Here is a 72,089-nt window from a genome sequence, read left to right on the forward strand (position 1 = left end):
ACAAGTCCAGGAATAGAAGATCTAAATTTATCATGACTTTTGTCTATAAATTCTGCACTTAAATCTGATTTACTTTATTATATTTAAAAATTTCCTTTGACTGTCATTATCGTTATAATACGTTAAGATTTCTTGACTAAAGCGTAATTTTAGATAGTCATTTTAACTCATTAGCTACTGATTAGAAAAAATATAGTTCTTTTGTTCGAAGCAACTCGATGCCTACTTTTATTTGTGCACTTCAATGAACTTAGAGTGATCTACAATCACATTATATTGATCTGCAATTAAATAGAAATTTATTTATGAATAATAATATTAAATTCACGTGAGTAAAACGTATTTTTGTGATGACTATGAATGATTTAATTTTTCAAAATAAAAAGTTCTTCTCAATAAAAGTATTCATTATTACTCAGCATATAGTTTGAAAAGTTACTTTCATTCTTGCTCGTGCGCGAAGTCAGCTCTTGCGGTTTTGGATAGTTTTTTTTATGTTACTCATTTATAATGCTATATTTGAGATATATCTTCGTTGTCATGAAGTGCACTTAAAGTTCACTTAATGCTGATGCATTGGAAAAAAAAAACATTTTTTATTCCAAAGTTCCGCCAAGTTTTATAAACTTGGGGAACCTTTTAGTTTTTTTTAAAACCGGACGTGGACTTAACATTTCGTTTGTGCACTTAACTAACACCTGAAAAGTACCTAATTTTGACCTTGAAATACTTAAATCATTTACAAGTCGGTCAGTCCAGTTGAGGAAGGTAAGTGCGAATCTTTGCTTTGCAAGAATCCCAGCCCATTGATCTGTCCTAGTAAAATAAAAATTTGTTAGAGGCCAGCCTATGCCATGGTTCAACCACCATGGTTATGCCACCCGAAAATTCTGGTGGCTGCTGGTAAAAATCGTGAAGCCGAAAAGTGGTTTGTCTCAATGTGTAATGAAAAATTAACCTCCATTTCAACCGCAGAATGATCTTTTTACACGTTTATCCGAAGTTTCAAATAAATGACATTGTTCAGGGATGATAAGCGTATGCTGTTTTATGAAATATTCGTTTTCTAACATAAGAAAATTGTGATTTACCTTCTTTTATCGGGATATCAATTTGAAACACATACTGTAGAAAAATAAGAATTTTTTTTTATCAAAGTTAGTTTAAACAATATTCTTCGTAAAAAATACAAAACACATTTGAAAGAATAAAATATTCGTTTTAGTTACTCAATGTGTCGTTGTGACAAAAATTTATTTAAATCATTAGGATCAAAATATATCACGTTTTCCTTTTTTTTTCTTTTTATTACAGGTAAAAAACATCAATCAAATCTCGATGAAGTTGATAAATCTGAACAAATATCAAATAAAGTTGAAAGAAATAATTACTTCAACCCGTCTTTCAATAGCGGTAAGTAAGGGAACTACATGTCATATATAACTGCCAGATTTAACCAAATCTTTATTGTATCTTCGTTCATTCTTCATTTTTAGCTATTTTTTTATGAACAGATAATTATATTGAATTATAGATTTTTAGAGACCGATACGGAACAAATTTCAAATGAGAAATAAAATGAAATTTCCTACTTTCACATATTATGTACTGAACGATGAAATTATAATGTCTTTTCTTATTTGAAAAAAATTTTGAATTCCCGAAAGAAATTTATTTTTCGAAACTATTGCCACGCAAAAAGCAGCCTTCGAGTGTAATGACCCTGTGAAATTTTTAGTAATTAATAATGGCCATTTAATTTTTGGAAATCAATAAATTTTCAGGAATAACTTTTTTTGGAAAGTTCCTGGTAACACCGGAGTGTTAAATTTTAGAATGTAACGTTCGTGGTTTCAAATTTGATTTACGCAGCCATTTAACATTAATTGTAATACATTTTAGCAATCATTAATTTTATCTTCAATTGCACATCATTAAAGGGTTTAGCAGGATACGTATGACGAGTCGGCCCCCAAATGGGAATCGATATCGAAACCTATGTTTTAATATTGACTTGATGTTCTAACACGATTTATGTACTTTTCGCGACCGACTTCTGCTTTGACCTTGAGATAGAGAGAAAAATATCTGTATGCTTGACTATTACTGAATGTGGTATATCTCTGATGCTAATTAAGATAAAGAAATGAAACCAACGCGAGGTATTAGGTTACATTACAGAGTACATCACATATATTTTTTTATAATTTTTAGAATAAAAAATTACATTAAAGAAATGAAAAAATCAAATTTTTTTTTCTGAGTCCTCTGTGACTTACAACCACGAAATTAATACATGTGATGCTCCTTTGTGTGCTCTATTACCCATAAAAATTGCGTGAAAAAAAAGTTGGTGCAACACAACGAAAAAAAATTATATGTGATTTCTGCCTTATGGTGTACCCCTGTATTATAAGGTACACATTACATTATTGTTTTTTTTTTTTAATTGCACATCAGCTTGTTTTAAAACATAAGTAAATCGTCTTAAGAGGTAGGATAATAGTTTAAAAAAAAATGAGAAAAAAACTACCAATGTTCAATATTTATTATTATTACTTTTTCGTGTCAATCAAAATACAAGAGACAGAATATTAATCATCATCACTGTTGTAATTAATTACAATCGGAACACTTTGAGTTGCAAATAACTTAGTTAGGACCTCAGCTGGACGTACGATTCTGGACAAATATCGTCCATATGATAGATAATAAATAATAGCTGCTACATGAGAACAGCATCCCACTGTACGTTTGCAATTAGGGCAATCACAGCAATAACGAAGAATACTATTGTAGTCATTACCTTTCGGAATATAGTGGATGTAAATTCGATAGACTTTTCTATTTATATGTCTTGATTTTACTTCTGCTTTGATGAAATTAGGTGCTGATTTCACATATTGTACTGAGAGATTATTTTGATCGTCCATTATTTCGGCCAAGTAAGATATAGCTTGTGAAAACTGATATGAGCCTGTGAATAAAATCTTGAGCTGATCTTCAGTTAAACGTGGAAAGTCAAGTAGTTCAGATGCCGTTAAACATTTCAGTGTATTTTTTTTTCGGTTCCAATGTTGACTTTGTACTTCTTGACTCAAAGTATTTTCTATGTCCATTCTACTTTTCATATATTGTACTATAATGTTACTTAAACTACTATCCGAATGAAGTCTTTTCTCATAAGTGTTGTGCAGAAAACCAATAGTTTTACATAGCAGTTCCAGCTTTGGCAACATCTTATTATCAAAAGAATAATGTAAAAGTTTATACTTTTGGGCAATACTACCGTGAACAGCTTCTACTACCCACCTGATTTTCGTTATATTTCTCGATATATTAGCTTCTTCTGTACTGAGTTGAAGTTTATTACCTTTAAAAGCCGGCATAAGAACGTTGAAACCCTTGTCATTCAAAAACTCTACGACATCTCTAAATCCGCGATCTACAATAAATATATCATTGGGTAACAGAAGTTTTTTTAAGCCTGAAGGATTCTCTAAAACAACTTTCATAATTGTAGCATCATTTAGAGTTCCAGAAAAAGGTCCAGCAAAATCAAGGACAAAACCATTTGTCGTACATATTGCAAATGGCTTACATAAGTGTGTTTTCTTTTGTCCTGAGTACGATCTCCTTTGAAAATAATTATTTTTACTTTTCTGGTGTCGTACATATGTATCATCTACAATTAGTATAAGCTGATTTTCATTGACATTTAATAATTTTTTTGCAGTATCACTGGTGTTCGCTATAAGTTGTTGTCGAGAAACAGCGTTATATCCAAAGGAGTACGGTAAAATTTCTTTTTCAAAACTTGTCAGTATTTGCGTGAAATATTCTGAAACTTGTTGGGCGTAAGGTAAACCAAAAATACTTGCGATTGTTTCATTTGAATTGCCAGTCTTTAGTTTAAACAGAAATATAATTAAAGCTTGAGTAACAGACCGTGTCCTTGTATCTCGCATAGATGTAAGTAATGATCTAAGATTTAATATATTTTCCCAAGATATTCCGGTTAAAGTCTTTACTTGATCTTCAGACATATCTAATTCGTTCATTCTATCGAATATTGATGACTGTGATTTATTTGACAGCGTATTGAAAAATAGTGTCAATTCAGTTTTTTCTACGTTACTAGTATTAGAGACTATGCGGAGACGTAATAAATCATCTTTATAAAAATAATTTCCAATTAAGTGCATCGAACAGCAACGATTACCTGTTGGTATAGAAATCAGTTTTTTAATAAACAATTGTATTCGTGTCTCCAAACATATTGTCATAAGATCAGTTGTTTTTTGACATATAATGCAATACTTGTGAGTAGATGCAACACGTTGAAGTGGAACTTCAATAAAATCATCACTCAGATGGTATTTATATGTAAAATCACTGTCACTACTGTTATCAGAATCTTCAGAGTAAACGTAAGTTTCTTCCGGCACTTCTCTAGTCGCTAATTCTTCAACAGATTCTTTTATGCTTAAAGATACCTCGTTAAATGCTGCACATTTAGAAGTAGAAGCTTTTTTGTTAACATATGGGATAAGTCGACACTTCTTACAAAAAATATCATTAACTATTACGGTTTTATTCAAACAGTCACTGAACACTTTAGCTTCTTCTTCATTCTTTATAATTTTTTTATAACCAGGAATCCTACTCAGGTACTTGTTACAATTTTTACACTTTTTCGACATTATGACTTAATAATAACTTGGTTCGATAGTTAATAATTTCGAAATGCTGATACAAAATACCAATGACAGAATTTAAGTTACAAACTGCCTCCTTGTGTAAGACAAATGACTGCGATTGTAGCTAAACAAACGATGCAATAAACAGCGCGATATGTAACAAGTTCGAACTTGTTTGTTTGTCCGCGCGTGTTAAATAGAGTCATGTTTATACACTCACACTGCAAGGCGTGAATCACATATAATTTTTTTTCGTTGTGTTGCACCAACTTTTTTTTCATGCAATTTTTATGGGTAATAGAGCACACAAAGGAGTATCACATATATTAATTTCGTGGTTGTAAGTCACAGAGGACTCAGAAAAAAAAATTTGATTTTTTTATTTTTTTAATGTAATTTTTTATTCTAAAAATTATAAAAAAATATATGTGATGTACTCTGTAATGTAACCTAATACCTCGCGTTGGTTTCATTTCTTTATCTTAATTAGCATCAGAGATATACCACATTCAGTAATAGTCAAGCATACAGATATTTTGCTCTCTATCTCAAGGTCAAAGCAGAAGTCGGTCGCGAAAAGTACATAAATCGTGTTAGAACATCAAGTCAATATTAAAACATAGGTTTCGATATCGATTCCCATTTGGGGGCCGACTCGTCATACTTATTCTGCTAAACCCTTTATTTACATATATTTGTAGTTCAAATCAGTTAAACAAAACTGAAAAATGACTAATTGAAAATTATTATTTAATCTACTATTATTAAGATTAACCAATCATTATGTAAAAAGTATATTATTTCAATACATTTTCATGTGAAATTATTGAATATAAATGAAATAAATTATTCAATATTTTATGTCCACCCTGCATTTTTTTAAAATTATTATTATTATTAATTGCCAAATTTAAATTAAAAGTAGAGCAGCCGACACCTTTTTTCCAAATTTCGAAAACGCAGCGCCTGCAAACATCTACATTTGCTTCACGCGTTGACCAAGGTATTGCAAATATTGACGGACAAATGAACGTCATTTACTACCAACAACATTAATAAATTACTCCCCATCAAAATTTAATTAAAAATATAAAAACACTCGGGCATTGTAGCTCGAGGTCTTAGTCGTTGAACAGAATCAGTAATTCTGCATCCTTTGACCCGCGTGAATCGTCGATAGGTTTGTATACTGTTTGCATACATCCTTCTTCGAACGTGAAGAAAAGTGTAGGTTCTGTTTCGATAGAGATACTAGTCAAGTAATTGGGACCTCTGGGTCATTTTAATCTGAAGTTTTATCTATCTATCGAATCTACAATTTCTAGATTTAATGAATTTCATTATTTAAGGTAATACTTTACAGTGAGAGCTAGGCCGATCTATTTTTCCCCCCGCGTTGTGAATAGTCGTGTAGCGGTACTTTGCAGTATTGTAATTTCTTGAATAAACTACTTTTTAATTCATATTTTTATATTTGTTAAATTCGGCGCTTAAGCGTTCCTCAGAACAATTAAAGACCCATATAAATTTTGCTGAACTAACAAAATCGTTTATTAAATCATAAGTGTAAAGAATTCTCAAATGAAATCCAATAGTGTATTAATTGTGATCAAATAAAGGATTAAATTTACCAACGAGTAAATTTTTCACTTAAAAATAGTATAAGACTTCATTCTTCTTTTACTCTAAGCCAACTTCGTCATCGAAGCAAGGAAGACACCGTAGCCAGAAGAGAAGATCGAGCCTCTAAACAAGGAAGATTGATTGAAGAAATAAGTGATATACCATCTTATCCTATCAACTTAATAAAATCCTTAACAACTAATACAAGTCTCTTCGAAGGCCTGTGAAACACCTTATTCACGAACAAACTCACATAAAATATTTAAACGAAAAGAAATTCATTTTCCTTTCCGTGATTTTCTATATCGTTAGTCCAGACCTCGACCCCATCGACAATATTTTGTCGCTACTAAAGAAATATCGATCTACTCTATTTAAATCAATCGCCGGACATATCAAATGAATTATTGTTTTTATTCATTAAGCATAGTCAAAAATATATTATTGAAATACACTTTTGTTGAAAATTATAAATGAAAACTTGAACAAAATTATTACTTACCACAGTATTGTTTAACTCTTTTCTGAAAGTCCGTCTCGAAAAGTATCGGTATGAGCTCTACGGAGGTAATGCAAATCAAAGTTCGTTGTAAGCCTGTGTGAGTAACGGATTAATCGTAGTAGTGCATGCACTATTAACCCCCCCCCCTCCCTCTTCTATTTTTTCTATCCCTTCTCTACTAAACAGGGTAGCATTCTCTCACGTTAAGACGAAGACGTACGATTCAAGTTAAGAGTCGAGACTCGAGTCCAACCGCGGAAGGGTTAAATGTTATGTGAATTCATGGATAAATATTATTCATAAAAAAAAACAATTATTATTTACCTTGTTTTTTTTACTATTATTGAAATTCAATAGAATTAATATTTCATATAGTATCAGTTCTACATTATTTGAATTCGTAAATGAAAAATTATTAGTTTGTATAAATAAATAAAAATTATTATTTGACATAGTATTGTTAAAAAAATATTTGAATTTACAGACAAAAAATTATTTTTTAACATAGAACCTTTAAAAAATTTATGAATATTATTTAAGTATTGTTTGAACATAAATTTTTCTAGACTTATCAATAAAAAAAATCATTCTTTAGATCAGTTAATATAAATGAGGATCATTAATATAAACGAAAAATTTATTATTACAAGCAATTACCTGCCTACTGCACTAGGAAATTTGTTATGTTAGATAACTATATTTTTTTTATTTATTTTATCATTATCCTAGCGTTTACCGTTCCTTCGCCTCTAAATGTTATTATGCTCCGATCTTTTTTTATATAAGGTAAAGCTGCAGGTCGAAATAACGTAGTATTCAGTCAATTTTGATTACCTCGGCTAGCCCCGTAACAGACAGTTTAAATAACAAAAGCACTATTGACTTTTTAGTTTCGTTGACGATAAAAATTTTAAGTTTCAGGCCTGTAGGTCTTGAAGATTGAAGACGTGAAAATATTTATTTTTCACGATCCCACAAACTTCAATAAATGTCGACTTTCTGAAAAAAATGATCATTATTCATTTTCTCTTCTCGAAGCAGATATCCATTTGAAATTCCGAATATTTAGATCAGTTTGTTTATAAACGAAGAAAATTCTATTCTAAACACCCCCTCCAACTCTCAAATGAGTGAATTTCCGATAAAAAATTTTCGGTATTAATTTTCTTGTATCGTCTGTTATGTCCAAACACATTTTTATAATTTTTTTCGGATATAATTATAACTGAGCTCCTCTTTTTAAAAACACGCGAAAAGGAAGCGTCGACTTCTCTATCTTTTATGCGACTAACAAGGAAGGTATTTCAAGTACCCCTCTCCGATTTCGATGAGACTGAAAAATATGTTATTTCCCGTCGAAATCGCAGGAACACATTTTTTTTTTTAACTGTGGAAAAACATATCTTGGGAGTGAAACCACCCCTCAAAGTTTATGCTCCTAAGGGGTGTTTGTCAAGTTTCACATACTTGCAGTTTGAATGTTAAAAAAAGACTAACGTCATCATTTTCGTGGTGGAAAATAATAGAAATTTTCATTGGCATTATAACAAAAGAATGAATAGAACAAAAGTTACAAGGGTTAAAATTCACAAAATTCCATTTAAACGAAACCAACCAATGGATTTGAACGAAACAAACAACAATCTAAAATGAAAAAAAAGTATAGGACACGGCTTAGTGGGTTTTTCTGAAAAATCAAATTTAGCGGAAGTACAACCTCTAAGTCCATATACATTGATCAATAAGAAAATTTCAATATTCTCAATAGCATTGGTTTTAATTTATCGAAAATCATTTTTTCCTACATTTTTAGAAACGAGGACATAATAATATTATTATTTTCAGTATATTTTACTTACCTTTTTATTTTTAATACTACATGGAAGATATGCTAGGTGCTCACCCCCGATTTTGCTGCCAGTGAAATATGGTATTCTACATAAAATTCTGAAAGACTAGAATTTCAAAAGAGTAGAAAGAAACAGCAGATCTGTGTTTTGGTGTTAAATAAACAAATATATATATATATATATATATATTTTAATGTTAAGTTCTCAGAATAGATTAGAAGACTATTATTTTTATGAGCTTGGCGTTAAAATAAAAATAACTAGAAAACAATGCGGAATTTCAAAAAACTTGATTGAAAATAATTTGTAGTAAATAAAATTATCTATAAAAAAGATTTTATGTTTATGTATGTATTATTTTATTTTATATTATATACATATGTATGTATGTGTATGTTATTTTATGTTCTTTGAGCTTATTTCGATTCATTTTCAAGTATTATGTTTCCTATAATCATCATAGTCAGTCTCATTATCATAATTATACTAAAATCATGTCAATAGCAATTAAAATATTTTTATGAACAATTAATTATCACATAACGTAATTCTTATTAAATCAATTATTTTTTAATTAAACTTCTGTCATCGAATCTTTTTCCATTTCCTCTAAGATTTTATTACTAACTGTAGCTTCCACCATATCTATATTAAATATCAAATGTTTATATTATGATAGCGATTAATTAATTCCCTGATTAAAAGAAACGATTCAAAATAATTCAAAACGATTTAATCTTAATGCTATATAGATACATATTTATTATTGAGTAAATCGCTTTGTTTAATCAGGATTAGTTCTTATTATTTTATCAATATATTATTACTTTTTTTTATCCAATCATTTTTTAATTTTTTTTGTTTTTCTAATCTTTTTTTTTTTTCTTCAATTTTAATTATCAGTTCGCCAAATTCTTCGAATGATAGTAATGTCCTATATAGGGCATCCGTGTATGATATCTATTATTTAAAAATTAGTAGTTAATAGAGTAGTTATTATAATAATATTTAAGATTACAAATAATATTTTAAATGATAGCAACTTTTCTCGCATCCTCGAAAGCTTTCCCAGTGGACTCAGACACGCCTTCATGAAACCCTACATTTTCATGAAATCTTCCAGATTTGAGAAGAACTCTTACCACCGTCGAACACCCAACATAAACAATTTTATTATTTTCATTTACAAAATCTAAATAATAAATTAAAAAATTTTAATTTATAAATAATTTTTAGATGAATAAAAAAAACTATCAATTACAGTTATTTCAAAAGCAAAATATTACCAATTGTTTGATCAATTATTTCATGAGCCCAATTATCTCTACTGAATAATTTATTTGCTTGTTCCAATAAAAATTCTAAGTCATAGTGATTTACCGCCATTTTTTTCAGTTCAAAATTATTATATTGAACCAATATTTTATGTTGATAATACTATATGAATTAGTAAATAAAAATAATTGAAATGTGATAAATAAATTTTATGAAAACGTGAAGTTAGCTAATTAAAGTAATTAAAAAAAAAAACTGTTTATTTACTAAATTATATTTTCATAACGTCTATCACACATAAAAGAATTAACAAAATAATTTTGTGCATCTGGAAATAATTATAATAAATGAATAAAATCTTATAAAATAAAATTTAAATTTAAAAACTAATTTATTTAAAACAAAATGATGAAGCAATATAATATTGATTTTTCTAAAACCGATCCTTATGGAATTATTTATCCTAGAAAAAAGAGAAGGTAACCATATATATACAATAATAAAATTTATGTTTATATTATGATGTATATTTTACATGTATATATATATATATATATTGATAAATATATATATATATATATATATATATATATATGTATATATATATATATAAATATATATATTTTACATTTTAGTTTTCGCTTTTTTTTTTTTTTTTTTTTTTTTAGTCAATTCTCATTTACACAACTAAAAATATTTGTTTGATTGGTCAATAAAAATTGATTATAAATAAAATATCTACGTATAGTTATAAAAATGATAATAGCAATAAAATAATATAAACTTTATAAATTTTAGTTTTACCGGGTACGTTTCAATGATTGTTGGGTCAAAAATAATAAATGGAAAAAATAAATTTATCTTTATTATCAACGAAGGTTATAATAATAACTATCAAATAATAGTTAACGATCGACCGTCTGAAATAGAAAATAAGATTTCTTTGAATCAAGTAAATAATTAATAAATTAGTATGTATCTAATATTTTGCAAATTAATAATAGTTAACTTTTTTATGTTGATAAAGGTTCTCAAAATCAAAGATGCATATGCAACATTCAGAATTGATTTTAATTTAGACATTTATCCTCTGTCTCATTTCAATTTTGAAGTCGACAAATTAGCAAATGTTGAAATAACACCCATTTATTTACATACAAATGATTTCCGTCAGCCGTTAAGCAATTTTCAAATTATTGTTGAGACTGAGGAAGATGAATAATTTTTATCTTAAATTATATCAGGTAGATACTTAATACATATATTTAATTATTTCTATTTTAATAATGATGTGGATTGTACGAAAACAATAAAAAAAATAATCAATGAAAATAAAATAATATAAATATTTTAATATTTTAATTATACTTTATACATATAAATTTATGATTATATAAATACATACATATGTATTTATGTAAGTTATGCATGCATATATGTTTATATGAGTTGTGTTACTTATAAATAATATTATATCGAAGTTTATATTTTTCAAATATTAATTTATTAATTCAGTACTTCAGTATAGACTACATTACGGGTTTTTTCTCCATTGACACAAACATATACATTTTTATTTGATCTTACTCTTGATAATGATACATATAGTTGTCCATGTGAAAAACAGGGAGTTCGAAGATCTACTCCAGTAATGCTCATCGTTTGTCCTTGAGCTTTGTTTATTGTCATTGTAAAAGAAAGACTGACAGGAAATTGAATGCGTTTGAATTCGAATGGAAAATTATTAGGTATAAGAGGTATGCGAGGAATGAATACACTTTCACCCTTTCCTGATCCGGTTAATATAGTAGCTTCTATAACATTCTTTTGTAATTTTGTGACTCGTAATCTTGTACCATTACAAAGTTGAGGTGGATTTAAATTTCTCAATAAAATTATAGGAGCGCCAATTTTTAATTTAATTGTATGCGATGGAAGTCCTGGTACACTTATTGAATTTAAGAAGTCAACAGTATAGTTTGTTGCGTCATCTGGATTAATCGTGGTATTGATTGATGCATAAACCATCTCATTTGCATCAAACTTATCTATTATAGTATTATTAATACGGACTACCATTTCATTTTTAGGACATAAAATAGCTCTCTCTGATAACCACGAGTCCTCTTTATTTTTAATATCTCTTATACCTGGATATACTTTTTCTATCAAATCTTCTATAGATGGTACTATTGAACATAATTCATCAGGCAGAGATACTTCTCCATTTTCATCGTTTATATTTCCACCCCCTACATCCAACAATAAATTAGAAAATTTTTGAGAAATTGGATCACCTCCTTGATGGACTCGCATGTTTACAGTTAGTGATAGTTTTTTAATATTATTCCATAGATAAGATCGTTTAAGAGATATATTCACTTCATCAGCTCTTGTACCTCTAGTAATTACCGGTAAAGTCTGACGAAAATCACCGGAAAATAAAAAAGTTATGCCCCCCATTCTTTTTGTATTGTTTCGTAAGTCTTGTAGTGTTCTGTCAACAGCTTCTATTGCTTTCTTGTTGGCCATCGTGCATTCATCCCAGACTATTAAGCATGCATCTCTCATCACTTTTGCTTTATCACTATTCCTAGAGATATTACAAACTGGTGATTCATATCTGTCAATGTCTATCGGTATTTTGAACATGAAATGGGCCGTTTTACCACCAGGTAAAAGGGTTGCTGAGATACCTGAAGATGCTACTGCAAGCGCAATTTTACCACTACCTCTAACTTTAGATAATATCAAATTTATTAAAAACGTTTTTCCTGTGCCCCCAGGTGCATCAATAAAAAACATTCCCCCTTCTAACGTGTCTATGCTATTCATAATTTCATCGTAAATTTTTTTTTGGTCTATATTAATTTTGAATTCATTTTTTTTCACAAAAGCCATCAGTATCGATTTGTCATAACTTGTTTCAGCTAGATATTCTCTGTTTATCTGAAAATTATCATTAATATTCGGTATCGGCATTCCATATTGATCTAAAGGTTTTCCCCCGATAGAAATAATTGTATTTTCTAAGTCTATGAGACAACGATTCTCAAGCTCTTCTTTATGTAAATTTAAATCAATATCAGGAAAACTTCTTATCAATTTTCTTCCATAATCTTCATATAAATATTTTTTATACTTTGTCCATAATTCTTTAGGGTCAGAAGGGTGACAAAATACTACAATAATTGCAAAAAGTTGCCTTAGTTTAAATGGACTATCGGTAACACACGCTTCTTTTAAAGTTTCATCCCAATGGGAGTCATCTTCAATAAGATCAAGAGCTTTGCAAGCTGCTTGATATGATTGATATACCACACCATTAACTGTTCTTATATCTTTAAAAGATGTTGGGCCTCTAACGGTGTGAAGTAATAGACGTAAGAAATAACACTCTGTATTACCAGGATGAATTGTGTATACTCTTCCAATAACGTGTTCTTTAAAAATACCAGGATAACCTTCAACAGGATTTCCTCTTTTCCTCCTCTTGAATACTTTAGATTGTTTATCAAATATATAATATGCAGGTACTTCGTCATATAAAAGTGTCTTTGCGAAAATTTCCTCTCGGCATAATTGAAAATAGGCCAATAATGTTGTGTTTTTGGGATTAGTAATTTGATCAATAACATTTTCTGTGTTGAAATATACTCGCTGTCCATTTTCTAAATGAACATCCAAGTGAACCACGGGAGGAAATCTCTCATGTATTGGGAAAGACATTATACGCCAAGTTGCTTCTGAGGTACTAATGTATCTCCCAGATTGGTATTTCGTTATCTCATCGTTTTCATTTGTAAGTCCAAACGTTGCTTGATCACTTCCTTTATTGACATATTTACAAATGTATTTTATAGATTGCACACTGCTACAATACTCGACATTTAAATGTGTTTCAAAAGTTCGGGATAATACTGGTGAATAAGGGACGATCCAACAATTATCTACTTCTATATTATTTCCATTTACCTTAACTTGAGCGACAAATCCTCCCGCTTCCGTTGATCTCCGCCGGTAAGATGGATAGCCATCCTCTCCAGTTATCGTTTCATTTACAAATGCTTTCGGCAATCGTTTACTACAACGATTGTCTTTCATACACGGAGATTTTGAATTAATTATTCTACATGGTCCACGAATCATATGTTTTTTAATAATATTATATAAATCTAAATCCTCCTGAGGATTAGGAAATTCTGCTTTTATAATACTATCTATTCTATTAAGTGTTACTTTATCTTCAAGCCATAAGAGAATATGAGCATGAGGAAGACCTTGTTTCTGCCACTCTACAGAATTCATATAACATTTAACGGATCCAAAAATTTTTCCTTTAAATAATAAATCAATTAATTTTTTCAACTTCAAGTGAAAAACTCTAGATATAATATCGTGCCGGTCAGATGCAGATTGCCCTTCGTACAGCTCTCTTGTTATTTCTATCCAATTAGGATTAGTGGTCATAGTTATAAAAAGATCAGGACGACCATACTTCTTTACATAACTAAATGCATCTTGTGTTCGCTCATGCATGTATCTTGGGCTTCCTGTAAAACTGGATGGGAGAATAACTAAACGACCTAAATGATCAATATTACTTTCAACGCGCAAAGCATCTTGTAAGTGAATATAGTTTTCGGCTCTAAGTTGTTTTTGACTATTTCTTATAAATGACAATCGCTCGGTTTCAATTTTCGCATACATATCAACCCAAAATTGATTTGAAATTTGACGATAACGGTGTAAATTATTAAACTCATTAGATCTCATCATAAGTCTGTAGCAGTAAAATTGTAAAGCTGAAATTTTTTTATTCGTGTCTTCTGCTTGTTGTCCAGAATGAAATATATTAAAATTATAGCCGTCTTCTCCACGACAAAATATAAGTGGATATTAAAGGGCATCATACGACCGGTGAGTCTCACTTATTCTTTGAAGATCTCTTGTACGCAAAGATAGAACAATATCTCTCTTTTGACACTCTTGATCAACTAACACTACAGCTACTTCATTTGTAGAAGGCTTATTATACCGGCCTTTATGATCGGAAATTGGTTTACGGTCTGCATTGATTACAAATTGATAATTATCTTTGTTTTCGAGTGGAATAGATTCTAAAGCCGATTTAAAGTCATGCACATAAGGATTTACTTGAAGGAGCATATTTTGTAGGTCTGTTATGAGATTTTTATTTAAATTATTATTATAGGACATTCGAAGATTAATTTGCTCATTATAATCAGCTATAAAATATATCTGTAAAAATTTTGAAGGTTGATCACTTTCAGGAAACAATGAACCAATTAAATGGTATACTTGTCCCTGGATTTTAGAAGTCGGCATAAAGTTTCCCTCAGATACAATATTTGCACCGAATGAAGTCATCTGAAAAGCATTGTTGTAAGACCTTACAGCGTTCAAAAATGATTTTGATTGAACGTGTTTTCCATCCAGCAGAGATTTTAAAGGTTCGGGAGGTTCAAGTAAAGGTGTTAATCGAATTTTACCTGATGAACAGCATAATCCAACAGATTCACCGACCCACTTTAATGCATTACAGTAATTACAAACCTTAGTCATTGGACCAACATCAGATTCCTGTTTGTAATTAATAGACGGATCGTAGGAGAAACCACTATTCAATTTTGATTGCCAACGGATATTTCGTCTCTGAGTTTGTCTATTCTTATCAGCATTTAATCGTTGCTGATGTTCTGAATCAGATTCTAACTGTCTATGGACGGTATGCCATTGGCGATCCAAAGACAATCTTTCTGTTCGTCTGTCGTTAAACTCTGATTCACGAAGAGCCGAAATTCTTTCGTTTTCCATCATTAAATTTGCTTCTTTTTTCTTCTTTAACCTGTAGTATCTATTTCTAGCTGCAGCTCTACTTTCATCGCGTTTGAATGCAGATTCTGATCGTCGGTGAAGAGCGTGATGTTCTCGGTCGATCATTAGGCGAGTTTCACGATCAAATATAGATTCCTGTGAGCGAGATAAAGTATGGTGTTCACGATCGTGAGTCAATCTCTGATGACGATGTTCATCTGATTCGTTATTGCGTGCAATAGTGTGCTGTTGACGATCACGTGATAATCGGTGGATACGTCGTTCATCAGATGCATTATGATATGTAATAAGGTGGCGTGCACGATCATCCGCCAATCTTCTTTCATAAGCTATCTCTGATTCGACTTTCCTCTTATTAGCATGTTGCATTCTATCAGAAGCAAGGCGAATTTCAGATTGTTCTGGTGTTTCATTAGCTCGTAAATTACTTTTCCTTTCTTTCTGAATTTTCAGTCTCTCGTCTCGTTCACATTGAGTTTCAGATAGGCGAAGAAGTTTGTTGCTTCTTGCTTTGGCTGATGATGAACTCAAGTTTGATTTTCGTTTTTTAGGCATTTTTAATGAAAATATAACGAATAATAACGATACATATCTAAAATATAAAATTATTAATTACGATAAGTTATATTGAATTGGTTAATCTTGGTTACCTTAGCATACAAAAATAAAAATTACTATAGATAACTAAGTGAAATCAAGTACTTATCTTTATCTTTTGAATCCAATTTTTTATATAAGTTAATGCACAAAAATTGTTTATAAATAATATAAATGATTATTTATAGGTTATGATCTTCATTTATTTTACATATTGCGTAAGATACGTAATTTTGTCTTTTTAATCCTATATATCATACAATAAATTAAAAAAATTCAAGTAATAAATTAAATAGATTTACATTCTTACTTAGTTACAAATAAGTCAGATTAGACACTCTTATTTTGACTGCTTAATGAAATGTGATAGACGATTCAATTGACAGAAACAATTGATAAATGAAACAAAATCTAATCTAAAAAAAAAAAATATAAAAAACAATTGATACGCGTTATATAAAAACAATTGACGCTAATGGAATAAAAACAATTGATGGCTGTAATTTAACTGTTTTTTTCTTATACTTTTAGAAAAATAATTTATATACCCGAATTCTGATTTATAATTGATTTAAAAAGTAGCCTATATTTTAAGTGACAGCATCTTGTATATGTATAAAAAATTTCATCTCAATCAGATAAGTGGTTGATTAGTTGTAAAGGTACAAACCGACAGAGAGACAGACAGACGAAAATTCTAAAAAAGGTAGATACAGTATGAGTAGGTCATAAAAATGATATTTGACGCATAATTCGAAATAAAATCACCATGTACAGACAGAGCCTATAGATTTATATATTAGTATAGAATATAGAAGATATTAGAGTGATTCAAAAAAATTGATTATTTTTTTTTTTCAACTTCCGACATTGAAAAGTTGGTTCTCAGGCACCTCTAGAAAATGCTCACTAAATTTAAGCTCATATTATTAATGGTAAGATCCTCTTTATCATAGTTTGCAACTTTTTCTTTAGTCCCTTATATAAAAGACTGTATCTCATTATTCATTGATGGTTCAACCAAATCATCATACTTGTTTTCATAGGAAATTGAATGCTCTGCAAAAAAGATCGGTATGTTCAAGCGATAACTTTCACCATTTAAAAGATGTTTGAGATCAAAGTTTGAAGAATTTGTTAAAAAAAAAATTATTTTTAAATAATTTTCTAAATCATTGAAAAATGATTATTGATGAATGAGCGTGACATGTTTTTGTAGGAAATTTAACGCTCTACAACAAAGGACAAATGTGTGTATTCGATTCCTCTAACCATTTAAAAGATATTCCTTAGCGAACTTTTTTACATTAATCAACTTAATGCATGAATTTTATAAATATTCATAAGAATTTCAGCTCATGTCAATAGACTAAACATTTCCAACTTTTTTTTAAACCTTTTCATAGATCTAGGTAAGCTTCACTTTTGGAAGAAGAGAATAATACGGCAGTTTATCATTTTGAGATAAATTAAGATTTATTTTCGAGAAATAAATGTTCTTATTTTAGAATTGTCATCATTTATATCAATATAAAAAAAATTGAATAAATCATACATAATCGATTTATATTGAATTAGTATTTACAGAAATATTAATTATATTAAAAAATATATCTGTTCGTCTCATTAAACAAATTGTCCTTTATTGCACTTGGAAATAGTGAAAATTTACTTACTTTCACTAAATTCATGTTTGGAGAGAACGCATTAAGATTCGGCAAGGAATATCTTCTAAACGATCAGAGGAATCAAATAAACACATCCGACCGTTCTTGTAGAGCGTTAAATTTCCTACAAAATAATGTCACGCTCATTTATGAATAATCACTTTTCCATGAGTAGAAAATTATTAAAAAAAAATTTTTTTTCAACAAATTCTTCAAATTTCGATCTCAAATATCTTGTAAATGGTAAAAGTTATCGCTTAAATAGACTTATTTTTTTTTGTAGAGCATTCAATTTCCTATAGGAACATGTATGATGATTTGGTTAAACCATCAATGAATAATGAGATATGGTCTTTTATATAAGGGACTAAAGAAAAAGTTGCAAACTGTGATGAGGAGGAACTTCCTATTAACATTAAGAGCTCCAATTTGGTAAGCATTTTCTAGAGGTGCCTGAGAACCAACTTTTTAATGACGGAAGTTAAAAAAAAAAAATTTTTTCGATTTTTTTAAATCACCTTAATATATATATATATATATATATATATATATATATATATATATATATATATATTTAGTCGTTAAGGGTAAAATTTAATTATATTAAAATAAATTATTCAAACCAACGAATAATGTTAAATAAATGTTTTTATTTAACCAACGTAATTAACACAGTAAAAGAAAGTATGCAAAATGAATGTTGCTTGGATGCGTTTACGCAGTTCAGCGGTGTATCTTGTAATGTCTCTACGAATGGGGTAGAGACAAAATATGTGAAAATTGATGTTTAGCGTAAATTGCTGAAATTGATCGACTGTTATTATTGTAGCAGCACTAAGGAACTCCCTTTGTTTTTTCATAAATTTAATACATGATAATTGAAGTAATGAAATATTTACGAATGGTATGAATAAATAAATAAGTAAATGAATGAGTATAATACAGTGATGAATTATTACTTTGTACAAAAAACTTTCATGTAAAAAAAAACTAAATCGTGTAAATTTTTAAATGTTAAACCGGACTTGGCGTTTTTGAGTCTCGGTTGCTGTGTTATCATTTGTTTTTGCTGTCACTTTGTCGACTGAATTCGCCACGTAAGCCGGCTTCAATCTTTCTACTGAAATGGCGATTTGTCGTCCTCGGGAATCGAGTATTTAACTCACGATCGTACGTTGACAATTTTCGAATCGACGGGGATACTTTATGACTGAAAAATGTTAGTGGTTACTAGTTGTTATCCACTTTTTGTTGTAAAACGGCTCTGATACCGATTTCGGATGCGTTGGTGAATATTGCCAAGTCAGCATCGATTTTAGGGTGAATCAGCAGAGTAGCATCCGCGAGAGTGCGTTTTGCTGACTTAAAAGACTCTTGAAGTTTAGTTGTCCAGTTGGCTGGATGAGAGCCTTTGACTTTGGGTCCTTTCAAAATTTTGTTTAACGGTCCTAGAATTTCTGCAGCGTTCTTGATGAACTTTCTGTAGAAATTCACTGTCCCGAGAAATCTACGAAGAGCTTTTACAGTGGTAGGAGGCTCGAAATTAACGATAGCTTCGACTTTTTCCGGTAACGGCTTAATTCCATCTTTGGTAATGACATGGCCGAAAAATTTTACTTCCGGTAGACCAAACTGGCATTTCGGTACATTAATAACCAATACGTATTCACGGAGACGCTCGAATAATATTTTTAGGTGCTCCATGTGTTGCTTTTCGTCGTTGGATGCGATTTAAATATCGTCAACGTATGGAAAGACGAAGTCACGGTCACAAGTGATCTCATCGATGAATCTTTGAAATGTTCGAGCCACGTTTTTAAGCCCAAACGTCATGAATCGGAACTCAAATAGTGCGAACGTTGTGATGATCGCGGTTTCCGACACGTCTTCCGGTGCAACAGGTATTTGCAAAAAGACCTTTGCAAAATCGACGACTGAAAATATATTTTTACTGTGTAAAAATGCAGCAAAGTCGTCAAGATAACGCAATTAATATTTGTCAATCAGTGTTAGATCGTTAAGTGGGTGGTAATCACCGCACGGCCTCCATTCTCCGGACTTTTTCTGCACTAAATGAAGTGGTGAAGCCCAGGCGCTGTTGGAAGGTCTGCAAATACCTTCTTCGATCATTTTACGGAATTCTGCTTGTGCAATTTTAAGCTTGTCTGGAGCCAGGCGTCTTGCATTACAGGAAACTGGCGGTCCAGGTGACGTTTGCATATGATGCACCGTTGAATGTTTTTTCGTTTGACGTTGAGAAGCATCAGGTTGTGTAATATCGGCAAATTCTCTTAATAATTCCATATATGCAGAAGTACCATCGACTGCTTTAATATTCGTGTCTGCCGAAGTTGTGTGAGAATTTCCGTGTGTCAATAAACCAGTGATACCATCACGAAGGCATTTTCGTTTTAGATCGGCTAGTAAGTCATAATGACTTAAAAAATCTGCACCTATAATCGGTTTAGTGACGTCACCAATGATAAAATTCCATGAAAATTCACGGTGAACTCCAAGGTTTAATTTTAACGACTTTAAACCATAGGTTTGAATTATCGAATTATTATTATTATTGAATTATTAAAAAAAAAAAAATTTATATTTATAGAAAATTTACTCACTTCAAGCACGAAACATTGACTCTAGTCCTTGAATCATCGCGGAGGATGAGGACAGATGCGGGCAACTGCGAGAAACTGCAGGCAGATTACAGGCAGATGCGGGCACATAACCAGGCACATTGAACCCATGTCTGGTTTATGTGTATAGGCATCTGGGTGAACCTAATGACTCCACCGTCCATCTTACGGCTTGAAAATAAATTAATATTTGTAGAAAATTTACTCACTTCAAGCACGAAACATTGACTTTCGTTCTTGAATCATCGTGGAGGACGAGGACAGATGCGGGCAACTGCGAGCAACTGCAGGCAGATACAGGCAGATGCGGGCACATTGAACCCATGTCTGGTTTATGTGTATAGTCTTTTGTGGCATACAATTGGTAACTTATGGGTGAATTGGTCGATTTCAGCCAGCTACGTCGAAAGACGGATGAATCGGAGCCGGAATCGAAGAGATATTCCGTTCCTGTAGTTCGGTCTCGGATAAACAGGCGCTGAGAAATCGATTGAGAATCATTGGCCACCCTCATTGATTCTTGTTTAAGTCTCCCTGCCATTTACAGCCGGGAGCGCATGATCGGGCATTTTTACCATGCTTGTAATGGTACCAGCAGAAGTCAAACTTCTTTCGTACACGTGACCGTGATCGACTTCTTGTTCTGCCACGTTTAACTTTCAAGTTTTTGACTTCATTCGTGAGTTGCACAATTTCTTTGCGCAATGCAGCAATCTTGCCGGGCTCGGCAGTTGATGATGATAATAATTTTGCAGTGGCAGCAGCAACTTAAGATTTGAGCGATATACGCTCAACCATACGACCAGCAGACTTGGCAAGCTTGTCAAGCGTTGAGTCGCTGATAGCTTCAAGGCATATTTGAATCTCATTTGGCATATGCGAAAACCAACGTGCTTTGATAATTGCGTCATCAATGCCGGGGACTAGGGTACGCAGATGACGTAAATGTTGCGAAGGAATCCGGTCGTCAAGTCTCTCTGTCGAGGAGCTGAGTAATTCGTGCTTCTTCGGATTTCGTGAAGCATTTTATCAGAGCCGTCTTGAGATCGTTGTACGGGGTTGTCACAGGAGGCTCGAGAATTAACCGCTCTACTTCTGCGGCGACTTGAGTGTTGAACAATGGAATCACCAGGTCGAATTTGGCGCGCTCTGTTGTTACCTGATGCGTTCAAAACTGCGCTTCAACCTGCGCAAACCACAGTTTCGGATTCTCCGTGCTGAACTGGGGTGATTTGATGTTCACGGCCATATTTAATTTTACTGACGTAAACGACGACGATCCTGACATTTGAGATTTAAATGTGTCTTCATCAGATGACTCTGATTTAATTGTCTTGTCGCTGTCGGTTTCAGAGCCTGACATCAACCGTCAACAATGACAGTAATTCGGTACTGTGCTACCGAAAGATTATCGATGACGCACGGCTCAGGAATGTGCAGCCAGTGGATCGACCTAATCTTCTATGGTATTTTCGATAACGGAAAAAAAATTATACGCGACACTGCACGAAAAATTAGTTACAATTTCTTTTATCACAGCTGATGAAAATATCAAATGATGAAAAAATCACTGCACTAATTACGTCAAAAATAAATTCACACAAAAATAACTGTGAAACGAGAACTAACAAGACTTTAAAAAATGTGTAACGCACGTGTTCGACGCTTCCCTTAAAAAGAGATCACGTCAGGGCCACCAATTTAGTGGTTAAGTGTAAAATTTAATTATATTTGAATAAATTATTCAAACCAACTAATAATGTTAAATAAATTTTTTTATTTAACCAACGAAATTAACACAGTAAAAGAAAGTATACAGAATGAATATTGCTTGAATGCGTGTGCGCAGTTCAGCGGTGTATCTTGTAATATGTAATTTCTCTACGAATGAGGTAGAGAAGGAATATTTAAAAATCGATGTTCGGCATAAATTGCCAAAATCGATCGATCGTAATGATTGCAGCAACGCCGCAGATATATATATATATATATATATATATATATATATATATATATATATAAATATATATACATATTGTCACGTAACGATTCAAATTATTCAATTTTAATTAGTTCTAAGTTAAAAATGTTAATTTTATATTTAAATTTGAGTCGTTACGCGGGCATTCCGCCATTTCGCCGATGGAGACAGCAGTCCGTGCACAGTGCTAGCGCATGCGCATAGAGTATGAGAGAGCACGTGTGTGGATTTATTTATTTTTATAATTTAAAAATACAAACGGTTGATGTTTGTAAATTTTAATTAATTATTTATAATTTTGTCATAGTTGGGATGCGCAATTTGGCGCAACATTATGCCCCAACAATGGTTATCATATCATTGGAAATTGACCGCCGGGTAACGTTAAATCGATACCTCGGCTATAATCCCGACGTCAATTTAATAATTTTGAATAATTATTATTTAAGTACCGGGTAAAATAAAAATAGTAATAAGTTGTAAATAAATAGGTCATATATTTAATTAATTAAGTATGTATCATTCAGATGTCCAGGAATTGTTTTTATAATTTATATTTCTAATTTAAGTAAGGCCCGTCTCCGTCGCGGATATACAGGATAAATATACGTTATAATATATATATATATATATATATATATATATATATTAGACTGTTTCAAAAAAAAAATGAGTGTTTTATTTTTTTCCATTATATCGAAAATATTGTTGAAAATGACGAAAAAAAAATCTGGGCGTCGATTGACCCTGCGGGCCAGCCCCAAAACTTCCCGCTGTTTTCGAACTCAAAGAGCTCGAAAACATTAGTGTAGATATATTTTCGAGCTCTTCGAGCTTGAAAATGCTATCACATGCAGTTGTTTTTTTACGATCTTTTCAAGCTCTAACAAGTTACCTGTTATGCTGAAGTTTGAAAATTTAAGAATCGAAAATCATCAATGAATTTAGTTCCTGATTATGTTCAGTAAAATAAGTGTATTAAGGCAGGAATTAATGTCAGGGATCAAAATCAAGATTTAAATAAGTTTTGTCTCATGTAAGAAACAATAAAATATGAAATATCCGATAAAAATATTAAAAACTACGTTTTATCGATTTTTTTGTTGATAATATGATTTAAACTAAAAACCAAGTTCGATGACATTATATGATCAAAAGAAACCATAAAAAAGATGAGTTGGTATGATATCAGACACATTTTAGTACGTTATATTATGATTTATCCGAAAAAAGTAACATAAAATGTTATTTTTTTAACTTTTCAACGCCGATATCTTTTGAACTAATAAATTGATTTTGATAATTGACGTGGCAATCAGCGCGTTTTATTGAATTCTGGAGCTGATTAAAATTTGAAATCGATCGCGTCAGTCGTTTCGAAAATATTTAGAAAAAACCGTTTTTCACCATTTCTTTCTCCCGCGATAACTCTCGAACGAATTATCCGATTTTGATGTTTGAGGTGGCAATCGACGCGTTTTATAGAGTACTAGAGCTGATTAGATTTTGAAGTCGATCGTATAAGTCGTTTTTGAAAAATCAACAAAAAATTAAAAAAAAAATTTTTTTTTTTTCGTAATTCGCAAATATTTTCGAGCCTATTCGATCAAATAATCTGAAATTTTCAGGAAAATTGATGGCCAACAAGCTCTTTCGATTGCCACCTCAACCGTCCTAACCGATTCATTAGTTCAAAAGTTACAAAGAGTTTACATACATACACACACACACACACACACACACACACACACACACACACACACACACACACACACACACACACATACATACACACACTCGGATATCATTCTGAAAATAGTCAGAATAGCTTCCTAGGACCTCAAAACGTCGACATCTGATGAAAACTCGATTTTCGAAAATCGGGGTGAAAACAATAACTTCCCGAAATTTTTGAAAATCGTCGATTTTCTTAGCGGGAAGTTAAAAATACTGTGAAAGTTTGAGCTCTTAATATTGATTTTAACAACTGCTGCATCGCAATTTTTTATTTTCCGTTTAAATAACATGGAAAAATTTATTTTTTAAGCTTTGGAATTTTGTAGCTCATGGTGAGACCAATACTTTCAAATGTTCAACACATGTCCTCATAGGAAATTTGACGTTCTGCAAAAAAGGTCTCTTATAATTTTTCGATATTTTTATTTCTTCAAAATTTATTCAAAGTAAGAGTTGGATTGATGATAAACTTTGACATTTTTTAAATTTTTTGACGCAACCATCAAATTAACGAAAAAATTTTATTAGACATTTTCTGTAGAGCATTTTATTTCCTATAACTTATTTTTAAGAGAATTTCCGATATTTCTCACAAGTCGTAAGTTATTTGCAATTAACTGAAAATTCAATATAATTAATTTTAAGCAACAAAATTTAGATAATTTAAGAAAATTTTCAGTTAATTGCAAATAACTTTCGACTTGTGAGAAATATCGAAAATTTTCTTCAAGATCAGTTATAAGAAATAAAATGATCTTCAAAAAATGTTCAATAGAATTTTTCCATAAATTTTATGGTTGCGTCAAAAAATTTAAATTATGTAAAAGTTTATCATCAATCCAACTTAAGCTTTGAATAACTTTTGAAGTGAAAATATCAAAAAATTATACAAGACCTTTTTAGTAGAGCGTCAAATTTCCCATAAGGACATTTCTTGAACATTTAAAAGTATCGGTCCCACCATGACCTACAAAATTCCATAGGTTAAAAAAATAAATTTCCCCATATTATTTAAACGGGAAATAGAAAATTGCGATGCAAAATATTAGGGTGGCGCAAAAAAACCGACTATTTTTCTTTTTTTCGAGTCTCTTATGAAAATTTGTTGGTTTACGATGTTCTAAGAAGCCTCTCCAAAAATCACCTCAATAAAAAGTTTTCAAGAGGTCGCTCACGAATTGTGAAAATATCAAAAATGATCGAAATTTGAATTTTTTATTTCAAAATTTTTTCTTTCTCGTGGCAGCAATAGTTTATATTTGTGAAACCATTTTTACGCTGAAAATTTAAGCCTAAAATTGAAATATTTAAACCTCGCTCAAGAATTTTGAATGTTTCCGAGTGTTGTCGTTTAGACGTTTTTGAGCGACCTTTAAATATTAAAAATCAAGCTTCTCGACGTTGTCACCATCAATTAGCAGAACAATGAATAAAAATATAACCCACGAAATAGAAATAATAAGTTATTTACATACTTTTTATTTTTTAATTCAATTTGTAGGTTTTTTTGCTTATACAAAACTTACCAAATTTTAATGTTTAAGACTGTCCTGTATATTTTTGGTTATGCAAAAGGTATATTTTACTGAAATGACATTAATAAAGTTATAAAAAAATAAAACAACTAATTTGAACTATTAGTTACATATTATCAGTTAATATTCAATATTCTTGAGCGCCGTTTAAATATTTGAATTTTAGGCTCAAATTTTCAGCGTCGAAATGGTTTCACAAATATAAACTATTGCTGACAAGAGAAAGAAAAAATTTTGAAATAAAAATTTCGACTTCGATCATTTCTGATTTTTCAAAATTTGTGAGAGACCTCTTGAAAACTTTTTATCGAGCTGATTTTTAGAAAGGCTTCTTAAAACATCGTAAACCAACGAATTTTCATGCGAGACCGAAAAAAAAAATTGTCGGTTTTTTTGCGCCGCCCTAATATATATATATATATATATATATATATATATATATATATATATATATATATATATTTATATATATATTACGGTGTTCCAAAAAAAATTGATAATTTTTTTTTGACTCTCACACGAAAAAGTTGTTGGTTAGCCCTAAAAAAACATTCTGTCAAAATTCCAGCCTTTAATTTTATTTTTTGGAGGTCCATCATCGATCTCAAAGTTTTCCCATTTAAAGAAAGGGGAATTTTTTTTTTTACATTATTTATGGCTGCAAACTGTGAAGAATTTTTTTCTCGACATTATTGATCAGTGAACCTTCTTAAGTAATGCATTGTCTATAAATAAGTCCAAAGAATCAAATCTGTGCTCTCAGTATTTCGTCTATTAATGACGTTAGAATATGAGAATTTTACGAAAATTCGTTATTTTTACATCTGGAGACTAAACTGTTGGTTGTACATGAAAAGGTTAAAGGGTAATTTCGTAATACATCAGGAGACACGGTAGTGTCTCGCGCCAAGTACACGTTCAAACACATGTATATGTGTGAAGTGTCATGGCGCTAGCCTACCGTGTCTCTATACCGTAGACAGAACGGTATTTAGCTCCAATTTTTAAAAACTTTTTTAGAAAACAAAATATCTAGAAAATTCCTTTTGCAATCGAACGATGATTGATTGTTCGTCATAAAATTATGAAACTTTACCCATTTTAGTTATGAGAAGTAATTTAAACAATTAAATTACGCCAGCATATACTATAGTACCCCCATTTTTAATCCTTTTACAAATTTTTTCATGCGAAAAGGGCGCTGCCAGAGAATAAAAAGTTGTAAGAAATGCCATGATTGAAATTTTTCTGTAGCAGTGATTTATTTTTTCGCGACCAGCGGTGCTTCAGTCTGTATTTTTTACTATAGTTTCGTATGCAAATTTTTTATGAGCATAAATAAATTCGTTTCATAATCACAAATTTTATGAAAAATTCAAGGAAAATTTTATAAGTAAACTTTTGCTAAAGCAAACTGTGCTGTTAGGAATGCTTTTATATAGTTGCCAAAAAAACTTTTACGATTATGTAAAACTCATGTTTAACGTCCTTACGGCGTAGTTCTATTCGCTAAGCAGTATCAACCTTGATAGCCAAGCTGACAGCAAGCTAACGACAATCTATTGCCGCAACTTGTCATCAAGTTGACCGCAGAAATTGGCATTTCCTTTAATTAGCCGCAACTGGTTGCCAAGTTATAAGAAACATTATAAGAAAGATAACAACTTATAGGAACTCTTCCAAAAGCTGAAAGTTGTCACCAATTTGGTCACATTTAATTGACACCTACTTTTTAATTAGTGCTATGTATATATATTTATGTAGTGATCAATTAAAGTATAATGTTTACTTAGTGATTGCGTTGAAAATCCGTATGATTATCTCTAATTAAGTTATTATTATTGACTAAAACTAAATTTTGCGTAAAATAATACCTTTCATTTAGGAAATATAATTTGTGGGTTGTTAAAAAATTGTGAATGTATGTTCTCTCTAGTTATATTCGCGAGGTCCCTGATAGCCTCCAACCGTGAGTTAACTTTAAGCTACTGCCGTATTAGCCAATTCGAAGGAAAAGTGTTGGAGAGCAAACAGTTACCTTCAAGTTGACAGTAAATTGTCTGTAACTTGAATTCAATTCGACCAAGTGTTACTGTCAGACAATGACGTTAAGTTGACTGTAAGTTTCACTTCAAATTGATGGCAAGTTTTTCTGTCAAATTACGTTCAGACGGTAGTTGATTTGCATCAATTTGCACGCAAGTATTATCCAGCCGAGACTTCCCAGAAACTTATTGTTAAGTTACCCGTAAATGTTCCACTGCAGAACTTGCTAAGCAATTATATTTAGAGTGTGGCTTTTAAAGGTGGTACCAAAATCGTGTCAGTTAGCGCGATGATAGGTACAGATGTTGTCATTAATGGCCGTATTCGGCCGAACTAAATCCTATACATGTACCTAATAAGATTTAGTTAAGATTTAGTCTAATAAGTATGATTTGCTTCTACTATGCTAAATCTTAACTTAATTTACAGAGGACTTAATTCAGCTAAGCACGGCCAATACCTGGAATTACTAAACTTACCCTAATAGCATTGAAATTGATAGTAATTTGATGTTGAAATTACCTGAAATCTGCTGCCTGAATCTGCAGACAATATCACAGCAAAAGTTGGAAATAAAAATTTGCGGTTAGTTTTTCTTCAATTTTAAGATAAACTTGTACGAAAAAAAAAACGGTCGATAATGTTCATTCTTACCATTTCAGAAGGTATGCAAATTTCTACGTAAAATTGTCTACAATTTGAGCGTCAAAATATACTTAACAATTTTTCAAGTCAAATTAACGATAAATTGACATAAAATTTGCCTGAAAATTAAAGACAACTTTTTTCTAGTCAGCTTTTGAAGTGAATTTACATTCCAATTCGGGCAGTAAATTTACGTCAAATTCAATAGTAAGTTGCATACAACTTGTCGTAAAAAATGGAAAAGTCCAAAGTTGACGGAAGTTTGAGGAAAAATTCAAGGAAACTTTTGTATAGTAAACTTTTGCTTAAGCAAATTGTGCTATCAGGGTTAGTTGATGTCTGCCGTAACTGCCCTAACAGTCACTCCAGATTGAAATCGACAGTAATTTGACAGTAGAAATTACCGAAATTTGCCACCCGCATCTGCCGACAATTTGATAGCAAAAGTTGAAAAAAAAAAAAAAAATTAGCGGTTAATTTTTTTTTATTTAGAGGTTACTTTTTTTGGCTAGAAAAAAACCCTAGGGAAAGTTCCTATGAAATTGTTCTTAAATGTCTGTCAACTTCGGGCTATTCCGTTCTTGACGAGAATTTGCATACAACTTGCTATACAATTTGACGTAAATTTACTACCCGACTTCGAATGCAAATTCATTTTGAAAGTCGTATACGAATTATCGTCAAAAACGGAAAAGCCCGAATTTGACAGACATTTGACAAAATTTTCATGGGAACTTTTATTAGGGTTTTTTTCTAGTAAAAAAAGTAACCTATAAATTAAAAAAAAAAATCAACCGCTAATTTTATTTTCAAGTTTTGCTATCAAATTGTCGGCCAATTCAGGCAGCACATTTTGATAATTTCAATTGTCAAATTACTGTCAGTTTTAATCTAAAGTGGTTTTTAGGGCAATTTCGTACATCTAACAACATTGGGGCGTTACCTGTCAATACCTTATTGGCGAAATTTGGAAATCAGGTTTTTAATCAATGGAAACAAATAATTATTTTTTAAGTTAATTTTTTAACGGAAGATTTTATATCATTATACAAAAACAAAATATCATTATACAAAAAAAAAATATTATTTACTGAAGACTACTAATGGAAATTCTAATTTTTTAATGTCATTCTTGTTATAAATAAATTACTGTTTTATTTGTTTTCACCAACAATCACCGACAAACGGTTTCCTAGCAATTTAAATAAAAAAATAAAAAAAATATCGAAATAGAGGGGTTCAATGAAAAAAATTAAAGGTTAATTTTTATTTACTTTTTCATAATTAAGCAATTAACCCTCAAACAACTTTGATAGGTCAACATTGATCGACAAACGACCAACAAACGATTGCAATTGAAATAAATCGGATCGGTTTACATAGAGTTGGTTTATATTGAGGAGTTAAGTTGGAGCTCAAATATACAACTACATTAAGCGATTTCTGATAATCAATTTGGAAGCGAGCTAGTGGCAACCAACTGTAGCAACTTGCTATCAAGTTGGCCGCAAATACTGTTCCAATGTATGCCAATAGCTGGCATTCCCTTAGTTGACAGGATTGACGAAATGTTGCCTTCAATTTTCTCAGAAAGTTGATGACAGGTTGCGGTAGTAGATTATCGTCAACTTTCTACGAACGTTGGTAACAACTTGCAGTCAATATTTACGTCAAACTTTTAAACCCTTTCGTTGTATATATAGTTATATCCGCTAGACAGTACCAAAATCAGGCAATTTAGAGCTATATATATATATATATATATATATATATGTGTGTGTGTGTGTGTAGATCAATTGAAATATTTTTACTTACTAATTGCGTCGAAAATACGCATAATTTTCTCTAATTAAGTCATTATTATAGACTAACAACTAATGACGCATAAGATGATCCTAAAAATTTTCAAAACCACTACAACTTGTTTTTCCGTAGAAAAGTGCAAGAGAATAAGTATATTTACGAATATTTAAACGGTAAATGTTAAGATGTCGATGTCAATAATAAATAAAAAATAAAGACTCATCCAACATTACGATGTGTCAACCGAAGCGCGCAAGCAATAGCTAGTGCATATATATATATATATATATATATATATATATATATATATATATATATATATATATATATATATATGTATATTTATATGTCCATGGAGATTCTGAAAAAAAAGAAAAGCATACCCTTGGGTCAAAGGAGAGGGAGAATAAGTACTTAGCACCATTTGCTAGTTGTAATAGGTGAAAGATGCTGGAAGAGGGGTCAAACCACTAAACCATTTGATATTTAAAATTATTAACAGAAAAGCCCGACGTTGATGAATACATTTGACGTTAATTTTAATGGGAACTGTCGTTAAACAACTGCAACTATTTGTCTTATAAACATAGATCAAGCAGGTTATAATGTTTGGCAGTACTAAATTATTAGTTAGTACTATAATATTGTTTCTAAAAAATAATACTATAAACAGTATACCCTCACGTGTTATATATCACGACTACGCATTACTTTAAGACGAATTTTTTGAGTTTAGTTTGGAAGTCGATTTCTAATAGTATACATTAAAACTATTCACAATCAACACAACAAAAAGAAAACAAATCTTACCAAAAACAGATTCTCTGTATAACATCGCGCCAAGTACACGTTTAAAATTTTTTACAAATAAAAAAAAATTATTTTTACAAAAAAAATAAATCAAATCGAAAAAATACCCGTTTAAAATTTTTTAAAAGTAAAAAAAAAATTATTTTTTACAAAAAAAAAGTCAATTCGAAAAAATACCAAGTACCTAGTATGATGCAAAATCATAACAAACATTTTCGTAAAATTTCAAAAAAAAATTGTATAACAAAATTTCAATGTACTTGGTGTGTTTACAAAAGAGTAAAAAAAACATGTTTGATTTTATTAGAAATTAATTTTGCTTGAGTACATGTAGTAACGCACACCAAGTATATTAAAATTTTGTTATACAATTTTTTTTGAAATTTTATGAAAATGTTTGTTATGATTTTGCATCATACTAGGTACTTGGTATTTTTTCGATTTGACTTTTTTTTGTAAAAAATAATTTTTTTTTTTACTTTTAAAAAATTTTAAACGTGTCCTTAGCGCGACTTTATACAGATAATATGTTTTTGGTAGGATTTTAAGTACTTGGTAATTTTTCGATTTGATTTATTTTTTTTGTAAAAAATAATTTTTTCTTATTTGTAAAAAATTTTAAACGTGTACTTGGCGCGATGTTATACAGAGAATCTGTTTTTGGTAGGATTCGATTTTCTACAAAATTATCGCTACGAACTTTTTTGTTTGATGAACTATTCCATAGTTATGAGCTCTTGAAGTTTCATTATTTTAATTTTTTTACTGATAACAATTAAAATATCGGCTATAAAAGAAAAGTCAAATCATAATTTTGCAGTAAAAATAATCCTCTACAAGACTGCCACTAAGAACTTTTTTGTATGAGAGCAGTTCAATAGTTATGAGCTCTGGACGTCATATTATTTTAATTATTTACTTATAACAGTTAAAATATTTACCTTAAAAAAAAGTTGAATGGTGGTGTTGTACTACATATAATTTTCTACCGAATTTCACTTATAAAATTCTCTCTATGATAAACAGTTCAATAGTTACAGGCGCTTGAAGTCTCATAATTTTAATTATTTACTTATCACAATTAGAGTATAAAGACAACAGTTTTTTGAAAATTTGGTAAAAAATCCAATACGCTACGTATATACGCGGAAAATTTTATCTTCAACAGCTCAATGAATTTGAGCTCCAAAAGTCTCAATCATAGATTTATCTAAATTATCAGTTGAAACAATTATGTGTTAAAAATAATTTGAATCAAGATTTTTTAGCAATATTTTAAATTTATAAAAAAAAAACTCGTAGAAAGTGCATCCTATCATTAATAGTCGATTATTTATTTTTCTTTTCCTTTTCCTTGATGACGTAAATCTATTAAATAATTTTTTTTGGTTTTGAATTGAAAAAATATGTTTTAATTCCTATTTGGAGTATGCAATACTTAAATATTACAAACGTATGCCATTAACGATTTTTTCGTTCCTTAAAGATAATTTTTACGTAATTTTACTAAAAGTTAATAATTGTACTTTTCAGTTACAATTTCTTCATGCAGTTAAAAAAAAACTCACACATCAGTTTTAATGAAAATTCCATTTACCAATTAAAAAAACATCAACTTATGTTATCGGTCAAGATGTTGAGTCAGATTTTAATTTTAAAAATAAAAAAAATACAGTATTAACTATCTTTTCAAATCCTTACTCAGTGTTTGATTATTTTGAATCTATTGGAGTCATGCTATGCTATTTTCCGATATTAAAAATTTATTGTAAATCAAAAACATCATCGTTATTATGAAATTTTTAAAAATAACATTTTTAGATTTTTCAAATATCTATGGGCTCTAAAATTCATGTTATTCAAAGTTAATCCTACAGACAGTAATAAACAATTATTTAAATCAAATGAGGTAAAATGTATTGCGCCTTTAAGATTAATGATATAAAAGTTTTAAGCGGTGTGAAAAAAAAGTATATTAATAAGTTAATTTATAGCTGTATGTTTTTTCTCCATTTTCCCCTAACTAAGACTTCTGAATTACTCTAGATAAGTTGCTTCAAATTTCGAAAATAACAAATTTCTCAGTGGGTTTCATAAATTTAAATTTGAATTTATCAAAGAATTAGCGACTTGCTGCTATTTAGAACGAATAAAAAAAATATTTAATAAATTTTCGTCATCGAGGAATAGAAAAAGTAAATAAATAATAGACTATTAATGATAGGATGGACTTTCTACGAGTTTTTTTTTTATAAATTTACAATAGTGCTAAAGAATCTTGATTAAAATTATTTTTAACACATAATTGTTTCAACTGATAATTTAAATAAATCTATACTTGAGACTTTTGGAGCTCAAATTCATTGAGCTGTTGAAGATAAAATTTTCCGCGTATATACGTAGCGTATTGGATTTTTTACCGAATTTTCAAAAAACTGTTGTCTCTATACTCTAATTGTCAGAAGTAAATAATTAAAATTATGAGACTTCAAGCGCCTGTAACTATTGAACTGTTTATTGTACAGAGAAATTCATAACTACAATTTGGTAGAAAATGAAATGTACTACAACATCACTATTCAACTTTTTTTCATAGTCAATATTTTAATTGTTATCAGTAAAAAAATTAAAATAATGAAACTTCAAGAGCTCATAACTTTGGAATAGTTCATCAAACTAAAAAGTTTGAAGCGATAATTTTGTAGAAAATCGAATGTACTACAAAATTACCCTTTAACCTTTTTATGTACAACCAACAGTTTAGTCTCCAGATGTAAAAATAACGAATTTTCGTAAAATTCTCATATTCTAACGTCATTAATAGACGATATATTGAGGGCACAGATTTGATTCTTTGGGCTTATTTATAGACAATGTATTGCTTAAGAAGGTTCACTGATCAATAGTGTCGAAAAAAAAAATTCTTCACAGTTTGCAGCCATAAATAATGTAAAAAAATAGTTTTCCTATGTTATTTAAATAGGAAAACTTTGAGATCGATGATGGACCTCCTAAAATTAAAATTAAGGCCTGAAATTTTGACTAAACTTTTATTTAGGGCTGACCGACAAATTTTTGGTGTGAGAGTCAAAAAAAACTATCAAATTTTTTTTTAACGTCCTCCTTTATATATATATATATATATATATATATATATATATATATATATATATATATATATATATACAAGATGTCTCAGAAGTCGCGCACCCCATTGTAGGAATCGAAAGCAAAAATTTTCTGAGACGAAAAGTCCTTAGCCATTTTTCAATCGGAAGCATAGATAATTAATTATTTATTCATGACAGTAACCAATCAGGAGCGCGCGACAGAAAAATTAAAAGTGAGTAGAAATGCAGTAAGAAACGCGAGAGTGGGACGCCAGACCTGCTGCCGGCTTTTCACGCAGTAAGCTGAGAGTGGGGACGGACTAACCGTAGACGGCGGACGTACGTGATTCCAGGTGAATGTGTGAGATCGTGCATCAGTGTTGGCTAGCGTGAGTGCATGGGTAACAATGCACGTATGAATGTGAGTGAGGGTATTTTTATTATTTTTATTACAGGCACAAGATTAGACGAAATTCGACGGGAGAAACCTGAGAACTTACTAAAGTCAATCAGCCATGACTGAATTTCGATTTTTAATTAGAATAATAAGAGTAATTTTATATTAAAAAATCAGTAAAAGCGCTCAGGCGAAGGCACGGGGCGAATTTTACTGAACGTAATGTTTATTCATGAGGAATGATTAGAGTAATTTTTGATGAAAAAATCAGTGGCAAAGAACTGGGTGGCTATGACTGAATGTTTTTTTTATTTAAAGTAATAAGAGTAATTTTTATTCAAAAAATGAGATGAAAGAGTCAGTTAGAGGCCCCGCAGCCAGAGTGTTTTTAGAAACTGATCTGGAACCGAGGATCCTGCGTGCACCTGTAGACGGCGTAGATATTGGGACGGTTTTTCATCCCCGATCTTCTCAGCCTCTAACAGCCTTCGCGTATTCTCTTCTTGGCTAACGCTTAGTCTTTTGATGAGTTGCTCTTTCAACTCGTCATACAGAGTGGCTGTTAGTGGTTTCAGAATTATGTCGCGCACCCCGGTCGCGTATTTCGCAGATCACGTTGCTAACACGTTAACATATTGCATCTGTTTGTCGGTAACGCGGTTTCTCATAAATTGCGATTCGACCATCGCGAACCACATCTCCGGATCACTCGCGATTAACTCCGGGAGCCGTTGAGACGCTACCACTGTGACTGTGCCCTCACCGTTTGCTGCATCGTTGTTCACCATTGTTGATAGGGTTTATTAATCACTCACTTCAACTAAATACTCGAACTGTTAATACGCGCACACAATGTTTACACCGTAACCCACCGTGAATCACCAGATATAAAATACACAGAGAAATATTAACACAATGTAACAATAAATATCGTAAAGACAAGGGGTCACCACTTTGGGAAGTAGAAGGTTACTGTACGTAAATGAACGTTGATCAAGTTTAACAATGATTTATTTAATATTAAAGTTACACGCGTGAACTAAGAAAATAGACGAGGAATTGACCGGCGAGGCTTATGGGTCGATAGGTCGAGAGGAATTGTCTTTTTCGAATATCATCCCTCGGGTCCTTCACTCTTTTAGAGAGGGGGGCACCGAGGGATAGTCTTCGTAGCAAAAAATGGAGAAAATAGAAAATAGTATGTGCATCTTGTTGCCTGCACATAGGTAGTGGTCGTAGTAATAGGGGCTTACGTAGGTGCAGGTATAGGGATGCAAGCTGAGTACCAAGAGAGTTAGAGATAAAGAAAAAGGAAGGAGAGGAACAATTTTATTGAGATACTGGGTCCGGGTCGCTGGCCAGCCGACAACGGGCCCTAATTCTTTAATTGCTCTCAGTAAAAAATAGGTCATAAATATTGAGGAAGTGAAAAGAAGATTTGGGAAAAACCCATAAGTCTTAGTCGACAACACTTACAAAATATTTATCTTAATCTTAAATTATAATCTCGTATAACTTATGGTGTTGCTTCACGGTTAGGCTAAAGTACAAAAATAAAAAGTTTTAAGTAATAAATGCTACCAATTATAATAATTAATCCTAATGTTACTTAAATCGCTAAGTAAATGAATGTAAATACTAACAATAATTCATTGATTCAATCATAATAATAAAAATAATTAAAATATGTTAAACTACCAGGAGTGGGTGGAAGGAATGACCCCCACATTATTATTAACCTCGTAGAATTCATGATCATTAACGTTTAAACTATCTAGAGGAGGTAAATGATGTGAAAAAAAACTCGGTGATCATTCTGCTGGGTTCCGGGCGCGAACTACCGTCCTCCTGATTGCTGGGTCCGAACGATAGCTACTGAACTAGTGTTGAACTAATACAACAATATGATCTACTTATTAAACCATAGATATAACCAAACTTGGGTAATCCTACTTTGGCCCAAGTCTGGCTTGCCATTGAATTGCCGACAGGAGAACCCAGTCTTCACCCAAGCCCGGGTAACCATTGTAACGGCCAAGGCTAGGTTACCCCGTCCTTGCCCAAGCCTGGGTTAGCATTAAATGGCCAGGACTGAGTAGCCAATCTTGAGCCAAGCATGGGCCAATATAGGTGTGCCAAAACTAGATTCCTCAGTGCTGGGCCCCGTCGTTCAACTCTGGCAGCCCCTGCATGGGTATGAATGAGTTTTCATGGTAATTTGGAATAATTAACGCCATTTTTAAATGAAAGATAAGCAGTGAGGGTAAGTTAGAGACACTGAACGGCAATGACTGGTTTTTTATAATTATTTGGAAGAATAATTTACGTAATTTTTAGTCAAAAAATTAGTTGCGAGCCTCAAGTAGAGGCCCTCGGCGGCTATAAACGAATTTTGACTTTTATTCAGAAAAAGTAAAGTAATTTTTAATTAAAAAATTAGTGGCAATGATCAAGTAAAGGCCTTGGGCAGCTATGAATGAACAGCTATTTTCAATTCGAATAATTTAAATAATTTTTAATCAAAATATTTGTGGGAAGTGTCAAGTAGAGGCACTAGGCCGCTATGAACGAATTGTCACTTTTATTCAGAATTATAACAGTAATTTTTAATTTATAAATTAGTAGCGAGCCTCAAGTAGAGGCCCTGGGCGGCTATAAATGATATTTCACATTTATTTAGAATAATTACAGTCATTTTTAATTAAAATATTAGTGGAGAGTGTCAAGTAGAGGCACAGAGCAGTTATGAACGAATTTTTACTTTCATTTCGAATAATTATCGTAATTTTTAATTAAAAAATTAGTGGCAAGGGTCAGTTAGAGGCCCTAGGCGGTTATAAATGAATTTTCACTCTTATTCAGAAAAAGTAGAGTTATTTTCAATCAAAAAAACAGTGGCGAGTATCATGTAGAGGCCCTCAGCGGCTATGCATGAATTTTTATCCTCACTTTGAATAATTTAAGTAATTTATTTGTAAAAAATTAGTGGCGAGTGTCCAGTAGAGGCCCTGGGGTGCTATGAATGAATTTTGATTTTTATTCAGAATGATTACAGTAATTTTTAATAGAAAAAGTAGTGGCAAGCGGCAGTAAATGGCAAATTCATAGCCGCCCAGTGTCTCTACTTGAGGATCGCCACTGATTTTTTAATCAAGAATTACTGCAATTATTCCGAATAAAAGTGGAAATTTATTTATAGCCGCCCAGTGCACCTACTTAATCAATGCCACTAATTTTTTTCATTAAAAATTTTTTTACTATTTCTGAATAAACGTGGAGATTCATTTATAGCTGCCCGGGCCTTTCATTGACCCTTGCCACTATTTCTTAATTGAGAATTACTTTACTTTTTCTGAATAAAAGTCGAAAATCTTTTATAGCCACCGAGGGCCTCTACTTGAGGCTCGCCACTAATTTTTTAATCGAAAGTTACTGTAACATTTCTAAATAAAAGTGAACATTCGTTCATAACGGCCCAGTGCCTCTATTTGACACTCGCGACTAATTTTTTGATTAAAAATTACTTAAATTATTCCAAATGAAAATGACTGTTCATTTAAAGCCGCCCAGGGCCTCTACTTGATCCTTGTGTAATAATTTTTTGATTAAAAATTTCTTTACTCTTTCTGAATACAAGTGAAAATTCATTTATAGCCGCCTAGAGCCTTTAACTGACCCTCGCCACTAATTTTTTAATTAGAAATTACTTTACTTTTTCTGAATATAAGTCAAAATTCGTTTATAGCCGCCGAGGGCCTCTACTTGAGACCCACCACTGATTTTTTGACAAAAAATTACGTAAATTATTCTTTCAAATGATAATAACAAACCAGTCATTGTCGCTCAGTGTCTCTAACTTACCCTCGCTACTTATCGTTCATTTAAAAATTACGTTAATTATTCCAAACGATAATGAAAACTCATTCATACCCATGCAGGAGCTGCCAGAGTTGAACGACGGGGCCCAGCACTGGGGAATCTAGTTCTGGCACACCTATGTTGGCCCATGCTTGGCTCGAGATTGAGTACTCAGGACTGGTCATTGAATGGTAACCCAGGCTTGGGCCAAGACAAGGTAACCTAGCCTTAGCCGTTACAATGATTACCCGGGCTTGGGTGAAGACTGGGTTCTCCTGTCTTGGCCGTTCAATGGCAAGCTAGACTTGGGCTGAGACTGGGTAACCTAGCCTTGACCATCCAATGGTAAGCCAGTCTTAGGCCAAGGGAGGATTACCCTAGTTTGGTTATACCCTTGCTACGTAGACCAAATGGCATCCGAATCCATTCAAACAACCCTCGTCCATCTACACAGAATGCTGTGTACTGACGGCTAGTTGGCTCGACTAGAACATGATGGAAGGCATCGCTGACATCAAGTACCGAAATTACTTTAGCACCTTGGAGGCTTGAAAAAATACGATTCATAATTGGTAGTGGATAAGCAGATTTTTTCGTGACTTTATTTAATGGCCAGTAATCGATGCACATGCGCCAAGTATTGTTTTTCTTGGGTACCATTACTGGCGAACATGCCCAAGCACTATTAGAAGGCTGAATATAACCCTTCGCGAGTAATTCATCAACTCTGTCGTGCATCGCTTTCATTACTGGTGGACTTCTACGGTATGGTTTAATACGTACTGGAGTATCATCTGTCAATTCGATACGATGTTGAACTAAATGCGTTGAACCCAACTGGACTTGTTTATTTTTCTCAAATTCGTTGGCTAGAAATTTTTCCAGATCAACGCGTTCAGCTGACGACAGTACATTTAATGATGCTTGATTTATGAACCCGGACCGAGAGAAAAATGAATAGGTGACGTTACTGTTATTTAATTTTCAAGTACTCTCCTTGGAATTTACTTGGATATCTGTTAGTTGCCAAAAATCAAGACCAAGAATCACTGGAGTAGACAATTCAGATAAAACACTTAACCAAGTGATAATAGTATTACCATCGAGTTTAATTTTAAATGGGGCTCCACCACGGGTTTGCGTGGACTTGGAGTTGGCCATGGTTACGCCATGAGTACTAGTGGGGTCAGGTGTGAGGTCTTGCAGTTGATATTCTTTGATTTGTTCATACGCAATCTCAGAAATATAACTGCGCTCACTCCCACTGTCCAGTAATGCTTCGAGCTCATATTTACCGATAAATATTTTGGCAATCATGCGACTTACTGTTGACGGAGCTGTGAGGCTGGCTGAAGAAGTCAATGGGCTGAGTTTATTATCATTACTGAGCATTGGCAGTAATGTACCCTGTTTATTGTCTGAATTCATTTGAATTATGAATTTTGGAGAGTAGGCAATGTCTTCACTCGAATCAGATCGATACTCATCAATCTCTGAGTCACATAAAGGACTAGCATCCTCCCTTAGATCACAGAGAAGGGCATCGTCTGTCTCCGAGGTACTCTCAAGCTTTGTGACAGTTAGTCGTTGCGGTTCGTTTATTTCCAGGTCTAGTAGTGAATTATTAATTGGAGATTTTAATTGATTATTATTAATTTTATTTTTAGAATTATGCGACGGATTTATGGAATTTTTAATTTTGGATTTTAGAATTTTTACAGGATTTTTAGTTTTTGGTCTTCTAGTATTTCGGATTTGTTGAGAAGCTTCTGAACTTGTCTCCCAACTGGACTCTTCACTCACCAACTTGTCGGCGATTTGATCGAGGGGAGTTGAAAAATCAATTGAATCAGCCTCAGGTTTCTCCGAAACATTACCAATCAATTTTGGAGTGTCAGCAGCTATGGCGTAGTTTAGAAAGAACTTTCCATTACTGATAATAAATTCAGGAGCATCCGGGTTTAATTGAGTCAATTTAGGTTTATCATCATTTATTCCAATCAGCATATCCGAGTTATTTGTTGACATAGAAGCCCTGGTAACGTGGTGAGTGTCTACCAGGGCGCTTACGCGTTTTTTGGAGACGAAGGACGTGGACGAAGAGGTAATTCTGCTTTAATACGCAGTTCGTCGGTTACTGGTCCACAGCAAACTTCGGCAACGTGACCAATTTTTCTGCAACGACCGCAGACAGGAGTTTTCGTTGCATTATTATTCGATGATACTGGAGTTGAATTAATAGGAGTTACTTTTCCCGGTGACGTATTTGCCGTATTTTGATCTAATTTTTCTAAAATAGTTTTCATCATAGACTCGAAATTATTTAATAAAGTAGAAGACTCAAAATCTACATTTTTACTAACTGGATTTGACTGTGTTGAATTTTGAGTGTATTTAGAATTATGAAAATTTTTATTATTGTTAAAATTATTATTTCTATTAAAATTATTGTTTCTATTGAAATTATTATTTCTATTGAGATTATTTGCGAAATTATTGTTGGGTGATACGGTAGAAGGCTGTAAAGTCTCTATACTATTCAATTGATCTGTTTCTGTACTTTTGATAGAATTTAATGGACTACGTGTTTTGATTCTACTGTTATTTTCTTTACGATTTTTAAAATGAGGGTTCAGCGCATCAGCCGTTGACTGCCAGGCGCTGACCCGCGTGTACAATTCCGCGTAAGTCATAATAGTCGTATCCAAAAATTTTTGTAGAAACTGAGGATTAAATCGCGAGGTTATAATTCGAATCTGCTTCATTTGCGGTAACGGATCTTCTAATTTTGCAAATTCGCTTTGCATCCGATTAATAAATGCAACGTCTGTCTCGTCGCTGTTTTGTTTAGCCGAATATATCCCCTGCAGCACCGACTCGTCTGTTTGCTGAATCTGCTAAATCTTAAAAAATTCTTTGAAGGCCATCCAGCTGTGAAATAAACCTTCATTTTGGTAATACCACTCGAGGACGTCGCCGCGAAGTGTGTTGGTTACCACTGCATGGAAATTTTCAAAAGAAATATATAACGTTCTCTACTATTTCACGCGTCCCACGGCGGAGTGTGGTTGGCGCTCAATAGCCGTTATGGCTCTCCGTTGGTCGAAAATTGAAAATAAAATAAACCCAGAACCAAATGTCCCACCTGGAGATATCCTGAATCTCCCTGGACTGGCTGCTCTGCTCAGGCTGGGTTAGAAAACCTAGTTGGGCGCCAGTTCGTGTGCCCCACGAACAAAATTGACTCGAAAATAACACAACGGAGAAAATGAAAATAAAATGAATAACAGGATAGCGATTTCAGATTTAGGAATAAGGATAGCAAGAAAGATAGCAGTAATTAAAATAATAAAATTAAATAAATACCGGGTTGATGCCCATTTGCTTTAATTATCCATTAATTAATTAAAATAATCAGTTCAATATATAACGCATACTCACATAAATAATGTTCAAAAAAAATAATAGTAAATCACTTACAAAAAAATAACAGTAATAGTATGCGCATATAAACTTAATTCAACCAATAAAAATAATTCATAAACAATAAATGTATTGTAAAATACAATTCTGGTAATACTTAATACTTCACTCGCACATGAAAATAGACAAAATAAATAGCTAAATTATTTTCCAGTACAAATTTCCAGTAAATTCCACTGGTGAATTTACGGTATTTCAAAATAATATCGTTTTTGTACGCAAATAATAAAATAAATATCACCTATTGAGTATACTACTTATGACGTATTTATATCTTGCTCACTTTCACGTGATAAATAAATAATAATTTGACGAATCAACTCAAATTAAATATAATAGTTATTCGATTTAACAATAATTAATAACTCAAATTAATAATAATTCATACGCAAATTAATAATACTTCCTAATCAATATTCAAATAAATAATAATTAATAATTCAATGTAGGAATAATCAACACGCTAAATAATACTAATTCTTAAGCAACATTCCGTTGAATAATAATTAATAAATCAAATCAAATCAATGATAATTCATAAATAATACTCAGATACTAATAATTTATAACTCAAATTATTAATACTCAGCGCTGTGTAATGTATACATATATACATATATCAGATTATTGAGGCCCAGTCGCATGTGATTGTCATCACGTGACATAAAATAATAATAATAGCAAAATATTTTTTTCTCACAATAAATATTTGGTATGCAAATAATAATAAATAATAGCGACTACCATTTAATCATCCGCTGGGCTCGATTATTACTAATTTCCATTCATATACTTGTAATCAAAGTAATATAACACTAGCAATAAAATCGTCAATTATGTGATATTCACACGCTTGCAAATGGCCACCAATGCGGGAATGCAAAGTTACACGCCAATGAATTAACTCAAAGGTACTTACAATCGTTAATGCACGCAGAGGAATGAACAAGATCACGTCAATATCACAATACGTGATAATTTCCCTCCGCAATTATCCAAGCAAAATTGGCAATCCTAGCCCAAAATTAATTAATATATATTTATTTAGCCGAAACTCAAGTGGCGCAACAACAAAAAATTTAGATTATCAAACAGGCACACACCCTGCTCGTACAATTGTTTATCCACGTCTGACCATGGCAGCACGTGAATTTCACGCCGGCACCTCGGCCGGCCATCTTGTATATTTGCATCTCATTTTAACCCACTGGAGAACTATCTCCGTCGCATGTTACTTCCAAATACTACCAGCGACAACGTTTCCGATGTCAATTGTGTAACTTCGCTAATTCCCGACGTCAAATGCCCAATTACTCCTTATATTACTAATTAACAGTAATTTAAATTGATAAACCAATTAATAATATGTGCATTATAATTATAAATGTCATTTATAATATAATAAATTTGTTGCTGACAACTGTTGCGTCGCCGCGCATGCGCCGACCAACCATAATAAATACAAGCATATGAATAAAATGAATAATTATCTCCCAGCCTCATAAAATATACTTGCAAGCTTAACCTAATCAGTAACTTTTGCTGATTTCAGCGCAGTTTTCTCCTAACAAATTAATTAAGTACAAGCAGTGTAATAATAAAAATAAAATGCCAAATATAAACAGAATAATCATAATACTAGTGAACGGAGAGATGTGTGAGCAGCGTGTGCTGCCATCTGTTGCTCACCAGCCTGATGTGAGACTGCCGCGATATGTAAATATCGTGACAAATATCATTGCTGATCATCCGCTGCTCGATTATTTTTAAATATTTTCTGGCGTCAATGGGAGAAGATCGATCATGAGACGGGAATGAGACATTCCAAGATTTAACAAGACGACTGAGATCATACAACCGCATAGAGTTAGACCCACTCATATTTGAATTCCCCGCTGCAACTGTATAAGTATTATGCCAGGTTGACGGCTGAGCATGTGGGTATGCCTGTACTGATGAAACTTGTGTGTATGGATTTGTGAGTGCGGGTGCACTATTATTGCTAGGTGGATGTAATGTGCGTACGAGAGTGTCGGCTGGGCATTCGTATGCACTGGTAGCGTATGAGTTAGTGGTGGGACCACTGAGTGCGCGTACGGTTCACGCGCAGGTAAGCCAGGCATGGCGAACTGCTGTCCGTTTGCTTGCGTTGCCGAAACGTGTGCATGTGGCTGTGGGATGATTTGGCGAGTAGAGGGGGGTTTGCTGCCTGTGACGTCACAGTGGCAGCAGGGAACAGCTCTCTCGGCACCCACATGCTTGATGAGTCTGGTTGAAAAGATGGGGGTGGCAATTGAGTACCTGGGGGTCGCAAAACCGTGCTCGATATACGAAGCAAGTGCTGACGTTCTGCCCGCAAAGCTTCAATTTCTGTCTGAAGGCCCGAAACTACATTTTGTAATACGGCAACGGAGGTCGTATCTTGAGATTCGGAAATTGGTGCAATTCCACTAACGTTGTGAGAATGACCATTCACGTTTCCGTTCGAACTCGTAGTGCAAACATTATTATTGTTATTACTGACAGATTGGTTTTGGGTACAAAGGGTACTATTATGTATTTCGTCGTTGTGCGTAAGATCGACAAGATCATCCATTGCGCTTGATGCGGTGGGAAAATGAATAAGATTACCCGGATTGTTAACCGAGGTGACTGGGAGAGATGATTGTGGAATCGGCGTTCTCGGTAGTGTCATTTTGGCGGGAAAACTGTCTCAGTAAATTCTTTTTGAAATAATAATTTATAAAATTTTATTATTAGTAATTTTTTCTTAATCCGAACTGATAATAATCTTGTCGGATTATAAATACATTTATTTAATCAGAAATTATTGTAATTCGAGTCTTTTCAAAACTATAAAGATTATTTATTTATTAATAAATTAATAGTTTATTTAAGTTATTAAATTTCTTGATGACTAATAAATTTTTGTTTATTACTGTAATGACTTATTTTGGGTATTGAAATTTTCAATGACTCATAGAATTCTTATTTATTACTGCAAAGAATCTATTGATAATTTACCTAAGTACTTAGTTTATTTTGAAGACAATTTTGTCGAGCAAATGATATTTTATTTTAAACCGGAAACGAATATAGTAATCTTTTGTGTCGTACAGAAGGTAATAAATTTCTTTACTTAGAAAATATTCGAACCAAAGTTTTATTTTAATATTTTAAGTATTTATTTTTATTAGTTACTTTGGGTTGTCTTTTGTGCGTAAGCAGAGGATAATAAACTGTAAAGAGTAAATACGAGTGTCTCGAGTTACGACGCGTGTAGCTAGTATACGCTCAAGGTCAGAATATAACGAAAGATTTATGGGAACGAAACCGGCACACAATATTACAATGATAAATAAATTTTTTAAAATGAATAATTTATAGTAAATTGATAATAATTAGAATAAATGAATTAAAAAGCAATTCAATATTTTATAAAATTTTGATGCGGATAATGAATTATGAAATGTAATGAAATGATGAATGTAGAAAAATGAAATTGTTAATACTGGTAAAATTTTCGAAATTATTACTGAAAATTGTATAAAATTTTTGCTGCAAAGCCGTGAGAAAAATCAATACAATTTTCAGTTGCCCGTTTGAATTACTGCAAAGTCCCTGTTCGAGCGCCAGTTGAGACAAATCGCTTTTCTTTTCTCGATTTTTACCAGCAGCCACCAGAATTCGCGGGTTGAACCCTGGCTTAGGCTGGCCTCTAACTGAGGACGACGAAGACAATTCACATTGTCTCAATATATATATATATTGTAACGGATTTTTCACCACCGGGGATCTACCAGGATGAAGGCCGAAGATATTTACGCTTTTGGCAACCTTGTTCAGAAATTTAAAAGTTGGACACCAGGTGATTCAATAATCACCAAATAAACAATTATCAAAATTAAGTCGGCTCCAGTTGGCGGATCGGGTAAAGGTCAGGCACAAGATTACGATAAAGTAATTGATCAGCATTAAACGACATAATTAGTCGTATATTAAATAAACAAAATAAATTGATCGGTACCACAAAAATAATCGGTTACAACAAAATATAAATTGCCGGTGTCAGCTTGACTTGATATGAACAAAAAACAAATTGCTCGTAGAAATCGTAATTGATCGAAACACAAAATCAGTTTGTACTCGAAACAAAAAAACTATCGGTTGACGAAATGAAATAAAACTTAATTTATTTATTACACACACATCCGACGTGCGTACTGACGGAATACTTGACGAGTGGCGTCAGAGTATTGTACTCGGCAAGACTCTACTGCCGTTGCCAATGAGACACAGATAATCCGTAATTCTCAGAATTGCTCGATTGAAATAAAATAAAATATAAAATAATATTTTATTTCAGTAACGCGTTATTTGGCACTATCATACAATGATAACGCGTAATTAATTATTACATTTATTATTATTTACATAAAACGCGTTTCACTTGTTCATTAAACAGAATCAATCGGTCGTACACTTTAGTCAGTTCTCGTGCGTGAGCTTCGGCTTGTTCCCTTGTTCACAGAACTCGTATTTTTGTTCACAAAATAGTCAGATTTTTACACACGCATAGTAATCATAATCATCACCAAAATTGTTTGACGGGTAACGTTTCATTATTTTAAATAATTTTAAACCACAAGTCGATGTCGTATTTTTCATCATGTTACAATATATATATATATATATATATATATATATATATATATATATATATATATATAGGGTGCTTCGATTCCGGCGAAAATATTTTTTTTGTTGCTCATCGATGAAAGTATTGTTTTTTATGCTAAAACAAAAATTCCTGCCAAGTTTGAGCTCTCAATTCCAATTCTAAGTACTTCCCATTTGATTTCTAAGATTTCCATTTAAAATACACGTAAATTAAATTACTTTTTTTTTCAACTTTCTAATACTCGGCTGCGTTTTATGATATCGACGCGGTTTCGGTCGCAAGTTGTAGGGCATTTGGTGTTCTTCAAAAGTGCCCATAGTCATCTAGCTGTAATTCTAGCTGGTTCACTGATGTCCGCTGAGAAAGTCATTTTTCGTATCAAATTGACATTTATTGGCTTGCAAAACGTAAACCAATGAATGCACAACAAAAATGTGAATTGGAATTTTATAGAAAATTTTATTTCCTCCAAAAAAAGACTTACGAGTCAAGTCGCTAAAATCCATACTTTCCGAGTTATAGTAGTTTAAATAATTTAAAAAATAAAATAGCAATTGTCATGTTATTTTTTTCAATATTACATTTTTTAAATTATTAAAACTCCTATAACTCGGAGACTATGAACTTTAGCGACATAACTTGCAACGGTGAGCCCTGGCTACTTCGTGTCCAGTAGCCACGAACCACAGTTAATAAATTTTTCGCGAATAAATTAATTAGTTAAATATAAATTATGATTATTTTATTGCTGGTTCTGAACGGGAAAAGATTTTAGGTTGTCGTTCGATTCGTTCTTACCGGACACGCGGCTGAAAAAATAAACTTACTTTAGACGACGCTGGTGATGAAAGAAATTTTATCGAGAGACTTAAATTAATTATATAAAATTTTGTTTTATTTAACGAAACCCAAATATATACATAGATTTTCCCCTTTTATCAATAAATCTATCTTACGTAGCATAAGTATGCAACCAGTGACCATGAGTTAATTTACTGGAAGCGCACAGGAATTATTGGACGCGGGAAAACAAATTAAATATTAAATAATGTCACGTTGAAGAGAGAAAGAGTATTATCAGGTCTAAAAAAAAATATATATATAAATTTATTAGTAGTCTTATTTAGATTAATTATGTACGACGTACTGGTGGGATGGGTCGTCGGTTTATCGTTGGAACTGTAGACCTCCTTGACGGCGCTCATTAGGCTGCTAGATTTTGCTCAGGTTCCTGGGCTGCTAGCTAGCTAAAACTCGTCACGAACACTGCACTTAATTTACTCTAACTTGTGGTTTTACAAACGAAATAGAAAAGAATACTTAGAAGGATTCCCACAAATTGAGAGCTTCCCAATTTAAATTAAGAATTTATGAAATACAAATTGAGAATAAAACTGATTAGTTTTCCGCGTGGCTACTTTTAGGATCGCTCGAACTCAAGTGTCGTCTCTGGTTGGGTTGTCTTAGGTCCCAACCTCTGATGACCCCTACTTAATTATGCGCAACTCAGCAATCAGGCTGCAATGAGAAAGAGAGTGAGAGACCGAATCCAGACAGAGACAGCGAGAGAGCCGTACTCTCACGTCGTCAACGAACGCTGCCTGGTTATAGACTCATAGGCCTTTTTTTAAAGGGAATAAAATTTTCTATGAAATTCCAATTCACATTTTTGTTGTGCATTCGTTGGTTTACGTTCTGCAAGCCAATAAAGGTCAACTTGATACGAAAAATGACTTCCTCAGCAGACATCAGTGAAACAGCTGGAATAACAGCTAAGTTACTATGGGCACTTTTGAAGAACACCAAATGCCCTACAATTTGCGACCAAACCCGCATCGATATCATAAAACGCAGCTGAGTATTAGAAAGTTAAAAAGAAAGTAATTTAATTTACGTGTATTTTAATTAGGAAATCTTTGAAATCAAATGGAAAGTACTCAGGATTGAAATTAAGAGCTCAAACTTGGCAGCAATTTTTGTTCTAGCATAAAAAACAATATTTTGCTTGATAAGCAACAAAAAAAATACTTTCGCCAGAAACGAAGCACCCTAATATACATAAATATTAGGGTTTCCTCTATTTACCAAGTTGACTTTTTTCACATGGATATCGTCTAAATCGTTTGTTTGTGACCTGAAAAGGATATCAGAAGAAAGAAAAAATTTTTTTGACGCGGGTTAACTGTGCCTGAGTGACGATACTTTCCCCATTTAATATCGGATTTTTACACTTTTTAGCAAATAATTTTTATCTTGGTTGTTACACTCTTCAACTCATCAACAATGCTTGATTCTGCTTCTATTCTGATCCCTTTAGAAGAAGAAATTTTTGTGTTGGCGCCAAAAGTTTATTATAATAATTTTGAAACGGTTACAATTCATTTTTATTAGTTTTTCTGATTATTTTGCTTAATCTATTTAAATAACCAATATTTATTCTATATTTCGTGTGAAATTTCGTGTATAATAAACTTTCAATAGCCATACAAAGTAATAATGTAAATTTTAAGACACAAATCATTGTTTATTTTATTTCAAATACTCTTTTTATTATAGAAAAAACATAAATAGATTGATTTTCCGAGAATATTATTTTATTTAATTTTCTAGAATATTATTTTGTAGGTTACAATTGATATAATATATAAATACATTAAATTAAATGATAATTTGTATGCAAATATACGCTGTTATCATTGAATTTATTTTTATCAATTGTCCTTCAGCAGCTCTTAAATTTTTTGAACAACAGGACGGTCGGTCCAGTAGTGCCTGGTAACTTTGAAGTAAAAACACTTGTCACGGCTAGTTTGTATATATGATGTCGGCACGGTAACCATAACAAATCCGTTTCTACACTCAGAGAAAAGTCGATAGTCATGTTAACTAAAAAGCTTCAACTATTTAAAATTAACTCCTAATACTATTTTTGATAGTAATATTAACTATTCATTAATTTCTGAAACATAATAAAATTTATCGATACTACTAAAATTTGATAGTGATTAAAATTTTTTATCGCAACTACTGAAATGTAGTTAAAATTACATAAATTTTAAGTAATTACATCAACTTTTTCGTTAGTTCAAGTAACTAAAAAATTGTTTCAATGGTAAGTGTTTATTCATAGTTAATATTAAATAATTATTCTAACTATCGAGTTAATTGCTAAAACTAAAATTTTTTCGTTAAAGCTTTATTGCACTATAACTTTATAGTTAATTTAACTAAACGAATTGGTATTGATGGAAGAAAACAACGTAGCATTATGAATTGTTTGATTACAATTATTATAAGTAAACTAATGATTGCTCATAACTATATTAACTATAAAAATGCAAAAAAGAACTACAACTCGGTTGTTGCTTCAATCATTTTACAATGATTCATCTGAACAAAAATTGACGTTTGCACGATTTATTTATTTAGTGATTAAATAATTATTTGAAGCGTTGGAATTGATACTAATTTTTTTTTTTTCACGGCAGCTGAAATTTTTTTCTTTTTACTGCAAATATTAAAAAAAAAAAAGTTTGTTTAACGTACCTAAGTTCCCAAGAACTTATTATTTTCTTAAGTACCCCGTTTTGCCCCTCTCTTCTCCATATATTAGACTGTGAAAAATAAAATCGATATTTTTTTTTTTAGTTCCATACGAAAATTTTGTTGTATGTAACAAAGCAAAAATTTAGGAACTTTTTTGTAGATGATTTTATTATCACTATCAAAAAATCACAATTTCCGTGAAAAACGGATGAAAATTCTTTTGTGTCGCATTAAACTGAATCGAAAATTGTTGTCTTTGATTATTATATCCGCCGAATGACGGATTTCATCTGTAAAAACAGTGCAGTGAGTATGTACTTATTGTAGTAAAAAATTTTAAGGTCAAAATATTTAACTTGTATCTAAGCGGCACAAACTAAAGTCTTTAACTTCATATTTAATTTAAATCAACAATGTATACTTGTTGATATCTTGTTCAATCTAATTTAACAAAAATCTAATGATTTCTTTAGCTGTGCTTTCTGCAAAACTTATTCGTGAATTAAACTGAGTTATTTACTTCATCGAAAATTTTTTGGAACTAAAAAATATTTGTTGAATTGACAAAAAGAACTAAAATTTCTCGGAATAAGTACTATTTTTTAACGCAAGAATTTTCGTATGCTCCAACTAAGAAAAAAAAAATTGATTAAACCGAGAGAAAAATTTCTTGGGAGAAAAAATATACATAGAGAATGAAGGAGTCGTCGGTACTAGACAACGGCAATGGGAATAGTTCGGTGCTCGTCACTAGATAGCGCCTACCTTCTGAGGTATCCCTGTTAAGAAACTTAATTCAGAAGTAATATATATTTTAAACTTGAGGGCGACTCTGGTACCGATACTCCCCTGTTGTACGACCGAGTATCAAGTACCTCTTTTGATGCTCAACATTTTTGGAATTTTGTATTATGCATGAATGACCCGATATAATAACTTTATTAATAATATTATATTGAAAGTAATAAATATATTACTAGACAACAAGACTCATTTTTTTTCATCCATTTAATTTAATATTACTAGTTGATTTAAATATGAACTTAGAACAGAATAAAAGTTATAGATACTATGAATATACTTACTAATCGTGATGACTAAAATTTTTGTTCACTCGATCACAAATGTATAGTTTACCTGACTTATACACTAGATTTGTATCAATTACATGAAAGTAATAACATTAATAAATATTTAATAATACCAACAATTATTACTTTATGTTTAACAATACTCAAATTTGGATGTTTTTCAATAAAATACTTATAGTAAATAAAGCTACTAGAATTAAGTTATGAAAATAATAAAGTTTTTATTTCATAAACATTTTTAAATTAGTTACGTTAACATTTAATATGACTGATTATACTAAGAAATACTCATCTTGACTATTTTCCGATTGATATAATAACTATAAATGATTATTGCAGATATTATCACTAAATAGTTGAAGCATTATTATACTACAATTTTATAGTTAATTTTACTGATTTTTTCCCTCAGTGTAGCATTTGCTCCGATAATACTGCAGCTCCATTATTGCAGCCTAAATTAAAAGCTGTTGTATCACAACACACTGCCTTGATTGACTCTGCTAAGTTCAAGTTATGGAGAACGCTATAAATTCCTTCGGCATGAGTAATTCCCCTTTTGTCAGGGAAATCAGGTACGCTTAAAAGTTTTTCACCTCCATTATTACTTATTAATTTAGGTACCTGATCAGCTTGCTTACACGAGATAGTATCTGGTATGAGTTTACCATCCCAGTGAAGAACAGCTGCAGTAAACTGAAAGTCACCAAATAATTTTTGAATTTTCAAAGCTTTTTATTCTCGAATTTCCTTTCACTGTTCGTTAAATGATGTTTCGTTTAAGATTAGGTTTTTGGTATCAACTTCTAAAGCTTTACATATAGCAGGCATATTACGGACTGAATTCTTGTAAGAGACTTTACAATTGTCCAGTGTAGCAGCAATGTTCTCTATTATAATATTAATCATTCCCCTTTCATTTTTCCGATTGTAATATCGTCCACCTACTGCGAATTCTGATTTTTGACTTGGTAGAGAAGACGAAGTTAGTGTCTTTCCACTAAACATTGCTCCACCTGTGCTTGTCATACTCGATGACAAATAATTATCCAATAAGAATATGAATTATCATTTAATCATATACTCAATGGTCCATTTGAAGTTGTAAATGGATTCACATCTAATACTTGAATTTTCCCTCGATAATTCAACATCATTTGACTGTTGTTCTATATTACAAGATGCTGTTTCGATGTTTTCACAGGTTGATACGTCAATTGGGCAATTATCATTGACAAAAGGTACATTATTAGCGGTTGATACTTCGATTGAGCAATCATCGACTTGATTTTCTGAAATAGAATATAAATTGATAATATCAAGTCACATAAAAAAAATGAATTGAAGTATTTTAAAAAGGTTTTATTTAGTAATTGATTAATATTTTATTTAAATTACCAGATAACTCAATTGAATTTCCTCGTTGATTATCCGAAAAATTCAGATGAAATCGTCTTTTTGATCGTTGATCCATTAAAAAGTTTTTTATGTCATTGTTGACCGTTTCAAAAGCTCGACTGTGAGCTATGTCAAATAAACTTTCTAATTCAATTAGAAAATCTTCCTCCTTTTGTTGATTTTGAGGCATACCTGAATTTTTCAATCGTTATTTTACATCCTTCATAAACTGTTGTTCTCATGTTTTTAGTATAATAAAATAATAAGTTTAAAGCTTGTTTCTTTGTAGGCAATTTATTACCACCGACATCATTTGTCAGGTTACCCAATAAAAACATAGGTTTCCGTAAAATTTTTTCCAAACTCATGATGAAAATTTGAATTTTCAGTGGATTGGAGTTTTAGAGGTTACAAGGATATTTTTCAGATATATTGATTAATTTTTTTCACTATCAATTCATAAGTTTAACAACTTTATTTTAAACATTAAAAATTTTATATTTTATTTTAAATTAAAAAATTTAGTTTCTGTTTTATTCAATAAGAAAATATTATTGTTCAAATAACCACTAGAACCACAATTGCAATAAGTGAGACATTAGTTCATTGTTTTTTATTCTCATTAGCAACTGTTCGCTAGAGGGCCACGTGTCCAATATATACGGTTCGTTGATTTTTTGTGGATTGGTAACAACTGTATTACCGTACTCAATTTGAACTATGACCACTTTAGATAATCACTTGAAATTCATTGATAAAATAAAATTATAAGCTTACAATAAGAAATTTTACACGAAATAACGGGATAAATATTGATTAGTGAGTAGATTAATCAAAACAATCAGAAAAACTAATGAAAATGAATTTTAACGTTTTTAAAATTATTGTAATAAATTTTTGGCGCCAATATAAAAATTTCTCCCTCTTAAGGGATCAGAATAGAAGCAGAATTAAGCATTACTGGTGAGTTGAAGAGTGTAACAACCAAGATAAAAATTACATGACTCGAAATAATTGTCGTACCAGTCATGACGGATGTCATGACTCGAAATAATTATCGTACCAGCAAGTAAACTCTGGGTATGCCACGATTCGCAACTTAGCGGCCAAGTGATGTCAATTCCCTCGACTTAAAACCAGTCGGTAACTCGGCTGACGACGTGAATTAACGTCCAAATGTTTACTTAGCTACTAGGCTAATAACGGTTATAAGGTTAAGAATACAAATAATAGCCGGGATTCGGAAAACACAAGAATAGGAACGGCAATAACGAGACTCGCAATACGCGGTAACACCTATCAAATAGAGTAATTACCAAGTACTAATATCAAATTCCAAATTACAACAGACACAATTGTACCAGCGGAATAAGTCGAGTTGTGAACGCCTTACCCACTATAAGCTATTAAATCAGTGTAATTACACCACTCTTCGGCTTCAACTCGAGTTATCCCTCGAAACAAATTTGGTAGACTCGCTCACCGGTCGATGATCTCGAAGTCCTGAATCCTCGCGGCTCCACGTGGTCACTAGGGTTAATTGGCTGGCCGGCAACGACGTCAGAATAATTCCGCCAAAAACCGGAAATCTCCACCCTACAATTAAACTCGTCCTGCAGTCTTGGTGTGGCGACCAGGATTAATCGTCAACAACCCGAATTTATTTTCCGAAGTCGAAGTATTTATTAAAAAAAAAATTAGTCACAAGCAGTTTTTAGTACTCGAAGCACGTGTCAGTTAACTCGAGGTACGATCCAGAATGGCGTCGTCTGTTTTTCTCCTTAGGTTCCCGCCTTTAGTTCCGGGCTTCCTCACTTGGCGGCACGTCGATAAGGGCCTCAACCAGGCAGTCATCTCCATTGTGACGGTCAGTTTCAACTTCCACTGAGACGGTCGGTCACTCCAATGTCACTCCGGTTTTTCGGGTAATTACTCGATACATGCTACTATCTGCTGTGAATTCATTTGCTCTAGCTGTTCGTGTGCCTTAACTAGGCTGTTCGAAGATGTTAGTCGCCCAGCAGGCGAAATCACGATCCGCGGTCAACTTCGGACATTTCCGCTAGCGGTAATTTCCAGAGGTCGTCATTCGGCTGATACTAGCTGCTAACTCCTTGGGCCGTGCGATGACGGTCCGCGACTCAACCATTTCCTCTTGGGCTCTGGTGACCCGCAAACGAGTCCCTATCTTACAGCTAATAAGACCAACTTAAACTACCTTAATTCCTAATTACTTGATACTATTATAACTAGGACTAATTTTGCGAGTCTCGGATCTTTCTCGTACCACGCTGCCAACTGAACGAATTAATTACTTCAAGCGACGTGGGAAAGTCATTCAAAAGTCGGGGTCGGCCAAGTCAAAATACGATAGCTGTCACAATAAATATAACCTTACATTACTAAAACAATAATGTAGGAATAATAATAAAAAATTACAGATTATTAAGTAAAGTAACCACGTGTCGGCGTCGAATTCTGTAGTGCAATTTTTAAAATGTCACAATATATATATATATATATATATATATATATATATGTAGTGACTAGGATGTGGTTCATGGAACTTAATCACTAAGATAAATAAATTATCTAACTCCAATTGATTATATTAACAGAGTAATAAATAATTAGTTTTATTTAATAAATTATATAATACAAAATGATGCTGGTCGCATTAAATATGTTAGCTAATTGCCGTGTATCTCTCTATTTGTACGCGTGTACTGTACTGTGTTTTTGTGTGCAAACTGTTGCTACCGAATATCGTATCTGTTGCTACCGAATATCGTATCTGCGTGGGGGAAAATATTCAGCGATCGATGACGATCGATGATTGACGAACTTATCCGACATTATAAATATCAAATAATATAAGTAGTGACGTGTTCGCAACAGTACTTCCCCTCTTAAAAAAAAATATGATGCTTATTTACAAATGAAAAAAATAACAACTATTTACAATGCAAAAAAAAATAATAATTTGAGCATGTTTTCTATGTTGTGGAAAAAATTCATAGATGGCGTGAAGTTCACTATCGTATGTCAATAATTTTTGAATGGATGGCTTTAGTTTTCTGCTGAAGAACGCGAGCGGTTGCCATTCTCCGTCAACTAGTTGTTGCAGAACTGCACCAATGGCTGTGTTTGATGCACCCGAAAAAATAGCCCAAGTTGCGTCGTCGTTCGGGTGCGCAAGCATTTTGCAAGCCAATAAAGGTCAATTTGATATGAAAAATGATTTTTTCAGAAGACATCAGTGAAACAGCTGGAATTACAGCTAAGTTACTGTGGGCACTTTTGAAGAACACCAAATGTCCTACAATTTGCGATCAAAACCGCGTGGATATCATAAAATACAGCTGAGTATTAGAAAGTTAAAAAAAAAAGTAATTTAATTTCCGTGTATTTTAGATGGGAAATCTTTTAAATCAAATGGAAAGTACTTGGGATTGGAATTAAGAGCTCAAACTTGGCAGGAATTTTTGTTTTAGCATAAAAACAATATTTTGCTTGATGAGCAACAAAAAAAAATAATTTTGCCGGAAACGAAGCACCCTAATAATATATATATATATATATATATATATATATATATATATATATATATATATGTATATTAATATATATTTGTATATATTAGGGTGCTCCAAAAAAAAATCGATATTTTTTTGTTTTCGGCTTTTGTAAAAATTGTTTCTATACATCGAAAAAAACATCTTTTATTTTAATTTTAAAAGGTGACGCTCGCTCGTTAAATTTTCCTGTGTTAACAGCATGGGAATTCAATTTTTTTATAAAAAAATCCTATAACTTCATTTGACGTGGAGGAAAAAATTCAAGTTATGGATATTTTTGTAGAAAATTGTATGCGCTACAAAATCGTTCATTAGGTCATAAACTCTAAAACGTACGGTTTCGAAGTTACAGGCACTTAAAGTCAATAACTTTTTAAAAATCAATGGTCAAACGATATCCACATTAGAGCTGCTACTATCACGGAAAGTTTTAAATAAAGTAGTCTACTTTCCCTAGTACTAAACTTTATGGCCAAAAATTGCCGGATTCAAAAAAAAAAAAAAAAAATAAAATAGAGAAAAATCTGGTGAATCTTCCGGTACAAAAACCTAGCAAAAAAAGTAATTTTTTTTTTGTTATTAACGGAAACGTTTTGCAAATAAAGCCTCAGTCGACTTTAACGTAATACTGGATAAAGATTCTTCTCACACAGTTAATTTAATGTACAAAATAAAATAATTCAATCTTTTCTGAATCGTTTGGTCACTAAGTTTATACGGAAATGTTAATTATTAATAATGAAAAAAATTGATTAATTTAATCAACGTAAAAAATTCTAACCTAACAGCTGCTGTTTGTATTGACGTGTTCTGCGCATCTCCATAGTGGGGAGAAGTTGCGCGTGTCATAAAGACTCATTTCAAATTTCAAGCGCGTAAATTATTCTCAATCAGGCAGTCATTTATTTTAATATTATAAATTCAATTAATTAATGATAAATATTCGTTTTAATCGATGAAATTATTAAAATTTTTTATGGATACTAATTTCAAATAAGAATCATCAAATAAGTACCAAGCAAATTAGAAAAATAATTCTCAGAAATTTTTTTGTTGTTGTCTTTAATCATAATTTAATTAATTGATAATTAATAATTTCAGTTTGAATTACTTACGAGTATAATTTGTTTGTAATTTGAAAAAAAAATAAAATCATTTAATTGTCGCAAAAACATTGAAATAATCTGGAAATTAGTAATTTTTGTATAATCAAAACTTTTTTTAAAATGTTACTACCGTATATTTTATTAATTTTAATAATTTTGTCAATTGTAACAAATGTTTATCATTAATTAATTGAATTTACGAAATTTAAATGAATAATTGCCTGAAATAATATAATCTACGCGCTTAGAATCTTAAATAAGTCGTGATGGCGCGCGCAACTTCTCTCCACTATGGAGATGCGCAGAACAAGTCAATACAAACGGCAGCTGTTAGACTAGAATTTTATGTGCTAATTAAATTAAATAATTTTCAACTTCCAGCTAAGAAAATTGCAAATTTTCGAAAATTCGGAAAGTTATTGGTTTCATTCCGATTTCAATAAATCGAATTTCTAAGAGATCTTGACGTTTTGATGTTCTAGAAAGCTATTCTGACTAACTTCAAGATGATGTCTGAGTGTATATATGCATGCATGCATGCATGTATGTATGTATGTATGTATGTATGTATGTATGTATGTATGTATGTATGTATGTATGTATGTATGTATGTATGTATGTATGTATGTATGTATGTATGTATGTATGTATGTATGTATGTATGTATGTATGTATGTATGTATGTATGTATGTATGTATGTATGTATGTATGTATGTATGTATGTATGTATGTATGTATGTATGTATGTATGTATGTATGTATGTATGTATGTATGTATGTATGTATGTATGTATGTATGTATGTATGTATGTATGTATGTATGTATGTATGTATGTATGTATGTATGTATGTATGTATGTATGTATGTATGTATGTATGTATGTATGTATGTATGTATGTATGTATGTATGTATGTATGTATGTATGTATGTATGTATGTATGTATGTATGTATGTATGTATGTATGTATGTATGTATGTATGTATGTATGTATGTATGTATGTATGTATGTATGTATGTATGTATGTATGTATGTATGTATGTATGTATGTATGTATGTATGTATGTATGTATGTATGTATGTATGTATGTATGTATGTATGTATGTATGTATGTATGTATGTATGTATGTATGTATGTATGTATGTATGTATGTATGTATGTATGTATGTATGTATGTATGTATGTATGTATGTATGTATGTATGTATGTATGTATGTATGTATGTATGTATGTATGTATGTATGTATGTATGTATGTATGTATGTATGTATGTATGTATGTATGTATGTATGTATGTATGTATGTATGTATGTATGTATGTATGTATGTATGTATGTATGTATGTATGTATGTATGTATGTATGTATGTATGTATGTATGTATGTATGTATGTATGTATGTATGTATGTATGTATGTATGTATGTATGTATGTATGTATGTATGTATGTATGTATGTATGTATGTATGTATGTATGTATGTATGTATGTATGTATGTATGTATGTATGTATGTATGTATGTATGTATGTATGTATGTATGTATGTATGTATGTATGTATGTATGTATGTATGTATGTATGTATGTATGTATGTATGTATGTATGTATGTATGTATGTATGTATGTATGTATGTATGTATGTATGTATGTATGTATGTATGTATGTATGTATGTATGTATGTATGTATGTATGTATGTATGTATGTATGTATGTATGTATGTATGTATGTATGTATGTATGTATGTATGTATGTATGTATGTATGTATGTATGTATGTATGTATGTATGTATGTATGTATGTATGTATGTATGTATGTATGTATGTATGTATGTATGTATGTATGTATGTATGTATGTATGTATGTATGTATGTATGTATGTATGTATGTATGTATGTATGTATGTATGTATGTATGTATGTATGTATGTATGTATGTATGTATGTATGTATGTATGTATGTATGTATGTATGTATGTATGTATGTATGTATGTATGTATGTATGTATGTATGTATGTATGTATGTATGTATGTATGTATGTATGTATGTATGTATGTATGTATGTATGTATGTATGTATGTATGTATGTATGTATGTATGTATGTATGTATGTATGTATGTATGTATGTATGTATGTATGTATGTATGTATGTATGTATGTATGTATGTATGTATGTATGTATGTATGTATGTATGTATGTATGTATGTATGTATGTATGTATGTATGTATGTATGTATGTATGTATGTATGTATGTATGTATGTATGTATGTATGTATGTATGTATGTATGTATGTATGTATGTATGTATGTATGTATGTATGTATGTATGTATGTATGTATGTATGTATGTATGTATGTATGTATGTATGTATGTATGTATGTATGTATGTATGTATGTATGTATGTATGTATGTATGTATGTATGTATGTATGTATGTATGTATGTATGTATGTATGTATGTATGTATGTATGTATGTATGTATGTATGTATGTATGTATGTATGTATGTATGTATGTATGTATGTATGTATGTATGTATGTATGTATGTATGTATGTATGTATGTATGTATGTATGTATGTATGTATGTATGTATGTATGTATGTATGTATGTATGTATGTATGTATGTATGTATGTATGTATGTATGTATGTATGTATGTATGTATGTATGTATGTATGTATGTATGTATGTATGTATGTATGTATGTATGTATGTATGTATGTATGTATGTATGTATGTATGTATGTATGTATGTATGTATGTATGTATGTATGTATGTATGTATGTATGTATGTATGTATGTATGTATGTATGTATGTATGTATGTATGTATGTATGTATGTATGTATGTATGTATGTATGTATGTATGTATGTATGTATGTATGTATGTATGTATGTATGTATGTATGTATGTATGTATGTATGTATGTATGTATGTATGTATGTATGTATGTATGTATGTATGTATGTATGTATGTATGTATGTATGTATGTATGTATGTATGTATGTATGTATGTATGTATGTATGTATGTATGTATGTATGTATGTATGTATGTATGTATGTATGTATGTATGTATGTATGTATGTATGTATGTATGTATGTATGTATGTATGTATGTATGTATGTATGTATGTATGTATGTATGTATGTATGTATGTATGTATGTATGTATGTATGTATGTATGTATGTATGTATGTATGTATGTATGTATGTATGTATGTATGTATGTATGTATGTATGTATGTATGTATGTATGTAAATATCTATAACTCTTGAACAGATAAACCAATTTTGATCGTCACGGTGTCATTTGACGCGGCTTGTTAATATCTAAAAGCTGAAAAAAATTGAGCTTGATCAGTAGTGCTTATTCAGAGATGTTTCAATAATAAACTTTTTTTAAAATTGTTTTTTTTAGATAACTTGTAATCTGATAGATGGATTGATTCCAAAATCGACTGGGCTCTGAAGCTTCATAAGCCGCGTAGAATGCCACCTTATTCATTAAAATCGTTTCATTCGTTCAAGAGAAACCGTTGTCGAAATAATTAAAAAAAAATATTTTTTTTAGTATTTTCGCAATTTCTCAGAAACGACAATATAAATAAATTTTAAAATCTGATTGGCAGTAGAACTCAATAAAACGCGTCGATTGCCACTTCATCCGTCTCAATCGGTCAATTCGTTCGGGAATATCGTTTGAAAAAAAATTGTAAAAAACACTTTTTCTCGAAAACAGAAGCATACAGTACTATTTTCGAACTCAAAATCCGGAAAGAAGTGGTAAAAGTTGAATGGACACCGCAGAGCGTTGGCGTGGAAATTCCCCCAAACTTACGAAATTGGGTCCACCCGAAAAAACCGCTATATCTAGGCAGATTTTACATGTACTTGCTCTCTCGTGTCCTGACAAGCCTAGTGTAAAGTTCAACAATAGAAAAGAATAAGTGTCGAGCAATATAAAAACGCGAGCGAAAATAGCAGAATAATTAAGTACTACATAAGTAAACCAGCGTACTACATAAAAAAAAATCCAGGTACGATTTTTAATTAAATACCATTAACTATCATTTTTTTCTTTAGAAAATAAATTAGAGTCGGCCAATAGCCACCTAACAATCTCTCCAAAATTGCTCGGCAAATATATTTCATTCACATTTAAATAATAACTAAACGCAAATCAATTAATAATACGTTAAAGTGTTGTTATACATCGTCTCCGATTTACTTCAAATTGTTTTTCCAAAAGTGTTTCAAATAATTTCACTATACTAATAGATTATTTTAAAAATCATCTTGCGCTAGTTAAATTACAACTTAATTTGAATTATATAAAACTGCAATTTAGAATCTTAATTACTTTTCATTCTCTAATTTTCAATCAGTTAACCGTTATCTTCGGATTATATTAAAAGATATCTGAATTGTAGTTGTTGCGACTAGGAGTTAATTCCAACACTGTTATAAAAAAAAAAAAAAAAAAAAAACACAATCTCCAAACCTCGAAATTTTGTAATTAAGTTGGCAATATAATTAAGAACTAACATTTTTAACATCGTGTTCTTAATTTAAAAATAAACCTAATCTCCTTAATTTAAGGTCTCTGGGTATCCCGGTCTATAAGCTTCGGCTTGGGCCAAATACCCATACAACATTCATTTATGTCAATTTCTGACATAACAAATTGGCGCTCGAACAGGGACCAGAGATTACTTTATTGAGGAGAATAGGAAAATTCGGGAGTACTAATACAGGTGTCCTCAATCCCATTTCATATCCGATACTTGAAGCGCGAAAAAGCTGCTCTAGTACACCACCTAAATTTTATCGGATGCGCGGATAAGCTGCTCTGATTTCTTTCTTCACTAATACTGGCCGCGCGAAAAAGCTGCTGTAGTACACCACCTACTCCTTACCGGATGCGCGAATAAGCTGCTCTAATTCCTTCACATGCCCAGTAAACGGGTTCGTAAAGCGGGACGTCGACTGAAATATTGGTGAAGAAAGAGTTTAATTCGCATAGTCAACGACCGCGTAGTCAAAAGAGAGGTAGTATTAGTGACTTGGGAAAATTTTATTGGGGATAGAAGGGTCGGTCAGAGATTACCGCGATTACAATTGCCTAACATAGAACCTCCAGGTTTGTCATTAGGAGTGGCCCGAATCGGCTGGGTTCCGCTCATTACCTTAGATTAAAATAAAAGTAGATAAATATCAAGTAATACATTGAGGATTGGAAGATTTGTTTCGGATAATATATTATTTAACAACGATCTTATAAGTTAAAATTTGCGAAATTATTTGATAACAAACCCGAAAATAAATGCCCAATGAAAACAATTCGGAAAAACCTTATTCTTTAAGAGGACACGGGGAAGCACCTTTCTCAGAAGGCTTACCACCACGCACTGAGAATAAACAATTTAAATTTGATAATTCATTCGGTATTAACGCAACTATTGATTCGGGGATCGGGAAAACGTTAATCGAGTCGAAACTTACCTCAGACGAAGACCCAGAGGAAGAGACTGTTCAGAAAAACAAAAATACCATAGGTTCAGTAAACTTAAATATCACCACTATCGTTAACAATAATAATGATAATCCTGCTATCGGTCTGAAGGAAGTTGAACCTCAACAAATTAACAATCTTGAAATAGTCGATCAAGTTGACCGTGAAGAAATAGAACAACCAGAAAACATGGCGCTAGCCCCAAATCAAAGCATATCCCTAAATGAAGCGCTCACCTTCGTGCCTCGGTTCGAAGGAGACTCTAGTGATTTGATAGATTTTATCTACAGCTGTGACGAAGTGAAAAGTGTACTGCCAGTAGCTGCGAAAGCCAATTTAGTAAAGTTTATATATGGTAGTGAATTAGGCCCCAAAGTTAAAGATTCATTAAATAATGTCATACCCGCGACAATAGAGGACCTGATAAAAGCTTTAAAAAAAATTTACGTTCCGTCTAAATCGCTTTTCCAGCTGCAGGGCGAACTAGGCCGTATTTATCAAAAAGAAGGGGAATCTGTAGTAGATTTCGTAAACGGATTAAGAAAAAAAGGTAAAGAAATTGTAGAATGTTTCCTATCGGATAACCCGGCATCGACTCCCGCACAGGTTACAGAATTTGAAAACAAAATAGAGTCATCCATTGCAACTTGTTTCACCCAAAATTTACGCAACGAGATCGACCAACGGATGCCTGTTTGTGAAAATGTGGTGGACGCTCTGGATAACGCGATTAAAATCGAAAAAAAGTTGAATGCCCGCAGGGAACTAAGACGGAATTCTAGGACAACGGATCAAAAAAAGAATACTCCAAGTAAACCCGTAAAATTCGCAGCTGGAGTTTCAAATAAACTCCCAATATCAAACAATAGTCTTCAAACACAAAATAAAAACGATCCTGTAAATGTGAGTCAAAATAATAATAACGTTTTAAGCAATCAAAACTGTAACCGTTGTGGACAATCGGGACACTTCTCAAACGTTTTCCCTAGCGTCAAATGTCAAACCTGCTATAAACTATGGCATTCCGCGAAAAATTGCCCAGAATTAAAGAAAAACGAACAAGATAATCGTTACGCGAACGTAAAATGTCAGTTATGCGGGGACAGGGGACATACAGCTAGATATTGCAAACGTAACCCCAACAAATCAAATCCGAGTAATAACAGTTATTCCTCAAACAATAATAATAGTTATAATAATTATCGTAATAACAATGATAACACTCGAAAGAAATATTGTGATTTTTGCCAACGGGGTAATCACGATCAGGTGGAATGCGTGTACCTTCGCCGAGCTACAAATTTTCTTCAGAGGAATCGGGATTTTCCCCCTCCGAGGGATACGGGGAGAGACAATCGCCCAGCACGTCCGGTGAATACGATACAAGAAACGCTGGTGGAAGACGATTCAGAGTAACAAAAATCGATCTAAAGTTAGACTTGGATAATTTACCCTATGCCATGGTAGGTAAATCATCCAAAAACAGTGATGTGGTAATGATGCTTGACTCGGGTGCATCACCAAACTTAATTAAGAATAAATATTTAAGAGAAAACACTAAAATAAATAAATTTGATTTAGTAGAATTACACGGAATAACAAATATTCCCATATCTACCTTGGGAAGTGTAACGCTTCGACGTTTCGGTAAAAATGCTGTATGTCACGTGGTCCCGAATAACATGGCGATTCCCTACGCTGGATTAGTAGGATCCGAGTTTTTTGTAACCAACGGGGCAAAAATTGATTATATAAACCGAGTCCTTGAAATTGATGATATGAAATTTCCATTTAAAAAACCAAATAGAATTAAAGAAGGATTCATGTATGTTCCTCGACGTAGTGAGTCCACATTCTTTGTAAAAGTTAAAAATCCGGAAATTAAGGATGGGTACATACCTAAACTAAGCATTTGCCCTGGAGTTTACGCTGGGAAATGTTTGGTACGTGTTAATAATGACCGAGCGTATCTTCAAATATATAATACTACAGACAATGAAGTGGGGATAAGAATCCCTACAATAACCATTCGGGAGGTTGAGGAAAGTCATGACCCCACACCAGTCTATCAGGACGACCATCAAAAAGACATTCATGGCGATTTCGGTATTAATAAGTACACATTTACAACAGTTAGAGATTTTCAGAATACAAACAAATATGAACAAATCAAATCTTTGTTGCGCCTGGATCATTCAGACCATAAAGAGAAAACATACATAGAACGGATAGTAAAAAGATATGCCGATCGATTTTATATTCCAGGGGAACCTTTGGGTTCCTCGTCCAAATATCAACACAGAATACCGACACATACTGACAGACCCATCACAACTAAGCAGTACAGAATACCGCAAGCATTAAAACCCGAATTAGAAAGACAAGTCAGAGAAGGGCTTGAGACAGGTATTTCGCCTAATAACAGTCCGGTTTGTATAGTCCCAAAGAATGCAGATCCAAAGGGAAACAAAAGATGGCGTATCGTGATTGATTTTAGATTATTAAATAAAGAGACCATTACTGACGCATATCCACTTCCTAACATAACCGACATCCTCGATCAACTGGGGGGATCTGTATATTTTTCAGTATTTGATTTAGCGTCTGGTTACCACCAAATAGAGATGGATCCAAAAGGTCATCACAAGACGGCATTTTCCACTCCACAAGGACATTAGGAATACTCTCGAATGCCTTTTGGATTGAAGAATGCCCCTGTGACTTTCCAAAGGCTTATGGACTCAGTTTTAACTGGTCTACAAGGAGCATCTCTATTTGTATACCTAGACGATATAATTATCTTCGGTCGTAGTTTAGAGGAACATGAACAAAGATTAGATGAATTAATTCAAAGATTAAGATAGGCCAACCTTCAGTTACAACCTAATAAATGTGATTTCCTACGTCCGGAAGTAAATTATTTAGGTCATGTCATAAGCCGTGAAGGCTTGAAGCCTGACCCGTCCAAATTAGACTCGGTGAGGAACTTTTCTGTTCCTCGAAAACAAAGAAACATCAGAAAATTCCTGGGGTTAACGGGATACTATCGTAGATTTATTAAAAATTATTCAACAATAGCAAAACCATTAACGAAATTATTGGAAAAAGGAGTAGAATTTCATTCGTCCGCGGATGCTCAAAACGCATTCGATAAATTGAAGGACGCGTTGTGTACTGCCCCCATTTTACAATATCCCGATTTTACTAAACCTTTTATCATTACTACCGATGCTTCGGGAACAGCAATCGGTGCTGTGTCGTCACAGGGAGAGATTGGTAAAGATCGACCCGTCGCATACTACTCTCGCGTTTTAAGGGGGCCTGAAATACGATACGACACATATGAAAAAGAGGCGGTAGCCATAGTACAAGCAGTCAAAAACTTTCGGCCGTATATCTACATGCGACCGTTTACAGTGGTCACGGACCATAAACCCTTGGTATGGTATAAGACCGCGAAAGACGGAAATGCCAGAATTCTCAAGTGGCGACTCCGTTTAGCAGAGTACGAATACGACGTAATTCACAAACCGGGTAAGATCAACTCGAACGCTGATGTTTTGTCCAGGAATCCAGTGGAAACCGTACATATCACTACTCGCGCCCAAAAAGAAAAAGAAAAAAACCTATTACCCCTCGATGATAGACTACAAGCGGTGGTTGATCACCATAGTAATTCTGAGGAGGCACGAAAAGAACCTCCCAATTTGCTGAAACCCCCTGCAAAGGACAAGGGTAGGCATTTTAGTTCTGAGGAGGCACGAAAAGAGCCTCCCAATCTGTTGGACTCCCCCGCAAAGGACAAGGGTAGACACTTTGAAGCTATGGAACGACCAGGAAGACCTCCGGAATGGCCAAAAGCCCCCACCAGGCCAGGGGGTAGAACACCCAAACGTCAAGAGAAGTTAACTGATAAAGAAATCATATCAAACTCCCTTGACCCCGAAGAAAGCGATCCTGATACTGAAGAAACTTCATCTGATAGTGAATCAGATTGCTCGATAGAGGAAGTTCAGATCAGTGAACAAATGGAACGAAATAAACAGGAGATAAACATTATTATCGTTAAAGATTTATTTCAATACAGAAAAAAGAATCTGGTATTCTTCCTAGATGAGAATGGACACCCTTGCGACGAAGGTTCTCGGGTGTTGCAAACTCAAAACAATTTCCCAAAGGTTGGTTTTATAGACACCGGACAGGTGTACTGGACCAAAAAAGGAGGTAAAAATTATTTTGGTTTAATAATCTGCGGATCAATCAAGGAATCCTCTTTGAGAATAAAAAGCAACATCGCTAAAGTATTGGTTAAATTAAAAGGCATATTAAGAGATAAAAGTTTAAAATCCTTCTCCCTAGCATATTCAAAATACGTCGAAAATATACCATGGAAAGAAGTCCTCTCGTTAATTCACGAAATATATGTAAATGAGAAAACAAAGGTAATAATCTGTCTCGGGACAATCCGGTACGTTCCTCGAGAGGAACGGGACCAAATTTTCTTTGAGGCCCATAAGTCGCCTATAGGGGGGCATAAGGGTGTCTCTAAGACTTTTAATCGTATAAGAATTAATTATTATTGGGAAAATTTAAAACAAGATATCCAAAATCGAATCCAACAATGTTTGGAATGCCAACTAAAAAAACTTGTCCGAGTAAAAACGAGACAACCAATGTTGATTACGGATACACCTGGTACAGTATTCGAAAAAATCCCTATGGATATCGTAGGTCCACTACCCGTCACGGAGCAAGAGAATGGATACATTTTAACTATCCAAGACCAGCTCTCGAAATTTTGCGTGACCGCGCCCTTAAGAAACATGTTAGCTATTACGGTCGCGGATACATTTATTAGACGTTTCGTATGTATACTTGGGGCCCCGAAAGCTTTATTAACTGACCAGGGTAGGAACTTTATAAGTACCTTTATGCAACGTATAAGTAAAAGATTCAAAATTAAAAAAATTCAGACAACGGCTTTCAGACCGCAGTCAAATGGCTCTCTGGAACGATCGCACCACGTTCTAGGGGAATATCTAAAACAGTTCGTAAGTAAAGATAGTGAATAGGACGACTGGCTCGAATTAGCCACTTTCTCATATAATACTTGTGTCCATGAGGGGACCAAATTCACCCCTTATGAACTCGTTTTCGGGAAACCCGCCCGCGTACCATCAAGCGAACCGTTGCACGAGCTTGACCGTTTACCGACTTATGACAATTATATTATTAAATCGGTCGAAAGATTAACACAACTTCGTGAATGGGCGCATGATAATTTAATAACCTCGAAAATAAAGTCCAAAGACCAATACGACAAGAAGCTCAATCCGGTAGAATTCGAAATCGAGGACAAGGTCTTTCTCCTGAAAAGACCTAAGCCTCAGAAATTCGGGGATCACTATGATGGGCCGTACGAAATTTTAGAAATATACACGGATGGAAACATCCGTATTCAATTGGGTAACCAAACGAAATCGATACATCCCAACCGGCTAAAGAAAACCGTAATTGAAACCCCGGAAAAACCTAAAACTAAACGGACTAAAGCTGTGGATCCTGATCCAGTCTTTAGGCCATAATTTATTTTTGGTCCAGAAATGAATTGTCTGGCGATTTGGTTCTTGTTCACCGCGTGGCAATCAGTTTCAGCCATCATCGGCTATGATTGTGGGAGCAAAATACTCAACATGACTACGATATCCCTTCTGGATATCGATGAATGCGACGTCGATGAAAATCGGGTGGATGTGTCCCTGGTGGACGTTTTTCTATTACAAATGAATGAATACGAACATGTTAATATAATGCAATGCAAAGTAGAAATCCATAGAACAATTCACTATTGTGGGGCCTCATCCCATATAGCTATTGTGGAAAACGCCTATATGGAATATATTCACCCGATCTCACGTGAAATGTGTCAGGTAGCGCACAACCATGGCACATTGAGATTAGGACAAACAATTATCGATGGGTTGATGGTAAACTCAACAACTACTCGTAGCATCACGTTAGCTGGGGCTGCCACAGTCGGTGGTAGTTGTGAACAAGCCTATTATTCATATCCTTATGGATCCTGGAGTCAAGTCGTTGTTTTAGGTACAGTTAGAATTAGCTTACGGTCTACGTCAGATAGAGTTAAGGTAAAAAATAACAAAGTTTATTTACCCTCTGGGTACCATTGTGTATTAAAAACCGGAACCTGTATAGACTCCGAAGGTGGACATACATCTTGGGACCCACTGCCAGGCAGATACTGCGCGGACAATACTTATTCTATATTATACCAAGGGCATGCTAATAAACTTAAGTCCAAAACCGAGGTGGTCTATACCGTTAATGTAAGAGACACAAGCTTCTCGTTAAGGACGACTGGAGCTGAAACCTCATGTGACCTTACAATCCACAAGACAGAACGTCCAAAACTTTTTATTGTAGAGGGAAAAGATTTGGGTGTCTTAGAGAAAAACAACGCTATACAAACCAACGCGGATAACTTAGACATTTTTTTATATGTCAATGCAAAAATGATTTACGTGGAGAGGTACATACGGTATCAGGTCCAGTCACTTTATCTAGATGTAATGAAACACCGTTGTAGGTTGGAAACGGAATTGTTAAAAAACACACTAGCAATAGCATCAACGCAGCCTGACGAATTGCCTTCAGATAAATGGGAGGACCTGGGTACATGGCGGTTCTGGCAGGAGAAGTAGTACACATCGTCCAATGTGTGCCAGCAGAGGTCAAAATCCAACGTGCAGAAAGATGTTTCAACCGCATCCTAGTCCAACAAGGAAATCAAAGCTAGATGAGCACGGCAGAGCGTAGGCGTGGAAATTCCCCCAAACTTACGGAATTGGGTCCACCCGAAAGAACTGCTATATCTAGGCAGATTTTACATGTACTCGCTCTCTCGTGTCCTGACAAGCCTAGTATAAAGTTCAACAATAGAAAAGAATAAGTGTCGAGCAATATAAAAACGCGAGCGAAAATAGCAGAATAATTAAGTACTACATAAGTAAACCAGCGTACTACATAAAAAAAAAATCCAGGTACGATTTTTAATTAAATACCATTAACTATCAGTTTTTTCTTTAGAAAATAAATTAGAGTCGGCCAATAGCCACCTAATAATCTCTCCAAAATTGCTCGGCAAAAATATTTCATTCACATTTAAATAATAACTAAACTCAAATCAATTAATAATACGTTAAAGTGTTGTTATACATCGTCTCCGATTTACTTCAAATTGTTTTTCCAAAAGTGTTTCAAATAATTTCGCCATTCTAATAGATTATTTTAAAAATCATCTTGCGCTAGTTAAATTACAACTTAATTTGAATTATATAAAACTGCAATTTAAAATCTTAATTACTTTTTATTCTCTAATTTTTAATCAGTTAACTGTTATCTTCGGATTATATTAAAAGATATCTGAATTGTAGTTGTTGCGACTAGGAGTTAATTCCAACATTGTTATAAAAAAAAAAAAAAAAAAAAAAAAAAAACACAATCTCCAAACCTCGAAATTTTGTAATTAAGTTGGCAATATAATTAAGAACTAACATTTTTAACATCGTGTTATTAATTTAAAAATAAACCTAATCTCCTTAATTTAAGGTCTCTTGGGTTCTCGGTCTATAAGCTTCGGCTTGGGCCAAATACCCATACAATATTCATTTATGTCAATTTCTGACATAACAAAACTTTTCTTTCAACTTAAAGCTCAATTGTCTCTTTAACGGTTGAATTTATCAAAAAAAACATAAGAGACCTATTTGAATAGCGGGATACGATTGCTATTTGTATTAAATTTTCAGGAAAGTTGCTTTATTCTGTCCCCAAGAAACCCTGAGAATTTTAACTAGGGAATCGAGCTTGTATCTGAGGTTTAAATTTTTCAATATTGTCAAAATTGCATTGAACCTGATAAGGAATTCCTTAATAGTCACCAATTTAGCACAAAAAATAATGATTATTGAATTAAATAGAAATAATTTTAAGTATATATTCAATAGTTATTGGAATTTTATGTTCTAATATTACGTAAAAGTACAAAAAAATATAAATGAAATGACAATGTAAAAATTTTGAAAATTTTCATTTTATTCATGTATAAGGTATGCAGAGTAAAATCATCTTATAGTTATGCATAATGTAAATAATACCCTATATTTTCAGAGCGATATGCCCATCTTTGAATTTAACCGTGATAATCGTCTATAAAATAAGTGTGAAAAACTTCAATAGGATCCGATAAGAATTGTGGGCGTGATCGTGGTGACAAATCTGTTATATTACTTATTTATATTTTTATATATACATACATACATAAATTTTTTAAAATGTACTATTTTTGAAACCTACTCAACCATTTATGATAGATTATGACAAAATTCCTTGAAAAATCGACCATGAGGACAAATACAAAAGTAAGATTTCAGAAAAATATACCTCAAAATGGAGATGTGCGTTTTGAAAAGAATTATTTTTCTGATTCGAACGATATTCTCATGTGTTCCATGTGGTAAGTATATCTTTGGAAGTAGAAAGTTCGGCAACCCTGGGGTGTATACATAACATTTTTTTGCTTTTCACAAGAAAATAGAAATTTTCTCAAAAAATTGATTATGAAGTATACATCACTTGATAAAGTAGCTTAAAATATGTCTTATATTTGTAATTACAAATTTTTCGAATTTTCTACAATAGTCATTTTGTTTATATTTTTTTGTACTTTTAGGGGACATTAGAACATAAAATTTAGATGACTATTGAATATGTACCTGGAATTATTTCTATTTAATTCAATAATCATTATTTTATGGGATAAATTGGTTATTATGAAGGAATTCCTTATTAGGTTCAATGCAATTTTGACAATTTAAAAAAATTTATACCTCAGATACAAGCTTGATTCCCTAGTTTTAATTTTCAAGGTTTTTTGGAGACAGAATAAAGCAACTTTCCTGAAAGTTTAAAAGAAATCGAAGTTCGGAGAAAAAAGTTCTAGCTATTTGAAAACAGCGATTTTT

General features: G+C 32.3%; 2 protein-coding genes and 1 long non-coding RNA gene across 3 annotated transcripts; all 3 read right to left on the reverse strand.

Moving 5' to 3' along the window:
• Nucleotides 1-2,594: 2,594 nt before the first annotated feature.
• On the reverse strand, nt 2,595-4,703 carry LOC128667342 (uncharacterized). Its single transcript, XM_053737002.1, has one exon. The coding sequence runs from the start codon at nt 4,701-4,703 to the stop codon at nt 2,595-2,597; it is 2,109 nt and encodes a 702-aa protein (XP_053592977.1).
• A 4,483-nt stretch (nt 4,704-9,186) lies between these two features.
• LOC128669068 (DNA repair protein RAD52 homolog) lies at nt 9,187-10,377 on the reverse strand. Its single transcript, XM_053743253.1, has 4 exons — nt 9,962-10,377; nt 9,719-9,867; nt 9,503-9,635; nt 9,187-9,320 (listed from the first exon to the last, which is right to left on the reverse strand). Exons 1-4 carry the CDS (start codon nt 10,059-10,061, stop codon nt 9,250-9,252), a joined length of 453 nt encoding a protein of 150 aa, XP_053599228.1. The 5' UTR covers nt 10,062-10,377; the 3' UTR covers nt 9,187-9,249.
• Nucleotides 10,378-16,454: 6,077 nt separating this feature from the next.
• LOC128669069 (uncharacterized) lies at nt 16,455-17,054 on the reverse strand. Its single transcript, XR_008404599.1, has 3 exons — nt 16,955-17,054; nt 16,717-16,822; nt 16,455-16,653 (listed from the first exon to the last, which is right to left on the reverse strand). It is a non-coding gene; the product is annotated as an uncharacterized LOC128669069 (long non-coding RNA).
• Between the last annotated feature and the right edge of the window lie 55,035 nt (nt 17,055-72,089).

The sequence above is a fragment of the Microplitis demolitor genome, chromosome 2, assembly GCF_026212275.2.
Source record: "Microplitis demolitor isolate Queensland-Clemson2020A chromosome 2, iyMicDemo2.1a, whole genome shotgun sequence".
Lineage (NCBI taxonomy): Eukaryota > Metazoa > Arthropoda > Insecta > Hymenoptera > Braconidae > Microplitis > Microplitis demolitor.

Bases quoted from the DNA above. Each gene is read 5' to 3' on its own strand.
- LOC128667342 (XM_053737002.1), bottom strand. From the start codon at position 4,703: ATGTCGAAAAAGTGTAAAAATTGTAACAAGTACCTGAGTAGGATTCCT.
- LOC128669068 (XM_053743253.1), bottom strand. From the start codon at position 10,061: ATGGCGGTAAATCACTATGACTTAGAATTTTTATTGGAACAAGCAAAT. The intron at 9,868-9,961 runs GTAATATTTTGC...TTTATTATTTAG, and splicing joins AATAATTGATCAAACAATTG to ATTTTGTAAATGAAAATAAT. The intron at 9,321-9,502 runs GTAATAATATAT...TATTTAATATAG, and splicing joins AAATGATTGGATAAAAAAAA to ATATGGTGGAAGCTACAGTT.